The sequence below is a fragment of the Schistocerca gregaria genome, chromosome 3 (genome assembly GCF_023897955.1).
Source record: "Schistocerca gregaria isolate iqSchGreg1 chromosome 3, iqSchGreg1.2, whole genome shotgun sequence".
Classification (NCBI taxonomy): domain Eukaryota; kingdom Metazoa; phylum Arthropoda; class Insecta; order Orthoptera; family Acrididae; genus Schistocerca; species Schistocerca gregaria.
Genome location: NC_064922.1, coordinates 140,169,127 through 140,241,215, shown reverse-complemented (window position 1 = coordinate 140,241,215; position 72,089 = coordinate 140,169,127). Strand labels below are relative to the sequence as shown.

Genomic DNA, 72,089 nt, shown 5'->3' with positions numbered 1-72,089 from the left:
CTATTACTCGACTTCTGTAAACTTGTAAAAAACTCCCCGCCGCCTAATTTTGGAGGAAAAAAGAACATCTCGCATCTTTATTTATTTGACTAACTTTAAACCGTTTGCCCGCATTCAGTTCACGCGAGAACAAATTTCACGTGCTACGTTTGTGTCGACTTCAATCTATAGTATCTCAGCAACGGATTAAGATCAAGGACAAAATTGCAAAACACAAGATCAAATAATACAAGCGGAGAGTTCAAATATCTCCCGCACAAACGGGTGTTACTTACATATCGACTTGGATAAAGATCATTGCACAAAAAATTTCGTTTTGACTTTACTCATGTATTTACCTTTGCTCAGAGTTTAAACCCATTCGTACAAGTTTAAAGTTTGCAAGTGGCGCGCTTCATAAAACAGAGAAACGTGTTTTTGTACAAGTTCGCACGTAGAATCCATAGGGTGCACATACAGATTTTGTCATTACCTGATGATTAATTTCAGGTCAATTACACTTTTTTGCGGAAGGAATTAATCGATTCGCACTATTTGCCGGGGCCTCAGTTCTGGTTCGTTGTGTATGTTGTGGTTGGCAGCAGAGCCAACACCGTGTTACTAGAGGAGGCCGAAGGGCACGCGTTTTAGCTCACGCAGGCTGGCGTGAGGTCTGGAACAGGACAAGGAAATTTGAATTTAGAAAACCGGACGTAGCTGGTGGAATACTTAACTTTAATCCATTAATGGTGAACATCGGTCTTGACGGTACATATTTCTCAATATCAATAGTAACTGATAATGGCGCCTTGCTAGGTCGTAGCAAATGACGTAGCTGAAGGCTATGCTAAACTACCTTCTCGACAATTGAGAACGTAAGTATGCAGTGAACCATCGCTAGCAAAGTCGGCTGTACAACTGGTGCGAGTGCTAGGAAGTCTCTCTAGACCTGCCGTGTGGCGGCGCTCGGTCTGCAATCACTGACAGTGGCGACACGCGGGTCCGACGTATACTACCGGACCGCGGCCGATTCAAAGGCTACCACCTAGCAAGTGTGGTGTCTGGCGGTGACACCACAGTGTAAACAATGTTCTGTAACATAGCTACAGTGAGACAGATGTTCGAATGGATTTACAAATTGTCATTGATCCGGGCTAAACCAAAACCTTTTTACGTAATGTTCCTAGCTCATTCAGGAACCGAGCACTAAGATGCCCCAACCCCTCCAACCCTCCCCCTCCCCCCCCCCCCCCCCCCCCCAAATCCGTGATTCTGCCCTCGGCCGTTTCAACCATACTTGTTGCAGCGCTTCTGCGCTGTAATGATGCCTAGGAAGTAACATTTATTTCATTTGAATTGGTGGTATTACGTGTCAACTTACCAAAACGTAGTTTTGCAGACGCGATTCTGCTAGTTTACGGACAACAGGCGCACCACAGTGTGCGATCGAAATGGCACGACAACTGGAAACCTACTAAAAGGGTTGAAGTGCGCAGAGCAGTACGACTCTTGTGCACAAAATGTTTAAAGTGCACACGAAGTCACAGATATGTGAACCAAACACATTGCCACATGGTGTCAAGTTGTTGATCTAGGCTGCACAGACATGGGCGGTGCTAATTGCATAGTAAAGCCATCGACACCGACAATGGAGGACAATGTCCAAACAATCTAGGGAAAACACTTGCGGTGGGAGGGGGAGGGAGGAATTTTCCAACAGTGAGGATGTTCAGATAGGTTCAGTGTAGAGCAGAATTTAAAGAAAATGTTACTTGGCCTGACTTAATAATGTGTAACATTCTGAGCCGTGCATGGCTCGTGTTCCCGCCATCATGTATTTTACATCCTGTTTTTAACGTACTTCCACCTCACTACGTTAATTTAAATTACTACTGTCACTGAGTTGCTGCTTTGCCTGAATGTGACCGGCGGTAGCAGCGCGTATCGATTTATCCCCTCTCGTAGTATAAAGTGCACGATTGCTATCACTTCCAGTCGTTGTCGGTCGTCGGGAGTTCATGTCGCGAGCTCGGGTGTGCCAGTCAGTGGGGACGCGTCCGGAGCGCAGTCTGGACCTGCCAGTCGGAGAGTTGCAACGCGGCACTGGTGCAGTCGGGTTGGAGCAGTGAGGTCTGCGCAGACATGGCTCGCCCGACCATTACCGCCACGCATCACTTGAGCCGGGCCACGGTCCTGGTGGATCTTCGGTCGGTCGTCCTACCGGACGACGCGTTTTGGCTCTCCGATCGTTCACGAGTCGGCTGTGTGTGTGCTCATCGTCTCATCGGGCGACGTGTAACTGGTTCTCTGAGCGCTTCTGGGCCCCTTCAATTACCATCTCATGGAATTTGGGACGGTCCTTTCCTGGTGCAGGAATGTCGTTTAGCCAGTGGGCGTGTTTCCTCTGCATGGTTGGGTCCAAGCCAGAGTTTCCGCCGTCGTGTGTCTGGAAGTGAGTGGGAGACGCACCAGCGGTGTAGGTGCGACGGAGCAGCAGTCGCGGACGGAGCAGCAGGAGTCGGTCGGTTGCTGCGGACCAGGGAAGTTATCTCCGCGCGGTGCAGTCGGCTGTGTCCGCTGACGGTCCCTGCGCAGTGTCGGAGCTTGTGTGGCGATTTCCGATCGCTACGAGTTCCGTGGTTTACCGATACTTGACTTCAAAGTTGAGTATTAGTTTTAACTACACAAGCCACGTCCATTCATGTTGTGGTGGTTCGTTTTAGTGGTTTGCTGTTGGGGAGGACTGCCTGTGAGCAACACTGAGTGTTTCGATTGCTGAAATTTAGCCGCCATGCGGTGCAATTAACTATTTTGGTTGACTACAATTCGATTGCACTAGTGGGATTTTCTGCCTTGTGGCCGTTATTGTTCCGGTTACCTGCCCTTCCCTGCAGGCAGCGCCCTTTCCTCACCTGTTGTCTCTGTCCACAATGGTGAGTAATTTTGACAGCTAATACATACTCTATTGTGGATAATCGCGTTTTCAGTTCTCATGTATTGATTGATGGAATGTAAGTCGTTTTGTCGGTCGGTCCGTGGCTGTCACCTAGTTGGGTTCTGACCAATCAAGTGTAGTTGGGCGCACCACCTGTCTCTCCTAAGTGAAGGCAGACTGACCTCTCTGGAATCTTCTGACTGCCGTTGTCTTTATTGTCTTTCCTTCTGGTGTTTAATTATCTGTTTTCAGCTACTTAAAATTTAAGGCTTATGGTTATTTTATCTTTATTTCTTAAAAATTTTGCTAAATTAATTGTGGGCTTTAAGCCTTACAATTTTATTCTTAAAATTATCTTTGAAGCTTAAACACTGTGGCCTTCTGCCTTTAAAAGGTTATGGTGACATATTTTAAAATTTTGAAATTTAATTTTGGCCTTGAGCCTTTTGTATTGCGCCTTGCATATGTTTGTTCTATGTACTTTGCCTTGAAGCTTTCCACCTAGCTGTGAAATATGTTTTTTTTTATTATTTTATTTGCTATTTTAACTGCATTTTTATCTTGTTTATTTTTAAGATTTCTTGTTTGGAGGCCTTCAGCCATGAAAAAGTTTCATTGGGAAAAGTGTTCGGCTATGTGCCGCTTTGGTTGTAAATGTGTTATTAAATTACAATAAATTACAATTAGAAGGTGAAACTGACCCCTGCCTATTTGGCCCTTTCCGCTATCCTAATTACCTGTTCTGCCCAGCGGGTTTAGCGGACGTTTCACTTACTACATTGTTGTGCAAAACTTCAGGACGAAAGCTACTTTCACAATATGTGTTACTGCCAAATAACATAGCTCGATGAAACTTGGACCATAGACAGTAAACACTGTTACTGTATATCACATAAGATATCTTAAAGAAATACGTGATGATAGGAACAGAAATGATACTTTTACTCAGAGACAATAATAACACTAAAGTCACCGCGATTCATGTCGGCTCTCTGGACATTACAAAAGGCAGGACAATGGTTATCCATAGTGTGTGTGATCACCGCGGACTGCAATGCATCTTTTGCAACGTGCCCTCATGCTGGCCTTAAGGCCAGTACGAAGTTTTGTGCTAGGGCGTTCCATTCCGCTACCAGCGCTGATCACAGCTGAGGAAATTCTCTCTGGTGCTCGTGGGCGTGCTGTAATACGTGTCTCCAACACATGCTCACTGGCATCTGTCGGGGGAACGGCAGACCAGTCCATTCGCCGAATATCCTCTCGTTCCGAGAGCTTCGCCATCTGCGCGGTCGCGCTCTATCAGTTGTAAAAATGAAATCAGAGCCGAATACATTTCTCAAAATAAGCACATAGAGAAGGAGTATAGTGCCAAAATAGCGCTGAACGGTGAGTGTACCATGTTACAAGATCTGTAGGTCAGTACACCCATGCAACATTATGTCTCTGCACACTGTAACACCTGGACTACCAAAAAGAATAACGTTCGACAATATTCGTGGGTGCGTTACGTAACCTCTCATGGCGAAGAATGGGAACGAGATGTGGGACATCACCTACTATTATTGTTCAATCCAACTGTCATGGTTTCAGCAATGGATTCTTCTTTGAAGACGATAAGAGATCATCACGAAGCATGCACTTTGTGATCACGTTATATCCGGAGGCAGGAGTCGATCAAATGAGATGATCTTCGGTATTTTCTGGTATGAGCCAGATTCAGCACGCATGTTACGAATTGAAATTAGCAGTGTGTCGTTGCAGGAAGCCTAGTCACATACTGGGTAACCTCAGGAGAGCCAGCATCAAAGACTGGGACAGTCGTCTTGAGTAATTCTTTCACTTCTTTCATTTTTCCTTCCTACATGATAACAGACGAAAAGCAACACTGCATCACTACGTACGCGTATCGACAACGGAAGTGTTATTGTATGCCATTCCCGTTTTATATATGAATAAGTACCCATATCTCCGAAAACTGACGGCCAATGATCAATGAAGAGTCAGGGAGAAAACTCAAAGCATAATCAAGACACAGGACAAAGCAACAGCTTTCTTATGTTGCGTCATGGTAAGTGGGAAAATAAAAGAAGGTGAAGATCGTGAGAGTGGGAAACCTGCTCGCGTTTAGAATCTCCGCCTCTACTCTTCTTTAGTACAGCATGTTCCAGTATGCAGTCCTTGTGCGCTATCGCATCGCTTAGCTCCGTAATTTGCCTCTTACTGCCCGGAATGCAGATAGGAGGCAGACGGGGAGCCCATATGCTACCCGCTAAACAGCTGTGTCTGAGCGGTGGCCCACACGCGTGGCAACGTCTTTACTGTGCCGCCGAGTGCGAGGCTGCCACATTAAATGTAATATTACTCATAGCTTGAACCTCTTTCAGAGGTGAGTCCTTTCCTGCCAACAAAACCGTAATTTCTTTGCTTCAGCCAGCAGTGAGAGCAACCTACAGGTTTGTGTGAAAGCCAAGTTGCTTTACGGTAACTTTTTACATTCTATGCCAAAAGCGATAATCGATTAACATCAAACTCCAGCATAGTGTACTGCTTATTAGTACGCTATTTTAAACTTAAAACCGTAATCTTACCCTAAAATAAAACCGGTCCGGTGTACTTTCTTTAAGTTTCTCCAGACAGTTCATTACGATGAATCTCGATCGTCACTCACTAGTCTCACAATCAGTTTCTGTAATGCACACTAGCAACTAAGGCAGTCGTTACATACATATGACAAGAACAGCAGCTTCTTCTGCGTATGTTCGTGCAAAGTATATAGTACTCCTCATCATTAACTGTACGCGTTTTCTGTTAAATTTTCATGGTACGTCAGCTTTTCAGATGGTGAATTGTTTCGTTTCACTGTATTTTACGTATATGTCGTCTCTGAAAATATATTTATAGAAACGATTCCAGTAGTAAATTTAATTTATACTTTTGGTGAATTTTCTCATTACACAAGTGTCTACGTTTGTGTTCTTGAGTTGCGCGTGTGTGTGTTTATATGAGCGTGTGTGTGTGTTCGTGCATGCGAGAGTGATTCAAGCTGTCTGAGAAACGAGACATACGTATTAAATGACCAAATGGAGGTTCTCTGCACTAAACATAGCATTTTTACTTTTTGTATATACCAAATTAATTGAGGAGTTTTATACGAGGTAGTGGCAAGTACAAATTTAGATCTAGCATATTGTAACGTTATGTTTATTTTCGTCCCGATGTAATTGCGAAGCTTGTGTTGCTCAGTGGCTACTCTCCATAATATGAATTTTTCACTTTTACAGTTGTGAATTAGAATTTTGCTGCAGAAGCTACACAATTTAAGTATTTCTGCAAGTATTGTAATTAAGTGCTAATCGCATTTACATCTCATGAGTGCATTGCTATCTTCAGGTGCCTACATGATTGTATTACGCAAGATGAAACCGAGTCAGTACATTGTGTTTTTTACGGAGAAAAATGTTTCTCATGATAGAAAAGCAGATACACGTCCTGGTGACATTTAATGCGATGTCAGATAATCACGTAAATAGAGCTGTCGTCATCCCAGAGATGCTATGTTACCCGCAAACCTACTGCAGCTGGTTTGGGCGTGCCTTCCTCCGATCTTTGAAGTGATATATATAGAGGCACCTACAGTTTAATGTGGTCTCAGAAGAATTGTTTAACTTTTCATTTTTCAGACTAATACATCATTGCCGAAGGTGAGAGAAGCGTTAAGCGACAGAAAAAGTCCTGTCACCGACAGGGATCGAGCAGACAGACTCTACACAGTCCAACGCTTAGGTAGTCAGCTACCGAGCCAAACAAACATTCACATAGCTACTTAAAAATTACAGCTTGTTCGTGGCACGGAATTGATATGTTTGGTTAGTCGTAAGAGAAAAAGGCACAAGTTTTTCTGTCGATTAAGCGAAACAAATGACATAACTGCAACAACTTTAAAATTATTTTGGAGAAAGTTATCTCAGTTATGATTATACTACACCGGGTGGTGTCACTATTTGGTGACAAACTGCAGGAAACGATCGCTGACAGATACGGAGCAAAAGAGGTACGACGGACAAATGGCCGGAAATGATTTTCAACGGAGGTACAGCCACTTTAAGATGGACATAAAAGAACTTTAGACGGGAACCCCGGTTTTAGCACTATGGATCTGGCCCACCAGTATGAAGTGAATCAGACGACCGTGTGGAACATTCTCCACGTCAGATGCCACTTTCCGTATCAGCTACGACTTGCATCCGTGTCAGCGGTTTTCCGAGAGGTCCGTCGCACAGGACGCCTCTGCGCTTGGATTTCTGTCATCCACCTTGTTGAGAGGTGAGGCTGCCAGCAGTAACCTATGACCAAAAAGGTGGTGGTGCACTATGCTCACCAATAACTGTATTGACGAAGGAGAAAGATTTAGTGCACCGTTCATGTTCTTGTAATACATGATATAAACATATCTCTCGCTCATGTCAATGCAGCATCTACTAGTAATAACACCAAAATGAGTACACAGAATAAAGCGTTACTTTGCAGAATAAAACAAATTAAGGTGACTTGCAACACTACGTGATTAAAAAGTAATAGGCCTGCCTTATTAAACTTTTCAGCAGGACCTATTTCAACGCCGTTCGATTATATATCTGCGTTCTGATGAAATTGTGATCACTTGTATAGGAAGTCCATTCTGTCCTTCATATTTGCAAATTGTTCAGTTACTATTTGATTGAAGTCAGTAATTCTGTAAGATGATTTTGATATGTTACGGAGATGAAAAACAACGTTCTGGTTCTGATGGAGCCACTGTGATCGTAATGATCGCTTTCAAGAGTTTCGCAGATTCGCTCAGTGTATCGCAAAGATTATTACCTATATGTAAGCCAGTAAGCTCAAAGCTGCGCACATACTTTTAACCTCCTCTCTTCCATAAATAATACTTCCCTTCGAAGTTTCTTGGCTTCCGAAAAAGGATAGCATTCAATTGCAGCTCTGAAAGACATTTCTGGAAAACTGAAACAATATGTGGTGAATCTCTCTTGTGGAAAAAGAAAGGTTGCTACAAGGTGCCAAATGAACTTGAAACCCACTTTCGCGTCGTAACTTGTAGCATCACACACTTGTTTTGCCTCTCGCAGTATTCTGCACATCACTCCTCCATCTTCAGTTCTCCATCTTATCTGATACTCGTTTAAATATGTTGAATTTTTATTCATTTCTTTTCTAATTTTTGTAAATAGACTGTGAAAAGCTGTCAGCTCAGCTGGTGCGTAAGCTAGGGCAGTATCCCTTCCCTATAGCTAGTTTCACAGAATATCCACATGGATCAGAGTTTTATGAAAAAAACGAAAGGCAGGAAATGAACCTTATTCATTTAAAATCGATAGTAAGTCACAGGCTTGAAGGATAGTGCTTTCACGAAAGGCAGGAAATGAACCTTATTCATTTAAAATCGATAGTAAGTCACAGGCTTGAAGGATAGTGCTTTCATTATACACTTTTTTTCCCCACTGCACATTCGTGCACTTGATAATATCTTCCCTGTATTTGGAAGCAGTATTGACACCCGTTGACAGGCACTGAACACGCAGACGTTTTCGCACTGTTATGTCGAAAACTGAAACTGTTTGACGGATCGGCACTATAACTCGGGATCTTTGCCTTCCGCGGGCAAGTGCTCTACCAACTGAGCTACCCAAGCACGACTCAGGCCACGTCCTCACAGCTTTACTTCTGCCAGTACTTCGCCTCCTACCTTCCAAACTTTACAGAAGCTCTCCTGGAAGTCTCCTTCGAGTCTCAGTCCGGCACACAGTTTTAATCTGCCAGTAAGTTTCATACCAGCGCACACTCCGCTTCAGAGTGAAAATCTTGCTGATCTTTATGAAGGTGTTGAATAGAAGCTGGGAAGTCCTTGAAGTTTAATGAAAGATATTCGCACATTTTTCTTAATCAAAGTGGCTTCAAACTTAATGATATTCCGCTGATGGATATAGCAATGATTGTATGAAGCACTGAGAAAATTTTCCTCAACAATAGTTTTAACTTCCTTCAAAGACCTAGCTGTTAAGGTTCTCTTCGGAAGAGTTTGGGTCCTCTTTCTGCGGTTGGTAGGATGGCCCGGATGAGGTGTTTACACACCCACACACGCACACACACACACACACACACACACACACACACACACACACACACACACACACACACGGTCCAGTATACGAGAACAGTATTTGGTATCAGTACCAGGTCGGACTGAAGAAAGATATCGAAGAAAGACAGACTCGGTGTAGCACACCAGGGGGTACAAATGGGTGGGACTCCTCGATTCGTGACCGTGTGCCCTGTCCACATCACGTACCTGATAATCCCGCGGCGGTCGCATTGTCCTGCTCCACACTGCTGCTGGTTTGCCTGAAATTATTTATCGAAATATGCAAGCGAATAAGGGGAGGCACTCAACGTTAAGCACAACACTGTTCTACGTCTGGTATGAACATCTATATTCTGAGACGCTATGCAAATCACAGGATGCACTGTTTACACTCTAAATCGTAAATTTTTATCCCAATTAACGATCTTGATGATTAACAGTCCAAAATATAATTCAGACGAGCGTACGCGTAACCGACACGACGCGGGTGATTGGTGATGATGCGGAAGCCGAATGATCGAACACACGTCCTCACGCTCGCTACAAGTCACTGACACTTGACTGCACTCTTTTCTGGTAACTAATTTCCACTGATTCACATCAGTTCATTCTGGGAGACCGAACACAGCGCGGATGACTGAGACTCTGCGACACGCAACGAGAGGATACACAAATACGTTATCGGCGGCACTGCTCATTTTTAATTAGATCTTCACGCACTTTCCTCTGAATTACTTCCATATTTAATCACTTTACTGTAATAGCGCTTGTAGCAACACTTCAACCTGAATACTTACAATGCTTCTACATGCAGAGCAACACACCACACAACACAACAGTTTCGTGTCCCGTGCTCCACTCAGTACAGACGCGGCTGCCCGCAAAGATACTCCACAACTAATCCGGCGATATGACAATCCGCTTACAGCGGGCTGCTAGATTTGTTACCGATAGGTTTTTCAATACGTAAGTGTTACGGAAATGCTTCGTTAACTCAAAACGGAAATATCTGGAGGGAAAACTACGTCCTTTTTACGAGACGCTATTGGTGAAATTTGGAAATCCGTCATTTGACCGACTGCAGAACGATTCTGCTGCCGACTACGTATGTTTCGCGAAAGGATTACAAAGATAAGATGAGACAAATTAGGGGTCGTATGGAGGCTTATAGGCTTTTTCCCCCGCTCTTACTGCGAGTGGGACAGGCGAAGTCCCCTGCGTCATGCACCGCACGCTGCTTGCTGAGTACGCCTGTAGATGTACTGTACACTGGCCAGAAAGCAGGTGTTCGACGACCGCCGCGTCCGTCCTGCCCTGTTGGTGTCCGGCCAGCCAGATAAGGGTGCTACAAAGCCACCCCACCACACTCCACTACCCTGCTCTCGCTTCCAGCGCCACCAGGTCACGGTCTCCCCGTGCCAGGACAGTTGCAGCTTCTGCTGCCTCGCGAAGCTGCATTCCGGGGTGCCTCTGCTCGTCACCAGAGTTATCGAGATACGAACATCGTACCTTTCCCGAAGACTTCCTTTATTTTCGCACAAAACCAGTGTCAGTTGTCTAGAAAGCAGTCAATTTCACCTTTCCTCCTTCATTATCGCACATGTACCAACATCACGCACCAACTGAGGCGCTAATACCTTTATCCCATATAAACTAATAGCAACTCGATCATTGGTGCACTGGTCTGCTAGAGCTCGCGTTCTCCATACAGAGCCACAAAATGCTTTGTAATCGCAAATATCGCGCAAAACCAGTTCTACCGATTCTATTAAGTTGTTTCCAGTCCATAATATTTGCAACTAACGATTCTTCTCCCACCCATTTCTGAAGATAGTCCAATAAAACAGCAAGGAATTGCCTTCTTCTTTTTCTTCTTCTTATTCTGCATTTCAAGATCTAGACAAAATGATTGTTCCGATCTCGTACTCACACTTGTTCTCATTTATTCCTAGGTCTCCCAGGATCTCTTCCTCGTGATGGCTTGGAAACCATTATCTGATATGTCAAGCTGTATTCATTTATTCTGTTAATACATTCTTTCCATTTTCTTCTGTAATTCACACTTGTTCTCATTTATTCCTAGGTCTCCCAGGATCTCTTCCTCGTGATGGCTTGGAAACCATTATCTGATATGTCAACCTGTCTTCATTTATTCTGTTAATATATTCTTTCCATTTTCTTCTGTAATTCACACTTGTTCTCATTGATTCCTAGGTCTCCCAGGATCTCTTCCTCGTGATGGCTTGGAAACCATTATCTGATATGTCAACCTGTCTTCATTTATTCTGTTAATATATTCTTTCCATTCTCTTCTGAAATCGTTTACTTTTTCCTCAGTATGACACAGACGGAAAAAAATATCGCAACACCAAAGAGTAATTAATATAGAATAATGAAATTTCGGGAATACATTTGTCAAGGGTAACATATTTAAGCGATTAACATGGCAAAGTCACAGGTTAATGTAAGCGTGAGATAAGTGATTGAAAATTTAAAATGCTGGTACATTAACTGTGGTGTCACCGCCAGACACCACACTTGCTAGGTGGTAGCCTTTAAATCGGCCGCGGTCCGTTAGTAAACGTCAGACCGGCGTGTTGCCACTATCAGTGATTGCAGACCGAGCGCCGCCACACGGTGGGTCTAGAGAGACTTCCTAGCATTCGCCCCAGTTGTACAGCTGACTTTGCTAGCGATGGTTCACTGACAAATTACGCTCTCATTTGCCGAGACGATAGTGAGCATAGCCTTCAGCTACGTTATTTGCTACGACCTAGCAAGGCGCCAGTATCCGTACTATTGATATTGTGAGTCATGTACCATAAAGAGCGACGTTCTCCATTAATGGATTAAAGTTAAGTATTCCACCAGATACGTCCGTTTTTCTCAATTCTAATTCCATTGTCATGTTCCAGACCTCACGCCAGCCTACGTGAGCTGAGTCGCGTGCATTTCGGCCTCCTTTAGAAAAACACGGTTGGCTCTCCTGCCAACCACAACATTAACAACGTAAGCGCCAAGTATGCAAACGTGCTTGCATTGTGTCGAGCAGGTGCAGGATGTCAGTTTGTGGGATGGAGTTTCATGGCTGTTCACTCGGTCGGTCAATACAAGGGCTGTTAATGCTGTGCGTAGACAACGCTGGAGCTGTCGTCCGATGATGTCTCGTATGTACCCGATTGGCGACAGATCTGATTGGCGACAGATCTGGTGGTCGAGCAGGCCAAGGCAACATGTCTGCACTCTGTAGAGCATGTTGCGTTACAACAGCGGTATGTGGGCGACCGTTATCTTGTTGGAAAACGCCGCCGGGAACGCTGTTCATAAATAGCAGCACAACAGGTCTCATCACCAGCCTGATGTACAAATTTAGAGACAGGGTGCGTGGGTAACCACGAGAGTGCTGTCATACGAAATCGCACTGGAGACCATAACTCCATGTGAAGGTCCAGTGAGTCTAGCACGCAGACACGTTGGTTACAGATGTCAGCTGGACTTCTTCTAACCAACAGACAACCATCGATGGCACCGAGGAATAACCAGCTTTCATCAGAAAGCGCAGCAGAACTCCACCGGGCACTACAATGACCTCTCGATTGATACCGCTGAAGTTGCAAGTGGTGGTGGTGCGGACTGAGTGGAATGCACGGTACAGAGCACAGATGCTGTCGTTGTCGTTGAAGGAACTGGTTTGTAGCAGTCAGTTGTGTCACTGTGGTACTAACTGCTGGTCAAATTTCTGCTGAAGATGCAGCACGATACACCAGAACCACGTGGCTGTCTAGACTCCGGTCTTGTTGTGAACGTACACTCCCGTGTCCATCGCCGCCAAACATGATGCACAGTGGCGACACTCCTACCAAGTCTTTCTACAATATGACACAAGGGACATCCAGCTTGTCGTAGCCGTATTACGCGACCTAGTTCAAAGTGAGTTGCTGATAATGACATCTTTGTCGCTTTGAAGGCACTCTTCACCAACGTCAACTCGCCCGCACAGTCTCAAACGCAACTAATGCAGACGACCGTTACAGCGTGCAGCTAAAGCAACCTGGTTTGCAGCCTCATAGAGACGCTACTAGTGCCACTAGCGTGTAATTGACGTCGTCTTTCAGATGTAGGAACACACCTACCAACTTTTGTTCACGTCGCACAACTAATCCTTAATGTTGCGATGTTCTTTCCGTCGGTGTATAAACATTAAGTTCTGTTATATGTCTTCAGTACGTATTCTGTCTGTTTAGCATCCTCTAACACTTCTTAAAATGTCATTTCCGCTGTTTGGATCTTTCTCATGTGCTCTGTTTAGTCTCACAGGTCTCACTGCAAAACATGCCATTACTTTACAAAATTAGATTCAGCTGCCTAATTTTGGCTTATTATTCGTTTTCTTATAGTACCACGTACGTGCTGAAAATGTTGAATCTTAGTTTCTGTATCTTATCACTTATACAGAGTGTCAGAAAAAGGTACGGCCAAACTTTCAGGAAACATTCCTCATACACAAATAAAGAAAAGATGTTATGTGGACATGTGTCCGGAAACGCTTAATTTCCATGTAAGAGCTCATTTTAGTTTCTTCCACCTACGCTCAATGGAGCACGTTATCATGATTTAATACGGGATACTCTACCTGAGCTGCTAGAACATGTGCCTTTACAAGTACGACACAAATTGTGGTTCATGCACGATGGAGCTCCTACACATTTCAGTCGAAGTGTTCGTACGCTTATGAACAACAGATTCGGTGACCGCTGGATTGGTAGAGGCGGACCAATTACATGGCCTCCACGCTCTCCTGACCTCAACCCTCTTGACTTTCATTTATGGGGGCATTTGAAAGCTCTTGTCTACGCAACCCCGATATCAAATGTAGAGACTCTTCGTGCTCGTATTGTGGACGGCTGTGCTACAATACGCCATTCTCCAGGGCTGTATCAGCGTATCAGGGATTCGATGCGACGTAGGATGGATGCATGTATCCTCGCTAACGGAGGACATTTTGAACATTTCCTGTAACAAAGTGTTTGAAGTCATGCTGGTACGTTCTGTTGCTGTGTGTTTCCATTCCATGATTGATGTGATTTGAAGAGAAGTAATAAAATGAGCTCTAACATGGAAAGTAAGTGTTTCCGGACACATGTCCACATAACATATTTTCTTTCTTTCTATGTGAGGAATGTTTCCTGAAAGTTTATCCGTACCTTTTTGTAGCACTATGTATCTGTTAACCTGGGAGTGATCAAGGCCACATTGTGTAGCAGAGGACGAAAAGGTTTGATGACGGCTGTTCAAGTCACACGATCCATGTTGTATCAATCTAGTCACTTCACGGCATTTCTGGGAGGCTTATTTCTTTTGTTTTGCCTTTTTCAGCATTTTATTTCTTCTGGTTGATCGAACAAGTGACTCAGACTGCAGGTACCCGTTTATCTCTGTTACAACCTATATTTATTGCTTAGAAGTGGCACTCTGGCGAACGCAAGACGTTAAGAATTCCTTACCTTGTGTAATATCCACGACACTGTGTTCTAGCCACAAGATGTTAAAATGAACTAAGTGAACAAACTTCAACAAATATTATCGATACTACGTATAAGAGGACTGTTTCGTGTGAAAATGACGATAATTAGTTCATTCTTTCTGTAATAATTTAATTTCTGTGTGAATTAAAATTATTATCAGAGAACTACACTCATGGACAACGACAATTATAATTTTTTTGTTTTCTGTGATAATTGTGGTTCAGTTGTTCTTCCTGTGCTAACGGATAAAACGCCCGGCCCTGAGACGTGTGAGGTCTGTAAAGAGAAATCCTGTAACTATATGTATATAGTGTTAATTATTATTTGAAAAATAGAGTCGCTATTGTCTAGAAGCGGATTTTTATTTATTTCAGTTGTAATCCAATCTAATTAATGTTTTTAAGTGTTAATTTTCAGCTCCGCAATTAGGGGCGCAGCCATTAGCGCTAGCAACTTACAGCGGAGTTTATTGGTAGCTGGTATAAAAAATATGACGATATTTATCATTGAAAACGATTTTAAATGCTGAAGAATAGAGATAAAGGGCTTAAAGAGTTTTATCTAAATACATAACTAAGGAATCGAGAATAACAATAGACAAATTGACTATCGTCTGTCTGCCGCCATCTTAGAAAAAATATCACCGCGGCAGTTTTGAATCGAGAATTTTAACAAACATAAATGTTGCTAGAAATAAATGAATGGAAATAAATGTGCACCGGTGGTCCCGAATCTACTTTAAAAGACATAATTCAACTCATATTGAATTCTCACATACAGTGCTCGCAGCACTTTACGTAATATCAATTTCTTATTTGCTGATGTATGAAGCCTAATTATTTCGCACGATTTACATGAAATATTGCAATAGGAGACATACGTCAGTGTGGTGCGCGGGTAGTATTTTTGACTAAATGATCTTTTTGCTAGAGAAAAGTGCTTCCATGTTAAGTAACAGTTGTGTAAAATCTGATAATTGATATGCAATTTAGCGCAACTCACACGACTTTACAGACAACACTTCCACCCAACGTCATGTGGAGACTTCTTTAGCAGACTGACAAATATTAGCCGGGATAATCATTTTTGAGATCGAACGAATTGTTATGCTGACAATAGGTAAATGGTTTGTATATATATATATATATATATATATATATATATATATATATATATATATATATATATATATATATATCATTTACAAGTAATTAAAGTCATGAAATACTATAAACCGGTTCCGCCACTCTTGACACCGGCTGCTAGCGAAAGTACAGCTGAACAGGCTTATGTTTCCTTCGGAGAACAGATTCTATGCCCTTCATCAACACTAACTATAACGGATCGGGGATGGGGCAGTAACGGGTTGGACATCCCTGCTGCCTGCACATCTTCGAGAAAAACTCGACTGTGTCCATCCGGCTACTGACCTGATTATTTCTCTCACCTTATTTTACTATTACTAGAACTGACGTTCATTAAGTTAAGAGCCTTGTCACTTCTTGTTTTAAGAATCTCCTAACTAGACGGCATTATTTATTGCTTTATATTTTTTACATTATTTATTGCTTCAACCAACCTACCGGGGCCGGATGTGGTGGCAGTGCCTCTCGCGACCGATCGTCAGCCTTGTGGTATCCCTAGTCAGCTCCCTGACTCGCCTACGGGCCCCGTACACCTTTAATAAGAGCGGCAGAAGACTGTCGGCGTGACGGCAAGTAGGGTGCGGCCCTCCTCTTGTTGCGACACTTGGAAAGTTCCTAGGTACTAATTTGATAGTGGGCTGAGTGCTCCCGCGGCCATCCTGGAGGGACTGGAACGAGGAAAAACCTCGACCAGTATCCATCTACATCTACGTGATTACTCTGCTATTGGCAATGAAGTGCCTGGCAAAGGGTTCAATGAACCACCTTCAAGCTGTGTCTCCAACTCTCGAACGGCACGTGGGTAAAACAAGCACTTCAATTTTTCTGTGCGAGCCCTGATTTCTCCTATTTTATCGTGATGATCATTTCTCCCTTTGTAGGTGGGAACCAACAGAATGTTTTCGCAATCGGAGGAGAAAACTGGTGACTGAAATTTCATGAGAAGATCCCGTCGCAACGAAAAACGCCTTTCTTTTAATGATTGCCACTCCAATTCACGTATCATGTCCGCGACACTATCTTCCCTATTTCGCGATAATACAAAACGAACTGCCCTTCTTTGTAATTTTTCGATGTCATCCGTCAGTCCCACCTGATGCGGATCCCACACCGCACATCAATACTCCAGAATAGGGTGGACAAGCGTGGTGTAAGCAGTCTCTTTAGTAGACCTGTTGCACCTTCTAAGAGTTCTGCCAATGAATATAAGTCTTTGGTTTGATCTACCCACAATATTATATATGTGATCGTTCCAATTTAGGGTATCTGTAATTGTAATCCCTAAGTATTTAGTTGATTTTACAGCCTTCAGTTTTTTTTTACTTATCACGTAATCGAAATTTAGCTGATTTTTTTAGTGCTCATGTGAATAACTTCACATTTTTTCTTATTGAGGGTCAATTGCCACTTTTCGCACCATACAGATATCTTATCTAAATCATTGGAAATTCCAAATCATGGCAGCATAGTGCTCTACCCGCAAGACAACCACAGCCGTGTGCTATTACCTCCTGGTGGCTGGCTCATTCGTGTTTTTGGTAAGAGATAAGCAAGCCACATGATCCTGTGAATCTATTTCAGTGTCTTACTTCACAGATTTAAAACATCTGAACATTTTTAGTGCTATCTTCCATGATGTGGGCTAGTGTGGTCATGAAGGTGATCAACTGTGAGACTGGGTGAGAGTAAGTACAATTTTATCTGAGGTTGATTTATATCTATTTTCTCGTATTTTCTGCCCTTTCACCACATTAGTTTCGTAAGGCCACTGATAATATCGTCGTTGTCGGGCCCTAACTCACCAACACATAAACACGACCACACACATACATTTTTATCTCTCTTTAAATGATCCACATCTACATCAATACTCCGCAAACCATCTGCCGGAGTGTGGCGACGGCCACTTCTGGTACAACTTCCTAACCTGTCTTCTCCCTTCCGATCGCGAATGGTGCACGGGAACAGCGACTGTCGGTAAGCATCTGTATTAGCTCTAATTTCTGGAATTTCCTCGCTGTGGCCATTTCGCGAGACGTATATGGGGCGAAGTAATATGCTCTCCAACTCTTCTTGGAACGTACATTCTCTGAATTTCAACAATAAACCACTTTGTGACGCACTACCTCTCTCTTGAAGCGTCTACCACCGGAGCTTCTTGAGCATCTCTGTAACGCTCTCGCGCCGACAAAACGACCCAGTGACTAAATACACTACTCTTCTACTAATACTAAATGGTAGGGGTCCCAGAATGACGAGCAAATCTTTTGTAAGCCACTTATCTCGTGAGTGAGTCATATTCCCTTAAGGCCCTTCCTAGGAAGTTGTCTATCATCTACTTTTCATATTGTTTGTTTTATAGGGTCACTTTACGTAAGGTCGTTGCGGATGGTTACTCCCAAATATTTTACGGTAATTTCTATTTCCAGCAGCTTGTCATCGAAGGTGTAGCTGTACAGTTGTGTATTTCTTCTTCTACCTATGCGCAGTATGTTACATTTACTTATGTTGAGGGTCAACTGCTAGTCAATCCTCTGGAGGTTTTCTTACAAATGTCTACAGTCTTCTGGTGTAGCTAACCCACTGTAGACAACCGCATCACCTGCGAATAGCCTTATGGAGCTTCCGACACTTTCTAGTACATACTTATGGTCGTGACTGGCATCCACTTTGCTTACGATGCCTCGAGGTTATCACTCCTACATACTATCAAGATTCGATCAAATTTCTGTCTCACGTCGCTAACCCCAGATCGACTATCCTTTGAACAAGTGAGTCTTAATCCTTATTCCCAATTAGCCAACCAAATCCACGTCTCGGGGTTTCGTCAGTCACCAACTTTCTTTGTAGAATTAACACTTGTGCTATCATGTTCACCTTTTTCAATTCTTCGGCACAGATGACTTTCGTCGTGTAATTTTGATTTGCTTTTCTTTGAAACTGTTCCGCCCATGTAAGTTCAGTAAATGATATCGAACTGCAGTAGTAATTGCGTATATTGAATACTTGCACATTATTTTTTTTCCAACCATCTCTCGCTAGAGTAGCCCATCTCTCCACTACATACAATGAAAAGCAAAACAAACTGGTACACCTGCCTAATACCGTGTAGGGCCCCCTAGAGCACGCATAAGTGCCGCAACACGATGTAGCATGGACTCGAATAATGTCTGAAGTAGTGCTGGTGGGAAGTGACACCATGAATCTTGCAGGGCTGTCCATAAAACCGCAAGAGTACGAGGGTGTTGAGATCTCTTCTGAACAGCACGCTGCAAGTCATTCAATAATCTTCGTGTCTGGGGAGTTTGGTGGCCAGTGGAAGTGATTAAACTTATAAGAGTGTTCCTGAAGCCACTCTGTAGCAATTCTGGACGTGTGGGGGGTCTCATTTTCCTGCTTGAATTGACTAAGGCCGTCGGAATGCACAAGGAACATGAATGGATGCAAGTCATCACACAGGATGCTGACATACGTCCCACGTATCTAGACGTATCAGGGGTCCCATATCACTCCAACTGCACACGCCCCACACCTTTGCAGATCCTCCAGCAGCTTGAACGGTCCCCTGCTGACATTCAGACCCCATGGATTCATGAGGCTGTCTTCATACCAGTTCACGTCAATCCGCTCAATACAATTTGAAGTAAGTCTCGTCCGATCAGGCAACATGTTTCCAGTAATCGACAGTCCAATGTCGGTGCTGACGGGCCCAGGAGAGGCATAAGGCGTTGTGTCGTGCAGTCATGAAGGGCACACGAGAGGGCCTTCGCCTCCGAAAACCTGCAGCGATGATGATTCGTTGAATGTTTCGCACGCTGACACTTGATGGCCCAGTATTGATATCAGCAGCTATCTGGGGAAGGGTTGCTCTCCTGTCACACTGAACGATTCTCTTTAGTCATCGTTGGTTCCGTCCTTGCATGACCTTTTCCGGCTGCAGCGATGTCGGAGATTTGATGTTTTACCGGATTCCTGATATTCACGGATAAATACACTCGTGAAACGGTCGTATGGAAAAATCCCCACTTCACCGCTACGTAGGAGATGCTGTGTCCCATCGCTTGTGCATCGACTATAGTACCTCGTTCAAACTCATTTAAATCTTGATAATCTGCCGTTGTAGCAGCAGTAACCGATCTAACAACTGCAGCAGACGTTGCCTTACATAAGGCGCTGCCGACCGCAACGTCGTATTCTGCCTGTTTACATACCTCTTTATTTCAATACGCATGCCTATACCAGTTTCTTTGGCGTTGCAGTGTATACGTACATAGGCTGTTTCGGCTAAGGTGTTTACCTCAGACATTTCTTGATGTGTTTAAGATATTGTATTCTCTTTCCACGTTGATGAATTGCAAAAAAGTCCCCATTAAATGACGTATAGAATACTTTCATATAATTACAGGACACCGGTATCAGCTTCACTTTCTGAAATGGAACTATAGAAATTTCCACTGTTAGTAGCATGGCCCATGAACTATCGACGTTGCAGTCGATGGGGAGGCTTGCGTGCCTCAGCGATACCGATAGCCGCACTGTAGGTGCAACCATAACGAAGGGGTATCTGTTGAGAGGCCAGACAAACGTGCGATTCCTGAGGAGGGCTAACAGCCTTTTCAGTAATTTCAGGGGCAATAGTCTGCATGATTGACTCTTCTGGCCTTATAACACTAACCAAAATTGCCTTGCTATGCTGGTACTGCGAACGACTGAAAGCTAGGGGAAACTACAGCCACAATGTTTCCAGAGGGCATTCAGCTTTGCTGTATGGTTAAATGATAATGGCGCCCTCTTGGGTAAAATAGTTCGGAGGTAAAATAGTCCCCCATTCGTATCTCCGAGCGGGGACTACTCAGGAGGACGTTGTTATCAGGAGAAAGAAAACTGGCGTTCAACGGGTCGGAGAGTGGAATGTCAGACCCCTTAATCGCGTATGTAGGTTGGAAAATTTAAAAAGAGAAATGGATAAGGAAAAGTTAGATATAGTGGAAATCCGTAACGTTCGGTGGCAGGAGGAACGAGACTTCTGGTCAGGTGAATAGAGGGTTATAAATACCAAATCAGAGGAAGGTAATGCAGGAGAAGATTTAATAATGAATGAAAAAATGTAAGAAAGCGGATAAGCTACTACAACAACGCATCACTGTAGCCAAGATAGACACGAATCCCACGCCTATCACAATCGTAAGAGTTTACATGCCAACCACCTCCGAAGATGATGAAGTGATTGAAGAAATATAAGCTGCTATAAAAGAATTTATTCAGATAGTTTAATAGTCATGGGGGATTGGAATTCGACAGCAAGAAAAGGAAGAGAAGGAAAAGTTATAGGTGAATATGGACTGGAGGAAAGGAATGAAAGAGGAAGCCGCCTGGTAGAACTTTCCTCGGAGCATAACTTTATCATAGCTAACACTTGGTTTAAGAATCATGAAAGAAGGTTAAATACGTGGAAGAGGCCTGGAGACACTGAAAGGTTTCAGATACGTTATATGATGGTCAGACAAAGATTAGGAAACGGGTTTTTAAATGCAAGACATTTCCAGGGGCAGATACGGTTTCTGACCACAATTTATTGGTTATGAACTGTAGATTAATACTGAAGAAACTGCAAAATGGTAGGAGTTTAAGGAGGTGGGACCTGGATAAACTGAAAGAACCAGAGGCTGTAGGAAGCTTCAGAGATAGCATTAGGGAACGATTTACAGGAACAGGGGAAAGAGATACAGTAGAAAAAGAATGGGTATCTTAGGGGTATGGAGTAGTGAAGGTAGCAGAGGATCAAGTAGGTAAAACAACAATGGCTAGTAGGAATAAATGGGTAATGGAAGAATTCAATTGATGAAAGGAGAAAATATAAAAATGCAGTGAATGAAGAAGGCGAAAACGAATACAAAAGTCTCAAAAATGAGATTGACAGGAAGTGCAATATGGCTAAGCAGGGATGGCTAGAGGACAAATGTAAGGATGTAGAGAGCCAAGCAGGATAGCCGCGCGGTCTGGGGCGTCTTGTCACGTTCCTCGCGGTTCCTTCCGTCGGAGGTGCGAGTCCTCCCTCGGGCATGGGTGTGTGTGTTGTCCTTAGCGTAAGTGTATTCAAGTTAGATTCAGTAGTGTTTAAGCTTAGGGACCGATGACCGCAACAGTTTGGTCCCATAAGACCTTACCACAAACTTCCAAATAAGGGTGTAGAAGCTTGTATCACTAGGGGTAAGATAGATTATGCCTACAAAAAAATTAAAGAGACCTTTTCAGAAAAGAGAATCACCTATGAATGTCAAAAGCTCAGATGGAAAACCAGTCCTAAGCAAAGAAGGGAAAGCAGAAAAGTGGAAAGAATTTCACAGAACACTGAAGGGCCTAAGTCGAAAGAAGTCCCTGGAAGTAGACAACATCCCATCAGAACTACTGATGCGTTGGGATAGCAAGCCATGACAAAACTCATCCATCCGGCGAGCAAGATGCATGAGACAGGCGAAATGCCCTCACATTTCAATAAAAATATAATAATTCCAATCCCAAAGAAACCAGATGCTGAAAGGTGTCAAAATTACCGAACTATCTGTTTAATAAGTCACGATCGCAAAATACTAACACGAAATCCTTACAGACGAATGGAAAAACTGGTAGAAGCCGACCTCGGGGAAAATCAGTTTTGATTCCATAGAAATATTGAAACACACGAGACAATACTGACTCTATGACGTATCTTAGAAGATAGATTAAGGAAAGGCAGACCTACATTTCTAGCATTTGTAGACTTAGAGAAAGCTTTTAAAAATGCCGACTGAAATACTCTCTTTCAAATTTTGAAGGTACCAGGGGTAAAATACAGGGAGCGAAAGACTATTTACAATTTGTACAGAAACCAGATGGTAGATATAGGCGCCGAGGGGCACGAAAGGGAAGCAGTGCTTGAGAAGGGAGTGAGACAGGGTCGTAGCCTATCTCCGATGTTATTCAATCTGTATACTGAGCAAGCAGTAAAGGAAACAAAAAGAAACATTTGGAATAAGTATTAAAATCCATGCAGAAGAAATAAAAATTTGGAGGTTTGTCGATGAATTGTAACTCTGTCAGAGACAGTTAACGATCTGCAAGAGCAGCTGAACGGAATGCGTAGTGTCTTGATAGAAGGCTATAAGATGAACATCAACCAAAGCAAAACGAGGATAATGGAATGTAGTCGAATTACATCAGCTGATGCTGAGGGAATTAGATTAGGAAATAAGACACTTGAAGTAGCAGGTGAGTTTTGCTATTTGGGAAGCAAAATAAATGATTACTGTCGAAGTAGCGAGGATATACAATGTAGACGGGCCATAGAAAGGAAAGCGTTCCTGGAGGAGAGAAATTTGTTAACATTGAATATAGATTTAATTGTCCGAAAGTCTTTTCTGAAAGTATTTGCATGGAGTGTAGTCATGTATGGAACTGAAGCATATACTATAACTAGTTTAGACAGGAAGAGAATAGAAGCTTTCGAAATGTGGTGGTACGGAAAAATGCTGAAGATCAGATGTGTAGATCACGTAACTAATGAGGAGGTACTGTGTAGAATTGGGAGAAGAGGAAATTGTGGCACAGTTTGGTATAAGACGGGGTTGATTGGTAGGACACGTTCTGAGTCATCAAGGGACACCAGTTTAGTATTGAAGGGAACCGTGGAGGGTAAAAATCGTAGAGGGAGACCAAGAGATGAATACACTAAACAGATTCACAAGGATGTAGGTTGCACTAGTTATTCGGAGATGAAGCGGCTTGTACAGCGTAGAGTAGCATGGAGAGGTGTATCAAACCAGTCTCTGGACTGAAGACCACCACAAAAACATTAGCATCGTTCTAAACGTGCCAAAATCAACCGCGTTCTATTCTTCAAAAACAGACCAGTAGTACCAGAGAAATTACATTATTTGCAATTCATGCTTTGTGAACATGAATTCGATTGCTGTCTTATGCTGAACTTCGTGTTCTTATTTCCATCAGACACTTGAAACGAAGGTGCACGCCAAAAATTAAATGAATATGTAAAAGAAGGAAATTAGGTATGGAAATATAAAGATCGTTACATAATAACTCCGCGTCAAGAGTTTATTGTTAAGTAACACACTTACATTGTAAAATACCAGCAGTAACAACAACAAAAAGGAAATCAGAAGAGAAAGTTGGAAAATATCTTGTTGCCCTTAGGAGACGCAGACAGTTCATAGAGACACGTTCCATGAAACGGAAACATAGTTGTGTTGAAAAGTGGCACCACGGTAGTGGTTTAGCAGGGGTGACACATTAGGATTCAGTATGTCACTGACGTATCTCTGTTGAGATGATTAAAGAACTTCATTCGTCTTTTCTTAATGTCAGTTTCGATGTTGAAAACTTTCCTTTTGTTTTGACTGATTCTAGTCTATATCCGTCTTGTTCCTAAAATTTTCCTAATTATCTTTCTCTCTTCTTTCTTCATTCCTTCCAGTTTGTGTTTTCTGTTAAGAGTAATTGTTTCGCTTGCTTAGAGGACTGTTAGTTTTGTCTGACCTGAGATGGACTTTTTGTTGTAAAGGTTTCGTAATAACCGTAATGCTTTTTTGACTCTTTTGGATGCGCTTTTGCTGTGAGATTTTTACAAGACGTGTCGGCTCGATGAATACTCCGAGGTATTTAAGGTAAGGGACTGTGCTGAAGTTACCGTACTTTGTTTCCAGGCTCGCGATTTCTGCCTCTGGAGATAGGAATTCAGTTTTCTCGAATAAGATTTGTAGCCCTACTTTTTCTGCTCATTCTTTAAGAATTTCGAGTTGTCTGACGGCAGTCTCTTCGTTCTTTGTAGGTACTCGCTTTGTCAGTTCGTCCACAGACGAGAAGGTTGTTTTTGCGAAAGCCCAGTCGGACTGGCTTCCAATAAATGTTTATCATTTCTATTTCTATTTTATTTTATATATTTAACCAAGACCACTTATTAACTCGTTCGGGGATGGTCTTCTTGACGCCTTTGTTTTCACTTTGAACCTATTTGCAAGATTATCGACTCTTGCAGCCTCATGTAAATGGGACGTCGTGAATGTGGAGTCTACATGAAGTACTCTCTTTGCCGCGTATACCGCCACAAGGCACGCATACTCCAATATGGGAGTTACAAGCTTACAGCGGACACGGATTCCTAATTCTGCTGCTATCCACGGGACGGCAGTTCCCTAATTCAGCTGTTGCTAATGGTGCGGGATGAAACAGAATGTCAGAGGAAGTCCATTATCAGTTCACGGATGGAAGGCGTAGAGGATAAGGGCTTACTATGCGCTTCGTGCACAAAACGGAGATCCTATCTTGTGGCGGTGAGATGTCGCCGATCGGAAACTTGCCGATGAGTATGACTGCCGTCACGTTCCCATACAGTCCAACATTGAGCCTCTGTCCCGTTGTAAAGCGCACAAACCTCGATATTGGAAGATTATACCTGCCGGCCAAATGGAGAAACACAATAAAGCTTCTTTTAAACAGCATCAAGTGCTGATAACACTGTCTCACTTGAGTCTGAAGCATCTTTGTGTCCTTCACGTCAACATCATCATTTAACATGTGATGCTGCTCGCGCCCCTTGTAGGCCTAAACCCCACCAGGCCTGTTTACATCACTGAATAGGAACAATACCACCTGTCACAGAGAAATGGGGCCCTAATCATTACACAAACACCAACTTACCGATGCTGTCTAGGTGCACGAAGTTACACTGCCAACAGACCCTGTTTTCCGAACGCTTCGCATGGTATCATTGTGTACGTACATGCGAACGCACTGGACAATAGGCCTGATTAGAAGGTGAGACACACAGCCTGTTTACTTCGTTCTTTGTGGTTTCCTTCTTTCCCATGGTCAAATAATGAAGAGAAAATTGAATTTCATCTCGCGTTGTAGTCATTCTTTCGTTCAGCACAGCACAATTTTCACATTCTGCCAGAAAGTGGCTCCATTATTAAAGCGTAAACCGTTCGAGGAGTAAAATAAAAAAAGTACTTTTTTACCAACTACAGCGGTTATGAATCCACTCAATACACCGTCTCAGGGCAAGTGTGCTCTCCAGACATGAAGAAACTAACAATAAATAAGAATCCACAAGACTGAAAAGCATATATCCACTAATATAACAAGAGTGTGTATAGTGACAATAGAGGCCACCTTTTTCCCCGAGGATCTTCGACGGTAACATTCTGTTCCATTCCGCTGATTGTAAGTGCGAATGCCATCATGTAATTTGCACCTGTTCCATTTCGTCCCTCTGAACTGATATTTAAGCTGTCGCGTAACCGTAGCGATTACCTGCTCATCGTATCCTGTTACTACGCATCATACACAGTGACGCAGTGGTAACAAACTGCGCTCTTAGTCATTCAAATCCTCGTCCGGACGGGATGGTGTCTTTGAAGTGGAAGCAGTACACATGATGAGCAGCAAATCATGTACAGGAAACTAGAAAAACCTGCTTTTCCGACGTAAAGCCTTCCAAATAAACAAAAAACATTGTTTGAACAAATGGTTCAAATGGCTGTGAGAACTATGAAACTTAATATCTGAGGTCATCAGTCCACTAGAACTTAGAACTACTTAAACCTAACTAACCTAAGGACATCACACACATCCATGCCCAAGGCAGGATTCGAACCTGCGACCGTAGCAGCAGCGCGGTTCCGGACTGAAACGCCTAGAACCCCTCGGCCACAACGGCCGGCTTGTTTGAACAGACACGAACTGTAGTAGCCCACAGTTCGAGATAACATCACTCAGTCGCAGAAGAAGATGTGGAAATTAGAATGTGTGACATGATCTTAGCGTTCAGCGTTAGTGGTATGTGACTTACTGATACGCTGTGATGGAAAGGAAGACGCTGTCATTTCACGGCTCGTACCACTGTAATCTCGGGTTGCAACTGGCAGTGTTACACCTGTGTGAATCCGTTACTTCATCAGCAGTCCACTGATTCCTTGACGAACAGAAGGGTAGTTAATGCCGAAAGTATGGATTTTCGTACAACATTAATTAAATGTTTTTGTTATTATTTGTTTATTTTATTTGTTGACATGTACATTTGACGTAGTACCTATTGGCTAATACAGGTGATGCTTTGCCAGCCGCGGTTGTCTCGCGGTTCTAGGCGCGCAGTCCGAAACCGTGCGACTGCTACGGTCGCAGGTTCGGATCCTGCCTCGGGCATGGATGTGTGTAATGTCCTTAGGTTATTTAGGTTTAATTGGTTCTAAGTTTAGGGGACTGATGACCACAGCAGTTGTGTCCCATAGTGCTCAGAGTCATTTGAACCATTTTTAAACGGTTTACGCCCGTCATATGTTGCAATGAAAGGTTTCTATTCTTTTTCTTTTCATTTATTGATGGTGGCTAGTTTCGGACACTTGTATCCATTTTCAAATCATCCGCAACGTAAGTGCAACAATACAGGCGATTTTCTATATAGGAAAAATGCCTCTGCAGTGGTGGTCAAAGCGGCACTATGACCGACTCAACAATAGCAAATACACCACATAGGACGGGCTTTAGAGATCTCTAAGAGCTGATCTCCTTCATGTTGAAAATGGGCACAGGTGTCCGGAACTGCTCACCATCAACAAATAAAAAGAAAAAAAAAATACTTCTCAACGCAACTTACGATGAACCTACAACCATTTATTTCAATTATAAAACAAGTTGCTGACCTAGTTTTCACCTGCAACATGCTAGAAGTTCTTAAAATGAAACTTATTTGATTTCTTAATGTTTTATCAAAGTTCGAAGCAAGTTGCAGGTTTATCTACTTGGAATGCTATAGGTAATTATGGAACAGCCATCGCCCCATCTACTACTACTCGCCATACGAGGCGGAGGACCTCAGAAATACTGTGGACCCGACATGTAGATTAAGTTCTATGTTTCATATACTGCGTGCTTTCATCTATTTCAGCATATGTCTTACAATCTAATACTACTGTGAACAGTACACTTCATGACACTCTGGTAACTATAACCGATCATGTTTCATTATGGCCTCATTGATAATTCTGGTAGTCTATGTTGTTCAGACCTCTGTCATGTGTATACAGGGCGTCCCAGGAGCAATGGTCGATATTCAAGAATAGGACAGAAACGATCATTCGAAGCAAAAAAGTGAATTAAAGAGGGGCTCCGAAACGCGTACCTGACGAACTACACTCCTGGAAATTGAAATAAGAACACCGTGAATTCATTGTCCCAGGAAGGGGAAACTTTATTGACACATTCCTGGGGTCAGATACATCACATGATCACACTGACAGAACCACAGGCACATAGACACAGGCAACAGAGCATGCACAATGTCGGCACTAGTACAGTGTATATCCACCTTTCGCAGCAATGCAGCCTGCTATTCTCCCATGCAGACGATCGTAGAGATGCTGGATGTGGAGTCCTGTGGAACGGCTTGCCATGCCATTTCCATCTGGCGCCTCAGTTGGACCAGCGTTCGTGCTGGACGTGCAGACCGCGTGAGACGACGCTTCATCCAGTCCCAAACATGCTCAATGGGGGACAGATCCGGAGATCTTGCTGGCCAGGGTAGTTGACTTACACCTTCTAGAGCATGTTGGGTGGCACGGGATACATGCGGACGTGCATTGTCCTGTTGGAACAGCAAGTTCCCTTGCCGGTCTAGGAATGGTAGAACGATGGGTTCGATGACGGTTTGGATGTACCGTGCACTATTCAGTGTCCCCTAGACGATCACCAGAGGTGTACGGCCAGTGTAGGAGATCGCTCCCCACACCATGATGCCGGGTCTTTGCCCTGTGTGCTTCGGTCGTATGCAGTCCTGATTGTGGCGCTCACCTGCACGGCGCCAAACACGCATACGACCATCATTGGTACCAAGGCAGAAGCGACTCTCATCGCTGAAGGCGACACGTCTCCATTCGGCCCTCCATTCACGCCTGTCGCGACACCACTGGAGGCGGGCTGCACGATGTTGGGGCGTGAGAGGAAGACGGCCTAACGGTGTGCGGGACCGTAGCCCAGCTTCATGGAGACGGTTGCGAATGGTCCTCGCCGATACCCCAGGAGCAACAGTGTCCCTAATTTGCTGGGAAGTGGCGGTGCGGTCCCCTACGGCACTGCGTAGGATCCTACGGTCTTGGCGTGCATCCGTGCGTCGCTGCGGTCCGGTCCCAGGCCGACGGGCACGTGCACCTTCCGCCGACCACTGGCGACAACATCGATGTACTGTGGAAACCTCACGCCCCACGTGTTGAGCAATTCAGCGGTACGTCCACCCGGCCTCCCGCATGCCCACTATAGGCCCTCGCTCAAAGTCCGTCAACTGCACATACGGTTCACGTCCACGCTGTCGCGGCATGCTACCAGTGTTAAAGACTGCGATGGAGCTCCGTATGCCACGGCAAACTAGCTGACACTGACGGCGGCGTGCACAAATGCTGCGCAGCTAGCGCCATTCGACGGCCAACGCCGCGGTTCCTGGTGTGTCCGCTGTGCCGTGCGTGTGATCATTGCTTGTACAGCCCTCTCGCAGTGTCCGGAGCAAGTATGGTGGGTCTGACACACCAGTGTCAATGTGTTCTTTTTTCCATTTCCAGGAGTGTATGAGCACTTGTTTAGTAGAAGAGAGGCGTTTCAAAGTAGCGAAGATGAACAAGTGTTCATAGCTCATAAGGTACGCAATTTGAGCCCTTTTTTAATTGACTTTTTTGCTTCGAATGATCGTTCCTGTCATATCCCTGAAAGTTAACCACTCAATTGGAACATCCTGCATGTATGAATATGCTGTGTGTTAGCGGTCAGTGTTCTTCCATTCCTACGGATATAGGATTCAGCTGTGTTACTAGCTAGCAACGCTAGTGTACTACCTCGCCAATGTTTGTAGGCTACTTGGCAGTTAGTCCTTATTCTATGTTCTTACATCTTCTTCCCTGCCGCCGTCGTCCGACGTGCTAGCTCTACTACCGTTGTATGTGTCGCCAGCTGCTTGTAGTCTCGTCGCAGGAGCAAGGTTAATCTAGTGCTGTAAATAATCTGTCCTCACAGTCGTGGAGACCGTTTCGTAAGGTCTGGTCTCTGTAATGTGTCATTATACAAAAGTGTACTCGCCATTCCTGTTATCAACGATCACAGAACATTGTTCCTAGCACCCCTCCGTCAGCATAGGAACGATCAACCTCCTCACAGAGATGTACACGCAGCAAATGCGTGAAGTGGTACATGGCCTACTACAAAGTGAACCATGCCCAGCCATGTGTAACTGGTTTACATATGAAGGGCTTATTTCAACAGCAGTACAAGTCTAGTTTTGTTCATTCTGAGATAGTCTTAAATTTAAATGAGCGCTGAAAAATCTACAGTTGAAATACCAGAAATATTCAAGCATATGGCTTCTTGCTAGAGATGAACCTTTCTTTCTGTTTGCTTGGACCATTAATGTCAGAAGCATTATAGACAGAAAAGTGGAGGTAATGGACTTGCACCACTATTGAAATAAGCCCTTCATATGTAACCCAAACTGAAACCGACTGTCACCAGTCACTGTTTGTTTATATACACAACGCGTTTCGAAGGTTTAAACCTCCATCATCAGGTGGGTGAACGTGTGCTAGTATGACATACGTATGTGTTGTCCTACGATTTTGGGGTAGCTTGTGACATTGTCTCCAGTGGTCACGCGCTCCTTCTCTATGGTAACATATCACATGTAAACGGTAATATTTTGCAGGCCCGGGTGGCCGAGCGGCTCTAGGTGCTACAGCTGGAACAGCGCGACCGCTACGTTCTCATGTTCGAATCCTGCCTCGAGCATGGGTGTATGTTACGTCCTTACGTTTAAGTAGTTTCAAGTTCTAGGGGACTGATGACCTCAGAAGTTTAGTGCTCACAGCCATTTGCACCATTTTTTGAATATTTTGCATACAAAGATGGTATCGTGTTCATTCGATATCAATAACAGACATGGTAAAACCTTACCTAAGATGTTCGCGTTTAAAGTTAACCTAAATTGTCCGCTATACACAATTTGAACCAAGACTGTGGGTGATAGCGGTGTTCGACACCCGGAAAGAGGGACTTTCATTGAGCCCCGGCTACGTCACTAGGTGCGATGCTGCAGGTGTCACTTCCAGGTGGCGCAGGGCAGCACAGGGGCACAGGTGCGCCGTAGCGGGACCCTGCGACGACGAAGCGAACGACACCCTGATTTTTGGTTCTCTCCACAGATGGAACTACATTCCTGCCGGCGCGCGCAGGTGCGTCCGCGGCGGTAGGGGCCCGGGCGCCGCTACTGGCCGGTGGCGCCCGACGCCACTCCCAGTGAGCTCTGCGATTGGCCGCGGGCGACCGCCGGAGGGCGGGGGCACGGGCCGCGGTGGTGGGGGCAGCCGAGCGCTTAAAAGCACCCGCGGCGAGCGGTGGGGGTCGCAGTTTGTTGGGGAGAGCGGGAGAGATTGGACAGTAGTAGTAGTAGCAGCAACAGTGCACGCACAGTAGTACGATGAAGTCGGTAACCACGGCGACGGCGGCTGCGCCGGCGGGCGCGAGTGGCGGCACGGCGGGCCCGCTCAACACCGTGGCGAACGGGCGCGTGCACCGGCAGCGGCGCGACGTCGAGAACGAGGAGATCCAGATGTACCTGTCCAAGCTGAAGGAGCTGGTGCCGTTCATGCCGAAGAACCGGCGGCTGTCCAAGCTGGAGGTGATCCAGCACGTCATCGACTACATCTGCGACCTGCAGTACGCGCTGGAGACGCACCCGGTGGCGGCGGCGGCGGCGGCGGTGGACGGCGCCAGGCAGCCGCAGCAGAGGGGTGGCGCGCTGCCCCCGGCGCCCGCCAGGCAGCCGCTCGGCGTCATCGCGCCCAACGCCAACGTCGGCGTCGCCGTCAACGCCACCTGCGCCGCCCAGGACCTGCTGCACGCCGCCACGGTCAGTACCAGGCTCCACACCACCGCTAGCTCCGCACCTCACACCTGCATCTGCATGCGTAGCGTGTCGTCGCTAACCTGCCTCACAGCACTTTGCTGTTCCCTCCTTCGCGACACCCGGTAACCGCCCTGCTGCATCACTCACAGTTGCTGTCTTGTGTCCAGAAAGTGTCTGTCAGAGAACTCCAGACAGTACTTCTTAACAGCTGTTCCCATCAACTTCTTACTCTTTCAGAGCTGCTTTTTTCTGCAGCGGCAACAGATTCATCCTAATTATCACGTATATTTCAAAGTGATCCTATACTCAATGGCATTCTTGGCACTGCTGTCGTACGTGTTGCCAGCAACCTGTATCGTAATACTTCGTAGTTCTCCCGTTGCGACTTACTTCGTGACACCACTCAACCGTAACACTCCTCGGTACGGACTTGCTTGCAGTATACAGTTCGTACGCGATAACTCCAAAAATAAACTTTTGACAGCTCTTTCCACCAACGCTTAACAGTGATAAGGCTGTGGCTCGCGTTTCTTGCAGGCTGATTTTCGAGCATTTCTTGAACTAGAGGTCCACGCTCCCCACAGAAATCTTGGTTGTTGACACAGACTGCTCTATACCATGTAGCCATAGCTGTAGATAGGGACGGAAGGTGACAATTTGGTTGCTAGTTACCGAAGCGAACGAATATCTAAACGAGTAAAGCTTGTCGTCACAGTTTGATCCATACTTGAACACAGGCTATGAAAATATGCGAGAGAGTGCAATACGTAACTCTTTCGATCACATGGTAGCCTGTAATTGCCCGGTAGTTTCACTGTATATTTCTGTCTTAACGTAGCGGCAATAAAACACTTTGCGTTTAACCCTCAGTTTCACGCTACTGCATGTATTGACAGCTGAGGCAACGCGTCAGAATACCAAAGTCGCGTGGCTGTTTTTGCGTCTGTGCCACCCCAGGAATGCTCTATATTGTGCTTCGCGCCCCATCACTACGTAATTCTGTAATATATTTCTACGGTTTATACTTCCGCTTCAGTATGTATACCATCTTATGTAATTTTATTATTCCGATCGGTTACAATGTGCAGACTGTACTACATTGATATCTAAGGTAAAATGTCCTTGCGTTCAATGTCTGTTTGAGCATCTCCAAGTTCCCAAAAACCGTGTCTACCTATATTCTTCCGCGCAAGTTACGTGAATACCCATGGTCATTCAGTAAACCCTGTATTTATCAGCCACACTGTAAATCGGCGCTTTTAATCTATACCTGGAAGCCGTGAAATTAAGCTCGTAAATATAGATATCTGCCACGTAACTTGTACGTCACTCAGTTTTCCCACAGCCGCCTTTTACTTTTATCCTGTCGGGCTTTTCATGTGAACTGTCATCTGCAGACGGCGCCTGTGGTGACTCCGGACACTTGAAAATTTGTCGTGCACGTCACTGTGCGGGTGCAAAACTTCAGAGAAAAAGCTTGCGTTGCCGGAAGAAAACTTGTTTGCTTGTGATGTTCTTCGGTAAAGTAGAAGGCAACTTCATAATTTTTAAAATATCTTGTTGGAGCTGCAAAATAAGTGCTTACAGGCTAGACTTGCCCATAATGCCACATACGTGATCGTATTGCTGATTGTTTTACTCCACCTTTTTACCAATGTCAGCAGTCCGTCCGCGTGGATAGTTTATATGTCCGCTTGCCATGATGATTCCTTTCCTCAGCATATACCATCGACGACTGACCTCGTCCCTGTCAACTGGCAGGTGACGGTTTGGAATGATCCTTTTGCCTGGTCTCCAGCCCGTCAGGTGCCTTATTGAATCCTCGACACGTCTGGAACCCGGAAACATGTATCCTTCCACCACCCGATGTTAGCGTACGGAGCGAGTTAACGTATGACTTTAAAACACCCAGGGCCGCCACGTAACTGTGCCGCCGTCTTCTGCTTGTTATATGGTATAGTTCGCATGTAAACATGTCATACAATATTTGTCATTCCTAGTCTTTGCATGGAGACGCTCGTAACATTCTTTGGCGTGAGGCATTTAGTTGTGACGTTTGTCCGTGTATACTGAGGTGTTTTTCTGCCGCATATTGTGCGTTTCTCATCAGACTTACGCTTCTTTGCCCTGCGCTGAGCTTTCTTGCTTTAATTCAGATTATGCCCGTGATATTATAGCCTATCGAGTGCCTGCCAGCATCGTATAGAGTGTTAGTCATTTGTGCAACGTGCTCAGTAAGTGTATTGACAGTCTGTTATTGGTTTCCTTTCCCCGTGAAGCTGTTGTCGCCAAATCTCTAGCGTGGAAAAGCTTACTTACCACGTCTCTCTGTTCTTCCTTCGCTTCACAGTGCCTGTCTTTTGATGATTACTCGAAAATTAAACTTGTTTGCAGGCAACATTAGAGATAATTGTAATTACCCTGAGCATAGTTAAAGCTGTTACGTGCTAGGTGTGTTTTCGAACCGTAATTCAGTGTGTAGCTGCATCCTCTAGTTCCTACGTAAGTACACCACTTTTTTCTGAGCATTCGGTGACTGACTGTGTCAATATTGTACAAGACGCCTGCAGGCAGAAGTTTGCCGTATGGTGCTGCTCAGCGCGGCGTGTGTTTTAAACTTAAATGTCAGTTCGGCCTCAGCTGGAGGCTGGTGTGTGTGTGTGTGTGTGTGTGTGTGTGTGTGTGTGTGTGTGTGTTCGTTCGTTCGCGCCTCACGCAATTAGTACTTACTTGGCATCACTTACGCGTATCGCAGCAAAATCCCAATCAGCACTCAGCGCTTTTCGTGTACTCACCGAGTCAGTGCTACGAATGAATTCCCAGCTGCAGTAACGTGAGCGTAATAAAGCGACCGATACCTCACTAGCAACAAGTTTCCCGTACTATTGACGAATCTTATATAGTTGCTGTGTATGTCGCCACGCACAGACCACCACCAAAGTATTCAAATTTGAATCGATGTAAGGCACAGCGAAGCGTGACACGTTGACTTCGAGGTCTCTTGTCACTCGGAATCCCACGCAGCAATAACTGCTCATTTTCGCTCTCAGGGCCTATGACACTGCAAAATGTAAGAAAATAGATTTGACCGTTTTTGGGTTTAATGCCCGAGTTTTTGCAAGACCTCTAAGAACATTTCGCACGCTTTCTTCCCAATAATTACAATACGCTAGAATGTTCGATTTCACCGTGGCAACGTTTATATGAAGTGTACGTCGCTACCATCGCCGTTCTTGAAAGTGTTAATCCGATGCGTATTATCATTGATTTGTTTTATATTTTGCTTGATAAAATGTATACAACGGGAAGAAGACAGAGAAAATGTAGCAATTGGAGAAATATCAAAGGTTGTTAATGTTACCGGCAGTTTTAGGCGGGCACTTCCTTCTAACTTCTTGAGTTAGGAAATGAAGTCGCGCAGACCGTCTGCGACAATTACGTACATTGTGTGCACCTCTTGTATAACTCCTTCATTAGGTCACTAAAACCAACAGATCACTTGTTCTTCTTAGCCGCGCGGGATTACCCGAGCGGTCTGGTGCGCAGCAGTCATAGACTGTGCGGCTGGTCCTGGCGGAGATTCGAGTCCTCCCTCGGGCATGAGTGTGTGTGTTTGTCCTTAATATAATTTAGGTTAGGTAGTGTGTAAGTTCAGGGACTGATAACCTTAGCATTTAAGTCCCATAAGATTTCACACACATTTGAACATTTTGAACTTGTTCTTAAAGGGAGTAACATATTTACTCGCGCCTTTCGATCGCAGCGCATCATCACGACATCATATAATAATCTTAAAAGTATTTAGTATTATCGCATTGTCTCATTCTCTGCCGTTTCAAGAAACAGTTTTTGATTTTGAGTGTCGACCTTTCCACATTTTTCTTCATTTATCAGGTACATTCAGCAAGGTGAGCCACAACAATATCAGAAACTACAAATAGGACGTAAAAAAAGTCTTAGCGTGTCATGTATCAGCACTTTATTAGGCCGCTAAAATCAGCAGTTCACTTGTGTTACGATGCTTCATTTAACAGTAAAACACATCGAATATAATATCGTTTCTGTAGTTACAGCAGCAATCACTCGTCCACTATAAATCGGAGACTTGTTTCCACAAAAAGTGTGCGATCGTTGCCTCTGGAAGCAGACTAAAAATGCGACATCCACGCTGCACTCTAAATAAGACACTGTTTCGCTGAGCTCTCTATTGGTACCGTCAAGCTGTCGGAAGGAAACGGAGCTTTGGACTTTCGACTGGCACCGACGCGCCGGTCGGTTGTAGCATATGGTGCTGGAGTCCGTACACTCCCCGTGTCTCACGTCGGCAGTACTGACAACGCCTTTTGTGTGCTCACAAAACACACGGTGAGCCACTCGCAGACAGGTCGGTGCCCTAGAAGGGCGTCTCTACGGCGGCGCTGCAGCAACTGCTAAGCCCTTGTCGCTGCCTATGTAGGCCGCTTTGCTCTTAGATACACGCTGCAGAATTCCTCGCCTTAAAAGGTGCCACGCAAGCACGGCAGCTCGTGTTCGTTCCCAGACATTCCGAACAGCCTTTCTACCGAAGCATCCCACATCGCAATTTGACGTTGACGACTCATTCAAGTGGCGATCGATTAGATCGCCGTAAGTGGCGGTTAGCGGCTAGGCAGTTACATTGTGACAAATGAGAGGTATGTAGGCGGTATGTAATGCGATCCAAGGTAGCCGACTGCGAACAACCAAATGTGCTTCATTCGCCTATAGGTTTCACCCATTTGATGACGGAGTACTGGGATAGGATTGAGCAGGTGTGCGCGGATCTTACGACAGATCAGTGTGTTGCTCTTTACCGAGGAAGGGGCGTGCAGCGATAGCGGTTGTTTGAGTTGACAAAATTTCTGTCCCTGCCGGCCATCGTGATTAGGTGTTGCGTGGTTTCCTAAGAGCTTCAGGCAAATGCCGGGATGGTACCCCATTAATTGACTGTGGCCATCTACCAAAGTCTCTTCAGCACTCTAATGCCATTCCGAACATATGTTTCCTTTTGCTTTTACGGGTAAATATACTGGGTAATGTATCTGACGTGTCCAACAGCATTGTACAAATGTTCCAAGGACAAATACAGGCTGGTCTACGGGAAACGAGCGATTTTCAGATTAAAGGTAGTATGACGATATTTCAGTGAATAAAAAAAGTTTTAAAAAAATCTTTATTTGTACAAAACCAAAGGTTGACATCTGAAATATCGGACAGTCCAGAATCTAAAAACATCTGTTTTCCCATTGGCCACTCTGCAATGAAGTGAGGTTTTTTGGGCTGAAGAACGACATTTATGAGAAATTCTTAGGCGTAACAAAGTTTTTCACCAAAGATTTCTCAATAGAGTTCTCCCAGCAGCTGGGGACGAAGTTTGAAAATCGCGATAATTTCGTCCTATGGCTTCATCGGGAAGAGCAGCTGGCCTTCACAGACTTTGAGGTAATTCCCACTGTGGAGGTGACCGCAGTCACGATTCACGTGGATGCTTTCCAGTTTTCTGGAGGCAGTTGTTTTTCCTAGCAAAGGCAAGCAACGCTTGAAACTTCATCGGTGCCACATGGCAAGAAGTAAAGATGAAAAAGAGATCTGGTAAATAATACAGGAAAAGTCTGATACGTAAGGAGTGACAAACTTCGCAACGACAGACTGAAAAAAAACGTGTAAAATATAAAACTGAATGTTGTGTATTGTAATAAGAGCTTGATATGTGGACATATGGTAACGAAAGGAGGAAAGCTGTGGCAAACTAAGAGTAATAGAAGAAACATATGTTCAGAAAGACTCAATGCAGCTCGCATGTTACCAACAACAGTCTCATTCCGAATCAAAAATGAATATTGTGTCTTTATGTTCTGTTCGTTTTGTCACTAATAGTCGTTGACTGATACACCGATAAAGCATCGGGAGTAACAATCAGATGACCTTTCTGCTATGAAAAGGTAGGATTCCCGTGCTTTTAACGGAATGCCGACATGTTTGCTATTGTAACACCTGCTTTAACTCCCTTGTTATCCTAGTGCATTCATATTCTGTGCTCGGTTCCTAACGAAATTTTCCTCCACGCCTCGTTAAACCCTAACATTCTTTTGAATTGGAATCCTCAACAGCGCTATAGAAGCTTCGATGCTTTTACGGATGAGAGACACGTTCTTTATTAAACTTTACGTATCAAGTAGTATTTGCAAGACATTCATTCTACAACAGCCGTTAAATGCCCCTTGTCATTCTCCACCCGTATGCACTTAACCATATGTGGTAAAGTTCTAAAAACATAATCACATCCCTCCATTCGAGAATAGTACACTACGAATTTGTTCACTTGTATCACACGTCTATATCATAAGCTGGCTTCTTGCTGCTGCGCTAGTATAATGAAATTTTCCGACGTATGAAGACGTTCCTTCTGCTGACGTTCTTCCTTCTGGAAGACGTACTAATTTCTTGCTCAGCACGAATAGGTTCTATCACAGCAGCAAATCCAGATGAGAATTACGCGAAAATATATTGCAGTAGGTGCTAAGTGGGCTATTCCATGTCAACCCATCGGTACGTTACGTTCCGACGTTGCCGTTGCCTATGCGCGGAAGATGTTCGGCGTATGTTTAGTGTGACGAACTGGACTCCTGTATTGGGATCTAGGGTAACTCAGCTGTGTAACCGGTTTGCCAGAGTGGGGAAGAGACGCTGCGGTCGACGTGAGGTCGTGAATCTCCACACCTTTAGCTTGTTCCACTACGACTCGCGATGTACGCAGAGGGGAAGATTGGTTGCACAGTGTGACAGCTCCAGTCCAGTTTCTCGTTCACGTTCAGATGTCCAGCGTCATTGAATTAAGAGCTCATACCTGCGCAGACGAAGGGATAGATGGAATGTTAACATATAACGATTCACAACCGTTTTACTAAATAAAAATAAATGGGCCGTGAAGAAAAATTAGGATTCAGGTAGAAACACAGCTCTGTACTCCATACGTAAGAGGGTATATTAGCAGTTGAGAGAAGAAAATTTAGTGATAAAGAAACATCCAACCATTAGGCTTCATAAGGATGCGCAAGTCTGGCCAATAAATAAAACGTTACGCTTTCATTCAGGCACCATCTTCACCACTGAGCAGAAGAAATCTTAATTAAAGTAAGGCGGATCTTTGTTTTCAATGGGGAAACATCGTGAGGAGCGAAATTATAGTGACAGACGTGATACTATTCACGGTATGAACCTGTAGAGAACGTATGGAGCTCCTTGGGAGTTTTCAGGGACGATATGGGCTTGTAGGGCGGAATCTCATCTCTGTAAAACTGTTCCAGAATAGTAGCAGGCATGTAACAAATAAATGATTGCCACAAGCATCTGAAGCTTCTCATATATTCTGCAGTGACTATCTGAAGAAATCCTTTCGTTCCTCTCTGGCGAACTATCTATCTGCACCCTTGCTGACGAGCTTAGTGTAAGGAGTCCCTTCGGTAGACCTGTTGCACCTTATAAGTGTTCTGCCAATGAATCGCGGTCTTTGGTTTGCTCTACCCACAATATTACCTATGTGATCGTTCCAATTTAGGTTATTTGTAATTGTAATCCCTAAGTATTTAGTTTAATTTACAGCCCTGAGATTTGTGTGACTTATGGCGTAATCGAAATTTAGCTGATTGCTTTTAGTATTCATGTGAATAACTTAACACATTTCTTTATTCAGAGTCAATTTCCACTTTTCGCACCATACAGATCTCTTATCTAAATCGTAAATGACAGCATCATCTGCAAACAATCTAAGACAGCTACTCAGATTGTCTCCTATGTCGTTAATATAGATCAGGAACGATAGAGGGCCTATAGCGCTTCCTTGGGGAACGTCGGATATCAAATCTGTTTTACTCGATTTCATTCCATCAATCTGTGACCTTCCTGATAGGAAATCACGAATCCAGTCGCATAACTGAGGCGACACTCCGTAGGCACGCAGTTTGGTTAGAGGACGCTTGTGACGAGCGGTGTCGAAAGCCTTCTGGAAATCTAAAAATATGGAATCAATCTGACATCCCCTGTCGATAGCACTTATTACCTCATGAGTATAAAGAGCTAGTTGTGTTTCACAGGAACGATATTTTCTGAAACCGTGCTGACTATGTGTCAATAAATCGTTTCCTTCGAGGTACTTCATAATGTTCGAATACGCGGTATGTACTAAAACCGTACTGCAAATCGACGTTAGTGATATAGGCCTGTAATTAAACGGATTACTCCTACTTCCCTATTTGGGAATTGGTGTGACTTGAGCAATTTTTCGAGTCTTTAGGTACGGATCTTTCTGTGAGCGTTTGGTTGTATATAATTGCTAAATATGGAGCTGTTTTATCAACATACTCTGAGAGGAACCTGACTGGTATACAATCTGGACTGGAGGCCTTGCCATTATTAAGTGATTTAAGCTGCTTTTTTAAGTTAAATGGGAAACCCTGGAGGTAAAGCGAATTTCTTTTAGAGAAACGTTACTGAGAAAATTTCGAAAACCGGCAGTTGAAACTGACTGCAAAACGATTCTACTGCCGCTGCTCAGAAGGGCCACGAGGATACGAGAAATTAGAGATCATACGCAGGCGTTCGTTTTTCCCCTCATCCTATTTGCGAGAAAAGGAAATGACTGATAGTGGTATAGGATACCTGCTGCCACCCGCCGTACGGCGGTTTTCGGAGTATCTGTATACATGTACACAACTCCTAATTACGGTGCCGGAAAAACGAAAGAAATAGGAAAAACCTAATACCGCCTGTATGGTGCTCCTTGGTGAATAGAACAGCACGGCGAGAAAACTGTTGCTTGTATACACGTTATGCACGGAGAGGCAGAAACCACCGCCGGCAGATCGCAGCCAGCCAGCCATTGTTCTTCTGAGCGTCTGCAGTGCCGCAAAATGAAAGGCTGGAGGGGCAGACCGCAATTGAGAAAGTACGACAACGGTCTGGCCTGCCGCAGCCGCGACCGGCTCCCTCCATGCAGTCTGCGGGCCTTTTCGTGGAAGCCGGCGGGCAGAGGCCGGGACACACAGAGGCCAGGATGGGGCGACGCCGGCTCTGCGGCCGACTGCGTCGCGACGCCGCCCTTCCTTCCTGGGCGTCCATCCCGTATCCGCCCCTGATTCGTTCACTGAGCGAAGCGCCGAGCGCGCGTGTTTGTTTACTCCGAAACGCCAGCTGTTAGAGAGGGGAGCGGGAGACAAACTGCGTTATAGCTGTATTACAAAACGGCTGAAACACTGCTCGATCGTAGTTGCCAACGACTCTCAAGGAGAACAGAAGCTTGGTTTTCAGTATTTCACATAATTACTGGCCGATTTAAAAATTTTAAACGCAGTCATAATCGACTCATTAAATTGTTCCCTTTAATGTAAAATATCTAACACAATAAGTCAAGCATTAAAGTTTTAAACTCTATGTCATGAGGCTGCTTAATTCATAACGCGGACAACATCTGGAATGCGTTCATCCAGTGTTTGAGAACGAGTGGAATGACATACTTCGATCAAACATTGCACATACCTTGAAACGTTAACGAAACCTTTCTCTCTCTGCCACTTGCAGAACCTAAAGCAGACTTTGTGCGAATGCCTCTACTTTGCGTTTCGACCCTTTCCTACTTCCATGTATATGCTTGACATGAGTACCTCCAGTCGTTATTGCCCTCTTTGGCTTCAGTCTATCAATTGGTTCAAAGCTCTCCGTTTTATTGGAAGCTAGCTTCTTCATTTCCGCGTAATTATTGAATGAGTCGCGGATATCGTGTAGCTTGCTTTTTTTCAACAAGCCAGTAGCGGTCTCTCTCGTGCTGTCTTTCCTCACACTTTTCCTTCTAGAACATTTACAAGGATTTTTCTGTAACAGGCGTCTCCAGCATCATACTTCAAATGCTTAAAGCTCGTTGTTGTGAAAGGACGACAAATTGTTATACCTCGAACATTTGATTAAGGTTCAAATGGCTCTGAGCACTATGGCACTTAACATCTGAGGTGATCAATCCCCTACTTAAACCTAACTAACCTAAGGATGTCACAAACATCCATGCCCGAGGCAGGATTCGAACCTGCGACCGTAGCGGTCTCGCGGTTCTGTAGCACCTAGAACCGCTCGCCCAACACGGCCGGCTCCGTGGTTCAAGAGGAAGCTGTAGAGGGTAAAAACTGTAGACAGTAAATAATTTAGGACGTAGGTTGCAAGTGCTACTCTGAGATGAAGATGTCGGAATTGGAGAGGAATTCCTGGCGGGCCGCATCAAACCAGTCACAAGGCTCACCACTCAAAGACGGTAGTAGCAGCAGTAATCCCGCTTTGTACCGGCACCCGCTTACTGCACCCTCCCAGTCCGACGCGAGAACGTTTAGAATAGCTCTGTGACGTCGGCGGCGGCGGCAGCTGCTTGCAGAAGGGTGCGCCGTCCCGCGGCGAGCAGCAGGTGTTGGCGGGTGCTGCGCTATCGTGGGAACCGGCCCGTCCCTGCCAACACCAGCTGCGAGCAGGCCTCCTCGGCCCTCTCCGTGGCCGCCAGATAAGTAAAAACCTGCGGGGTCTTACCGTAGCGTGCCGAGCCCTGCCGTGGGAAAACAGATTAGCGGCGAGCGGGCTCCACGACTCCACCTCGAGGCACCCAGGCAGCTGGCAGCGGCGGGCAGTGCAGTCCGCACTCTAATTCAGGAGAAAGCCGGTTCAGACCCCACGAGGCCGTTTTCGCCTGTAGTTATACTGTGACTGCTCTACGTAATCTCACGGGAATACAGAGCTAATTATGAGGCGGGATGAGAAGCGCTGCAAGATTGTGCACCGATGAAGCTGTTGTCTATACACTAAAGTATTGCACACCACTGTGAAGTGATAGGCAGAAGTTAATTAGCATGGTGCCATATACACTACTGGCCATTAAAAGTCCCACACCACGAAGATGACGTGCTTCATACGCAAAATTTAACAGACATGAAGAAGATGCTGTGATATGCAAATGATTAGCTTTTCAGAGCATTCACACAAGGTGGCGCCGGTGGCGACACCTACAACGTTCTGACATGAGGAAAGTTTCCAACCGATTTCTAATACACAAGCAGCAGTTAACCGGCGTTGCCTGGTGAAACGTTGTTGTGATGCCTCGTGTAAGGAGGAAAAATGTGTACCATCGCTCAGAGCCACTTTAACCATTTTTTAACCGTAGAAATCATTCCCTGAAGTCTTCAACATGTATACTGCCATCCTATCCCTTCTTCTCTTCAATGTTCTTCGTTACATCGCCTCCCATCGATTCGGTCGAGAACCCCTTAATTCCACCTGTTTTCAAAATCCTCCTGCACTACCGCGTCTCAAACGCTTCGATTCTATTGTTTTTTGGTTTCCCTTCAGTTCATGCTTCACTATTGTACAATTTTGTGGTACAAATACACTTTATCATACATCTTTCCTCTGATTGAGATCGATGTTTGTAACTAACGGATGTATCTTAGCCAGGAACGGCCATTTGCCTGTGCTAATGTGATGTTTTACGTCTTCCTTCTTTTGTCCTTCCCAGATAGCAGAAATCCTACACATGTATTTCGTCCTCACATTCTACTTCAGCTTCACCGGAGACATCAGTGTCATCAGCGAATCTTATCATTTATGCCCTTTCACTCCGAGTTTAACTCCATTCTTCAACCTTTCTTTATTTTCGTCATTGCTCCTTCGATAAACAGATCAAACTACAAGGGCGAAAGACAACATACCTATCCTACACACTTTCTAATCCGACAATTTTGTTCTTGCTCGTGATCTTGTTCCTTTTTGGCTAGTGTGCGTATTACGTATTAGGCGTCTTTACCTGTTAGCTCACTCCTATTTTTCTCACAATTTCGATCATCTTGCGCCATTTTATGTGGTTGAAAGCATTCTCTAGGTCGACACATCCTTTGAAGGTGTCGCGATATTCTTTTTTTTCCTTAACCTTGCTTCCATTATGCCAACGGCCTTGCCACAGTGACAACACCTCTTCCCGTGGATCACCGTAGTTAAGCGCTGGTGGGCTTTAACAGCCCTTGGGCGGGTCACCGTCCGTGCCATCCGGGCGCTATTAGCAAGTGGGTGCTCTCATTCAGCCCATGTGGGGCCAGTTCAGGAGCTACTTGACTGAGAAATAGCGGCGCTGGCCACTAAAACTGACAACGGCCGGGGAGCGGCGTTCTCACCACATATACCTCCATATACGCATCGAGTGAAGCCTATCGGCAGAGGACGACACGGCGGTCGGTCAGTACCGTTGGGAGTTACAGGTCTGTTCGGACGGAGAGAGTTGCTTCCATTATCAAGCACAGCGTGAAAACTGCTTTTCTGCTGCCTTTATATTTCCTAAAGCCAAACTGATCGTCACCTAACAAATCCTGCTTTCTTTTGTGTTCTTCTGTATGTTATTCCTGTTAGCAAACTTGAATACGTGAGTTATAAGGCTCGCGTGCGATTCTTGTCACACTTATCTGCTTTCGCTATCTTCGGTATTCCGTGGATAAAAGTTTTGCGAAAATCTGATGTTATTTCTCATCTTCACACCACCTTGAACAGTAATTTGGTTGCCACTTTCCACGATGATTTTAAGGATTCAGAAGGAATGTTACCCGATGCTTCTGCCTTATTTGACGTCAAGTCTGGCAAAGCTCTCTTATCTAATACTCTATTCCCTATGGCTTCGATGTCGACTATTACTGTAACTACTAATACTACTATTAGTACAACACTAGTGCTTCTGTACAACCCCCCTCAGACAGCAGTTATACACATTTAGACTTGACTGGGTCCTGTCCGCAGGGAACAATGTAGGGTTTTCCTATTCGTCCTGACACAGAATGTTGAATGTGCGCATAGTACTTTTGGCCGGAAGTCGCGTTTCGGGGAGTTCAGTCGCCTCTTGTAAGTCTCTTTATTTGAGGCGACTTACTTGTCGATGTTGATGAAATGGTGGTGAGCACAACACTCAGTCCGCGAGCGAAGAAAATCTTCGACACGACCGGGAATCAATCAGGCGGCATTTCGCCGAACTGATCATTCACCTGCGGAGACGGACAGAACAGTGTTGACTAAAACTTCTATCCGTCATGGATGTGGAACACTGCGACTGTGATGACTAAGGTTTCCATCAATTACTACAACCAGCCGCCTTTTGTTCTGTTATTCAATTCTGAATTTCCATTACCGGTTCCGAATCGTCTAGCGATTCATCAGCAGATGGTACATATTTGTTGCAAGTTTGCAGCGTTTTGGGGCCCAGCGTGAGTGACAAGATGTAAAAACGTAACACGTAAGTACTGAATGTGCCGAGAATTATTCACATTATGCGATCGTTGTAGTCGGTAGTAACTGCAAGGAATTTAATTAGATCGATCTCATAATGTCAATAATTTTCGCCACATTCAGTGCTTACGTATTTTGTTTTTACATCTTTCCACTCACGCAGGGCATCCACAACGCAGCAAACATGCAGTAAACGTGCAAGAGATCGTACACCGCTAGACGATTCGGAACCGGTAATGGATATTAAAAATTGAAGAATAGAACAAAAGGTGACTGATTGGGGAAATTTCTAAAAACACTGTTGACGTCGTCAATAGGAATTTTTATCCTGGTATATACAGGGTGGTCCATTGACCGTGACCGGGCCAAACATCTCACGAAATAAGCGTTAAACCAAAGAACGAAACTTGTCTAGCTTGAAGGCGGAAACCAGATGGCGCTATGGTTGTCCCGTTAGATGGCGCATCCATACGTCAAACGGATATCAACTGCGCTTTTTTAAATAGGAACCCCATTTTTTATCACATATTCGTCTAGTACAGGAATATGTAATTCACAAAGCGAAAAAAGTTGTTCAACTAAAACATTCATAGCCTATTTCTTTACATACTACACGAGTATGTAATAAAAAATGGGGGTTCCTTTTAAAAAACTCAGTTGATATCCGTTTGACCTATGGCAGCGCCATCTAGCGGGACAACCATAACGCCATCGGGTTCCCCCTTCAAGCTAGACGAATTTCGTTCTTTGTAGTTTTCTCGTTTGATGCTTCTTTCGTGAGATATTTCGCCCGGACACTATCAATGGACCACCCTGAATACCTACAAAAAAGGTTGCCTCCGATCTGTTATTAGAGCTTTAGTCTTCGACGGATTGGCGAACCATAATGACGCTTTCCTGTATTATTAACTACTTTCTCTCAGCTGTTACCAGTTCTTTTCAGCTGGAATCGAAAATACACTGCATATTTCAGCAATATTACTGTTCACGCACTGCCTTCGATGCCTCATTTCAGTGCGCGATGTAGACAAGTTTCGCAGCTGCCTTGTGACGTGTTTGCTTCAGCTATCGACAGTGGTACGGCCCTCACTTCTGTATGTCTGTCTCGTAGGGTCGTTAAAGTGACGCGCGACGTGTCTGCCGGGAACCGCAGGGTTCAGCTGCAGATGGAAACCGGTGACCGTCGGCAGGCGTGTGCTGTGCGCCTGTCGCAACCGCAGCCGGTGATGGCGTTTTAACTGCCGCGTAATGAGGAGGGCCTGGAAAGAGCGCGAAGGAACGCCTGCTCTCTGCTTGCATCTGGGGCGCATCTGTTCTCCACGCGGCACCGGCGAAACAATTTCGCAATTACTGCGTTCACAGGCCTGCAATTATTCAATCACGCAGTAGTTACAGAACTAGAGCAAAATCCAAAGAATACATCTACGTCATTACTCCGTAAGCCACTTAACGGTGCGTGTCGGAGGGTACTTCTGGTACCACTAACTGATCCCCACCCCTTCGCAGTTCCACTGTCTAATGGCCCGTGGGAATATGATTGACTCTAAGCATCTATACTGTAATTTGTCGAATTTTCTCGTTCTGGTCGTTTCGCGAGATTTGAGAAGAAGTAATATGTTGTCCTACTCATCCCGGAAAGTATTCTGTCGAAATTTCAGTAGTTAACCTACCCCTGATGCACAAAGCCTCTCTTGAGCGTCCGCCACTCGAGTTTGATCATATCTGAGGAGGAATCAAACCACTTACTGTAGCCTTCTGGATGAAGATGGTTTGATGCAGCTCGCCACACTAGTGTCGTGTGAAAACATGTTTGAACACTTTGCATCAGTTCTGTATCTCACATTGTTTTGAATCTTACTGTGTTCAAACCCTGGTCAGCCTCCACAATTTTTACGAGTTACAGTTAACTCCACTGCCAAAACGATAACGTCCTCGATGACTCAATACGTGTCCATTATTGGGGTGGCCGAGTGGTTCTAGGCGCTTCAGTCTGGAACCGCACGACCGCTACCGACGCCGGTTCGAATCCTGCCTCGGGCATGGATGTGTGTGATGTCCTTAGGTTAGTTCGGTTTCAGTAGTTCTAAGTTCTAGGTGACTGATGACCTCAGATGTCAAGTCCCATAGTGCTCAGAGCCATCCGAACCATTTGTCGATTATTTTAGTCAAGTTACCGCACTTAAAAATTTTCTGCTTTCTTATGGTTTGTACTGTTAATCTTTTGTCTTCCATACAAGGATGCGCTCGAGACATTTACTTTCAGAAAAACGTAGTAGCACTTGTATTCTTACCAGATGAATTTTTTTGTTGTTGTTGTGTTCATCAAGAAAGTTTTTCTTGCTGTTCGTAGACTGCATTCGACGCGCAGTCTAACTTAGACAGTGTCAGTTATTTTGCCCCCCAAACAACAGAAGTGATGGTCTTCCTGGTCGAACGTGCCAGATGGCTTTGAGCACTATGGGACTTAACTTCTAAGGTCATCAGTCCCCCAGAACTTAGAACTACTTAAACCTAACTAACCTAAGGACATAACACACATCCATGCCCCAGGTAGGATTAGAACCTGCGACCGTAGCCGTCGCGCGGTGCCAGACTGAAGCGCCTAGAACCGCTCGGCCACTACGGCCGGCTGTGCCAGATCCTATAGCATATTTGACATCGACACCAATTCATAGAATTGTATTTGTACCTCCATAATATTGGAATATTGGATCAAAAGTATTGACACGGACAACGCACAACATTGCAAAATACACACACACACACACACACACACACACACACACACACACGAGCACCATGTCTTCACAATAAATATGATAACGTTGGATCATTTTCCGTGACACACGAAGCAGTTGGTCTCTCGTTATCGTACTCACAATTTCAACAATTCGATGTCGCAGATTTCCAAGAGCGTCAGGCTAGGGAGAGGGGCTGGGGGGAGGGATAAAAACGCCGTCTTCTGCGTAACCCCACAGATAAAAGTTTCGAGGTGTGAGATCTCGACCCCGGCGATGTTCATCATCTGCTCCTCCTCTTCCAATCAAACTTCCTGGAATAGGGTCATCCAGGTAACGTCGGACGTGCTTAGAGGCTTTTACTAGTGTTTCTGTATCAGCTATATACTACATGAGTTCTGCATTCATTCTGATCATCATTGAACTAGCGTTAGAGGACACCTTTTCCCACCGTATCATACCATATTACCGATAGCGATACTTTTGTTTTTATTGTCCGTAGTTTGTTTTATTTTATTGCCTAGTTCTTCGCACAGCTACTAATGCTCAGGTATCTACGTCTACATATATCCCTCTAATCTATCACTTGAAGCGCTTGACAGAGGGTACGCCCTGTTGTTTCAGTTATAAGGGCTTTCTCCCGTTGTATTCATGTATGGAGCGCTTCTTCCTCATGGGAGCGATGTTTAGCGGGTTGTGGTATATTCCTAGAGTCATTGTTCAGAGACGGTTTCTGAAACTTTCTAAGTAGGCTTTCTCTGGATAGTTTACGCTTTCATCAAGTGCCAGCCGATTCAGTTCTTTCAACATCTCTGGCCTAACAAACCTGTGACCACTCGTGACGGCCTTCTCTGTATACGTTCAACATTCTTTGTTAATCGTATTTGGTAGGAGCCTACACACTTGAGCATTATTCTATAATGGGCCACTGAATCGTAAATGACGATAATTATATCAGTAATATGACAACATCCCTTCTCTCCTAAGGAACCATTTCGGAAATCGCCCAGACTGATTTAGGGAAATGAGTGAACGCCCCAATAGTCTAGTGGTGGTTTGTAACAAGACTCTGGCTAGGAGACAGTCTCCACCAGTTAGTTTTTACAGTGTTGTGTATGGCAGAAGCGAGGGCGCGCGTGCTCGGCCCGGGTGCAGATTGCGTGGCTACGTGTCGGTAGGCGCAAGCAAGTCACCTGCCCCTTGTTGCCCGGTGTTTGCGTCGGCCGACACGGAACAAGGCGCCCGGCCGCCGGCGACCTTGCGGGCTCGTCACGTAGGCAAACACACTGTCAGCAGCGTCTATCCTACCTGCCGAAAGCCCTCCCTCCACTGCCTGACATGCTGGCGCCTGCTTCTCACCGAGTAACAACAAGCCAGCCATTCAAAACATCCGCCAAACTTTTACCCATTCATAAATTTCCCTCACTACGGAGCAGCTCTGCACCGAACTCGAAAACTTCACACAAACCATAACCGAACTTCCGATCAACGAACTTAACAACATCATGATTAGACAAACACCTTTCTACGCAAGGATCACTGTCCTATACTTGCAGCTTGATGCCTAGCTTTGACTAAATCCGCTAACATTCTCTATGATTATAGGTGTCTCTATAGTCCATTTCATTCCCACACTCCAACCACATAGTATCATACTTGTCCAGATAACCATCATTCTCTTCATATGACCATTACATCTTTCCTCACTGCTATGGGCGTCGAGTAAAGGTGTGAGTTCAACTTCTCGTTTACCCCCCAACTCTTGATATCTTCTCCTAGAGGTATGGATACCCTTCACGCATTGCTGCACAGGTCTTCATCCACATCATCACTCCTAAAATCCCTGACATACTACTTTCAGGTTCTGATGTCTTTCTTCTTGCCTCCAGTTTCAGCTTTTGAAGATTTCTAATGCGCACGATGCAGTGTTTCTAATGCATACAGGAAGACTGATCTTACAATGATTCTTCTTGGCACCCTGTGACAATGTTTCCTTATTGTAACCCCATTTTGTATGTGAGTAAATTTGGTACAATGCATTTTGGCAGCAAACAAACGCCTTTTGGTATCTACATAAGTATTTTATGTATAATTTCATGTATGACTAATAAAAAATGTTTCTTGCGTAATATCACATCTGGGAACAATGCATGAAATGAAATTTTTGTACTATTTTGGACAGTAGTTTCTGAATATGTGACAGAATTTTACAAGTCCAGACTCAAACCCAGATATGACTTCTCCACTCTTCTTTCTAAATAATTCGTAACTAAGCATGTTAGCTTCCATGTTGTGTGTCTTTCACCCAAGTATTACACACTGCATGCATGTTACTAAATAGCAATGTAAATGAAAGCATTGCTGCTTGAAACAATGTGAATCTTAGCTAGCCAATATTAAATTTAATATAAATGCCTTGGTAAGAGCCTGAAGGTGGCTGAGCGCCAGCAAAGCGAATTGTGACTGTTTTTTTTGTTACAGGGAATGACTGATAAGTTAACTATAGTACTAATTCATCTGTTTGTAACTGCCTCGAAAGGCCTCATTGTTGGTATGCATGGAAAATGAATAAACTAGCGTACTTATGCTACTGGTTTAGAATTGCAGTCCATTGTTTCCCCCACCTAAATAACAGGACAAGGGAACGGCGACTGTGTCATTAGATTCTGTCAGCTCAGTGCTGTTTAAATGTTCCAACTTGCCCACTGTGATGGTTCTGATACTTTACTGTGTGCCTGACCACGCCATTCTCTTCTGTTCTGCAGGCGCCAGTACACCTCGACAAGGCGACGCCGGTGGACAGCAGGCCTGTATCCTGCTGAGGGACCAGAACAGCACCGTATCGCTGTCATCACCTCGTCATCACCGTCACTATCATCTCGAAAGTCATTCAGTCATCATCACATTGTCACTAAGCGGACCATCTGTCATATCAGGGCTTCAGGAAATTTTTTGACAGACACTTTTTTCACCTTTGTATACAAAACTAACAGTGAGCAGTACCATTTGTATATGATGAGTGGATCTCCAAAGTGTTTTTGAATCACACCGTGTCGTCCTTTCACTCAATGTTTTAATAGTTATAAGCATGTTACAGTGGAATTGCATGTTACAGTGGAATACATTTCAAACTTTTCCCCATGTTACAGTGGAATACATTTCAAACTTTTCCCCAAATTTGCCACAGCTATGAGGTGCTTAATCTGAGCAAGGCAAGATCTCCTCTGGTTTGGAATAACAAAATGTAACTTTTATGGTTGAATTGTTATACTGATCATTAAATTTGGAAAAAAGAAAATTTGTTGCACATTTGTGCTTAGACAATTGGAGTTGAACTGCTCAGAAACGTACCTTGTAGCATCTCTATTTCTTGTGTAATGTCGTTTGTTCACTTAATGTAATGTGTTGTTATTCACTTGATGTTCTACTTATTAAGATGAAGCAATTTAAATATTGTAAACAGTCAGTGTTGTTGTCGTAACTTCTGCTGTTGTCTGTGATGTAAGACTCATAATCAATGTGTATATAAATATATCTGTACAAATTTGTTGTAAATAAGGACTGTACATACGATTTTCCTAAATGTATATTATGTATCACCAGTAGCCAGAGGGTACGAGTGTGTCAGTGTATTTTCCTGAACAGTAAATAGGTTACTTTGGCCAGTAAATTGTTTATTGTTCCATTTTCCTGTGTGTGTGAATTTTTAAGTAAATTATATTCACTAGATAGCAAAAACTTGTTTCATTATTTGTTTTTGGTAATCACAGACCTTACAAGGAATTTTCCACCAATAACATGCTGTGATGAGTTTGGTATACATGTTCTTTAAGTCATCTCAGAAAACAAAACAGTGGTGCAGCAATATAAACTTTATAGTAAGAGTGTAAGACTCAGTGCATCTCAGTGACCATGACAATCCTAGCAATATATAGGGTTGGTTCTCTTGTCTAGTAAGTGGAAAATGCAACAGTTACTTGAGAACATTAATTCTGTAATTGAAGGAGATAAATACTCACTAATAAGTGATACTTTTAAAAAAACTATAGCAAAATTAAACTAGATCATTGTATAGCTGCATTATGAATTTACACAGGCTCATACTTGATGACATAACTACACATTCATTTCTAAATTCACTGTTTTTTGACATCATTGCATGGTTTTTCATAGCAAAAGCAAGGAATAAAAGAACAATGATACCAGTGTGAAGCTCACTCCTCACATCAACAAATAACACCTAACCTGAAACTAAGATGATCGTGTGTTTGCAGTCTAAGATACAGGTTTGGAAGTTCCTGCATTTCCAACTGAAGTAGATTGTCTTTAGACAGGTTTTTGACAACTTTCTCAGTGATCTTCCTCATATGCTGTTCACTGTTTAAACTGAGGCATGAAAGGAAGACATTATGTGATGCCTAATACTGTGTGAAACCAAAACGAAATCTGCTGCAAACAACAAATTTTAAATCGTCAGGTACAATGAGAGAGTGTGAAAGGTATGAACAGTAGACTGTTCAACTGTTATGGTACGATAATGTCACATAAAAACTGTGATTATGGTGCACTGCCTAGGCACATTCTTGCTAGTCAGCCTGGAAACAAGACATTCATGACTCAAAATGATTTACTTAAGGCATAGTGACACTTGAACTGTGTAAAATCTATTCTGAACACTTGAATATAGTATTAATATCTTATATGACATCACATAATTTTGATATCAAGCATTGTGGCTACAATAAACAAACTAAGTAAAGTGTTATTGTTTGAAGTCTTGGTAACTTGTCAGGTAAAGTGTGTTGAGCTGAAAGAAGTTCCCTATTCGAAAACTACTAAACTGTGGCCGCAGAGGAATCACTTCTAGACATTTTAGTAACTGTTAAGCTTTTCATACGTAATAAAAGTGTGCTAGTGCCTTAAATGCCTTTTTTTTCTTTTTTAATGTGTAGAGTGAAGTGAGCATCTAGTCAGCATCTGTAATATCAGTTTTTAGTTTAGATCAGATTATTTTCTAACAAGATACTACAGTTACAAAACAAAATAACTGAAAGCAATGATAGAAATAATGACATATTTTAAGATCAGATGTTGGTTCTTATTACAACATGGTGGCAGGCAGATGCTGGTGTTCACAATGTTGAATGTGACTTACACTATACCAGATGACCTGATTCAATATCGTATTACGAAAAGAAATCACCACATATTGTATAAACTTCAGATGCTGAATAAGATTTTAGGGCGAGCAAGATGGACGTAGCTGAAGAAACAATTGGACAGCATATCAGGGTAGTAATGAGGTAGGGGCGAAAGTGGGCCCATGCTGTCCTCTGACATGGCGTTAATCACTGTTTGATGTAGAGACATTACATTTAACACTCCACCAAGACATAAGTTCCTGTTACTGTAGGTATCGCATCAGGCTCAACAATTTTTGCCTATCACATGTGCTTCCATCGATATGATACTGTTAACCCATTTGTTATTAAATACGGTAAACTGGTACTGTTCGTAAGCACTGCTTTATATTATGTCATTGTACTAGTAACAGTAGTTATGAGACACAAGCTCTGTAATACAAGAAATCGCACAGCCTCAACAAAAACAAAATGAGAGACAATTTGAAATCGCCATGGTACGAAAGTCAAGGTGCATAATTTCTTTAAAATATTTATAATTGGCTTTTGAATCACAGTTAGCAAACGGTTTATATAATTATATATGCACGAGTGACAGTGTAGACCTGAAACAGCAACTATGATTAAAACCAAAACACATCAGCAGATTTTTAACCTGACTTGATTTATTGAAATTTGAAACCACATACAAAGTATTGATTATCTGCAATCATATCACTGTGAAATGACATTGTGCACCATCTTCCGAAAACTTAAAAGGCTAAACAGATAGTCCACATAAAAATATTTCATGGCTGTATGAAAGTTTTTTTAACAGACGTTTGTGACCTTCTACAACCAAACAACACAACTACACATAACGACAACACAAGCATACTGAAATACCCAAAGTCGAAGATTGTAAATTTTAAAACAGTACATCAATGGGTACAAATGAAATCATATTCCGAAATTGAAATGAATGTAATTAGAGAAATTACATACAATAATGGTTATAGTCCTACCCTATGTGGCAATGTACTTCATAGAAAGAAGACGTGGTAAATAACAGCACTTTACTTGCTTCCTCAGAAGACACTAAATCACACTCATAGCGTGCTGTATGGTACTTGTCAGAAAACTAAAATCCGGGAATTGTATACCAGCTTCATAAACTTTGAATACTGTTTCCCACACTGTTCAACAGTACGAAATGCAATTTGAATACTATTTCCCACACTCTGTTCAACAGTACGAAATGCAATTTGGGATCTTCTGCACTTAATGTGCAAGTTATACACTACTGGCCATTAAAATATACTACACCAAGAAGAAATGCAGATTATAAACGGGTATTCATTGGACAAATATATTATACTAGAAATCACATGTGATTACATTTTCACGCAATTTGAGTGCATAGATCCTGAGAAATCAGTACCCAGAACAACCACCTCTGGCTGTAATAACTGCCTTGATACGCCTGGGCATTCAGTCAAGCAGAGCTTCGATGACTTGTACAGGTACAGCTGCCCATGCAGCTTCAACACTATACCACAGTTCATCGAGAGTAGCGACTGGCGTATTGTGACGAGCCAGTTGCTCGGACACCATTGACCAGACGTTTTCAGTTGGTGAGAGATCTGGAGAACGTGCTTGCCAGGGCAGCAGTCGAACATTTTCTGTATCTAGAAAGGCCCGTACAGGACCTGCAACATGCGGTAGTGCATTATCCTGCTGAAATGTAGGGTTTCGCAGGGATCGAATGAAGGGTGGAGCCACGGGTCGTAACACATCTGAAATATAACGCCACTGTTTGAAGTGCCGCCAATGCGAACAAGAGGTGACCGAGACGTGTAACCAATGACACCCCCTACCATCACGCTGGGAAATATGTCAGTATGGCGATGACGAATACACGATTCCAATGTGCGTTCACCGCGCTGTCGCCAAACACAGAAGCGACCATCATGATGCTGTAAACAGAACCTGTATTCATCCGAAAAAATTACGTTTTGCCATTCGTGTACCCAGGTTCGTCGTTGAGTACACCATCGCAGGCGCTCCTGTCTGTAATGCAGCGTCAATGGTAACCGCAGTCATGGTCTCCGAGCTGATAGTCCATGCAGCTGCAAACGTCGTTGAACTGTTCGTGCAGATGGTTGTTGTCCTGCAAACGTCCCCATTTGTTGTCTCAGGGATCGAGACGTGACTGCACGATTCGTTACATCCATGGGGTATAAGACGCCTGTCATTTCGACTGTTAGTGATACGAGGCCGTTGGAATCCAGCACGGCGTTCCGTATTATCCTCCTGTACCCATCGATTCCATATTCTGCTAACAGTCATTGGATCTCGACCAACGCGAGCAGCAATGTCGCGATACCATAAACCACAAGCGCGTTAGGCTACAATCCGACCTTTATCAAAGTTGGAAACGTGATGGGACGCATTTCTCTTCCTTACACGAGGCATCACAACAACGTTTCAGTAGACAACGCCGGTCAACTGTTGTTTGTGTATGAGAAATCGGTTGGAAACTTTCCTCATGTCAGCACGTTGTAGGTGTCGCAACCGGCATATCACAGCACCTTCTTCCTGTCGGTTAAATTTCGCGTCTGTACCACCATATCTTCGTGGTGTAGCATTTTTATGTCCTGTAGTATATTACGAGATGAACATCAACAAAATTAAAACAAGGGCTATGTAATATAGTTGAATTAAAGCAGTCAATGGTGGTAGAATTACGAGGCACTATAACTAGTAGATGAGTTCTGCTGCTCGGACAACAAAGTAATTGATGATACCTGAAGTAGAGGACTTACAATAGTAAGGAAAGCATTTCTAGACGAGAGGCATTTGTTTGACATCAAATTTAACTGTAAACCTTATAAAATCTTTCTCAAGATTTTTTTCTGGAGTGGAACCCTGTACGGAAATTAAATTTGGACTTGAGAGAGTTCAGGCTTGAAGTAAACAGTGACTTTTGAAAAGTGGTGCTACAGAAGAATGGCGAAGATAGATGGGTAGATAGAATAAATATTGAGGAGGTATTGAATGTAACTGGGGTAAAAAGTAATGTGTTGTATAATTTTAGTAAAATAAGGGTAATATTGACAGCATATATCGTGAGGCATCAAGCAAATGTCAGATTGGTGGTATAGGGCATCAGTGGAGGGATAAAAATTGTAGAGATGTATTAAGACTTGAATAGTGTAAGCAGGTTCAAATGGCTGTAGCTTGCGCTATTTTAGCCCTTCCTCTGAAGCTTTGTTGGAATTAGGCGAAGTCCCCTTCGCGTCCGCGGTCTGAATCCAAGCCCTTTTGCCGGTATGCGGTGAGCGACATAACGCAACTCAACATTCAAAAGTCAATCATTAAAAAGCCCTTACCTATCTGACTCCTTTCGAGTAATGATTCCGTTAGACAGGAATATGTCCACCACTGCTCAAAACACCCCGTTGAACCGGCCATTAGCTTTTGATAGTTACCATAACACTACAGAACAGTAATTGAGTTCAAACTCAGCATGGTAAAGCTGCACAGCAAAGAAATGAAATATACTGCGTCAATTACCCTCTGCCAAGTCCGTATCTTCTATAAGACACCACCTCCACCCTCCAGCCATCTGAAGGCTCGAAGCACTCCTCTGAGGCCTCTTTTGACAGAACAACTCGGTGCTCACTAATTAACGACACAAGCCGAGAGAAACAACAAAGTAACTAAGAAGAATTCAACTACCGCACAAGGGAACTCACTTTCGAATGCTCTGGAAGCTTACCGTGCCGGAGCACTATTTTCGTTGATCATAGAGGATAAGAACTCCTAAATGGCTGCCACTTTAAAACACAAACTTTGCCCGCAGAAGACTCGCAACTCGCACCTTCAACAGCTTGGGCTATAATATTGTAAATATTCTGGTGAAGTGAGAAATAATCTTAACATTTTTCCTAATTTATTCACACATCGAACACTTAATCGTCCCTATCTATTGCACATAACATATACTGCACTGTACGCAATTTACTTTTTAATTATGGACAAAACCAAATGATTTAGCATGGGAATCATTATCTCATTACTAAGACAACTTTGAGGTTCGCCGATGACACTGTAATTCTGTCAAAGACAGCAAAGGACCTGGAAGAGCAGCTGAACGGAATTGACAGTGTCTTGAAAGGAGGATACATGACGAACATCAACAAAAGCAAAACGAGTATAATGGAATGTACTTGAATTAAATCGGGTGATGCTGAGGGAATTAGATAAGGAAATGAGACACTTAAAGTAGTAAAGAAGTTTTGCTGTTTGGGGAGCAAAATAACTGATGATGGTCGAAGTACAGAAGATATAAAATGTAGACTGGCAATGGCAAGCAAAGCGTTTCTGAAGAAAAGAAATTTGTTAACATTGGGTATAGATTTAAGTGTCAGGAAGTCATTTCTGAAAGTATTTGTGTGGAGTGTAGCCATGTATGGAGGTGAGACATGGACGATGAATAGTTTGGACAAGAAGAGAAACAAGCTTTCTACATGTGTTGTGGTACAGAAGAATGCTGAAGATTAGATGGGTAGATCGCATAACTTATGAGGAGGTATTGAATAGAATTGGGGAGAAGAGGAGTTTGTGGCAAAACTTGACAAAAAAAGGGATCGGTTCGTAGGACATGTTCTGAGGCATCAAGGGATCACCAATTTAGTATTGGAGGGCACCGTGGAGGGTAAAAATTGTAGAGGTAGACCAAGAGATGAATAGACTAAAGAGATTCAGAAGGATGTAGGTTGCAGTAGGTACTGCGAGATGAAGAAGCTTGCACAGGATAGAGTAGCATGGAGAGCTCCATCAAAGCAGTCTCTGGACTGAAGAACACCACAACAACAACAAAAATGGTTCAAATGGCTCTGAGCACTTTGAGACTTAACATCTGTGGTCATCATTCCCCTAGAACTTAGAACTACGTAAACCTAACGAACCTAAGGACATCACACACATCCATGCCCGAGGCAGGATTTGAACCTGCGTCCGCAGCGGTCACGCGGTTCCAGACTGAAGAGCCTAGAACCGCACGGCGACACCGGCCGGCCCACAACAACAACAAGGCAATTTACAATAAGAATAAAAACATAAGAAGCCAATGAATCAGAAATTTAAATAATTTAAATAATCTCATAAAAATGAAATCATATGTACCCCTGTACAACTCACTATGTTAGCATTGTCCAAATAGGACGGATATAGGTAGATGTCATGTACATATACAAACAAACAAATTCCTGCTGTGTCACAATATTTGGATGATTTATTCAACAGAAAGAACTTCAGAAATTGAGCGAGTCAGTGACGCGTTGGTGCGTCTGTGGCTCTTATGCAAGCAGTTATTCCGCTTGGTATAAATTTATAAAGTTTTTGGATGTTTTCGTGAGGGATATCGTGCCAAATTCTGTCAAACTGGAGCATTAGATTATTAAAAGCCCGAGGTGGTTAGATGGTCCTGCCCATAATGCTCGAAACGTTCTCATTTGGAAAGAGGTCCGGCGATCCTGTTGGCAAAAGTGGGGCTTGGCAAGCACGAAGAAAAGCTAGAACACTTGCGATTCCGGACGGCCGATTTCTTTCTGTAAGACCAGTATGGCTTCTCATGAAGGGCAACATAACTGGGCGTAGAATTTCGTTGACGTGGCGTTGAGGTGTAAATGTGCCGCAAATTACAGCCAAAGGGGTCCCGCAATGAGGTGAAATGGTACTCCCGACCACGACTCCCTGCTGTCGGGGCGTATGGCTGGCGACAGTCAGGGTGGTATCCAACCGCAGTCCGAGGCGCCTCCAGATACGTCCTCGCTGTTCGTCAGAGCTCAGCTAGACAGTTCTCCTGCAGCCAGTGAGATTACAGGTTAGCAAGTTCTCCGGATTTCTCCCTAATTGAGAACGTTCTGAGTATTACGGGCGGGGCCGTCTAATCACCTTGGGATTTTCAAGATTTAACAGGCCAGTATCACCGAATCTGGGACGTAATCCCTAAGGAGGACATCCAACAATTATTCAATCAGTGCCAAGCTGTATAACTGCTTTCATAAGAAACAGTGTTTGATCACACGTTTTCAGTCCGGAACCGCGCTGCTCGTATGGTCGCGTGTTCGAATCCTGCATCGGGCATGGTTGTATGTGATCTTCTTAGCTTAGTTAGGTTTCAGTAGTTCTAAGTCTAGGGGACTGATGACTTCAGATGTTAAGTCCCACACTGCTTGGAGCCATTTGAACCATTTGATCACACGTTATTGCCTTGCTCCATTCATGATGCCGGTTCTCCTGAATATATCATCCGACCTTGCTACTCGTAAAACTGTAATCATTCGTTTGTCATTACATGTAAATCACATCTAACGATATCCGACCCATTCAGATATATTCATTGTGGTGCGTCGTTTTTTTCCCCAATACGTCCAACGCTAGGGTGCTATTCCAGTACCGGAGAGTCTCGGTAACAGCGATGATCTAAGACGGGGAAAATAAGCTGAACACGTGAATTGAGCTTTGTGCTATGGAGGACACTGGACCAGGGTAATCCATGTGACAGTGTTAGCTATAATGCGGTGGTGTTGTAATGGCTGGCACAAGAAGACCCGGGTTCATGTCACGGCCATAGCACAATTTTTAATTTATTTGTTCAGCTTCCATCATTATTGCGAATGCGTTCTTGTGCGCTACACGGCGCACTGTTTTGAACTACTTAAACCTAACTAACCTAAGGACATCAGACACATCCATGACCGAGGCAGGATTCGAACCTGCGACGGTAGCAGCAGCACGGTCCAGAGTCTATCTATCGCTTGTGCCTGTTTCCCGCGGTTACGCAAGGTTAGTTTAAGGAGTGGCTGGATGCCCTTCCTGCCGTCACCCTGTAACCCCCCGGAACGGAATGAGAGTACCCCAACTGCCTGAGACTAGTGTAATCCATGGAAAAGTGACAATGTGTTCAGACGTCTGCGAGCCTTGTAACAGAGGCGGGACGTAGGGATCAGCCCGGTATTCACGTAGGGGGATGTGGAAAGCCACCTAAATCCATATCCAGGATGGCCGGCACACCGGCCGACGTCGTTTAACCGCCGGGCGGATTCGATCCGGGGCCGGCGCGCCTACCCGAGTCCAGAAAGCAGAGCATTTAGCGCTCTCGGCGAACCTGATGGGTCAGAATACGGATTCAAAGTAAATTAAATAAAAATGACTGTAATGAGAAGTAGCAGAAATGAGAACAGCGAGAAACTTAATATCACGACTGAAGGTCACAAAGTGGATGAAGTTGAGGAATTCTGCTACTTAGGCAGCGAAGTAACGAGTAACAGACGGAGCAAGGAGGACATCAAAAGAAAAATAGCACTGGCGGAAAGGACATTCCTGGCTAAGAGAAATGTACTAGTATCAAACATAGGCCTTAATTTGATGAAGAAGTTTCTGAGAATGTACGTTTGGAGCACAGTGTTGTAGGGTAGTGAAACACTGACTGTGGGAAAACCGGAACAGGAGAGAACCGAATCATTTGAGATATGGTGCTACAGACTAATGTTGGAAAGTTGGTGGATTCATGAGGTAGGGACTGAGGAGATTCTGCGCAGAATCGGAGAGGAAAGAATGATGTGGGTTCCCCTAAATCTCTCGAGGCATGGTTCCGGTGAATATGAAACGGCCGATTTCCTCACCTGTCCATCACGTATCGGAATTCACGCTACATCCATAATGTCCTCGAACATGACGAAACGTTAAACCCCAATCATCCTCTCTTTATTTCTGACAGGGCCGTTCCTACGAGGCTGTACCGCTCATAGTCTCAGATTGCAGGGTCTTGGGAGATACATTAATCCCTTTTTTTAGTCTTTTACATTGAATCTTAAAGGCCAGTAGTATGTGTTTAAGTCATATTGCAACATTACGTTCGTTTCATTTTTACTCTTACGAATTACTATCTGACAAATCCACCACTGGCAGGGTATTCATTTTGTCAATTTTGTATTAGTATCAAGACAAAAACAGTCTGTGTTTGTATTGTAATATTGAACAGATTTCATTTCCATTTGTTCACGAAAACACCTTTGATATCATGAAACAATCTGTTCGCTGCGCGCAGATGGTTCTCGTGTCTACAGCGTGATTTTACAAACATATCTGTGGCATTGGCTCTTCACAGTTCTATAGACGGCTACTCTTTTCACCTGCAGTTGTTTGCGCCTCGCATTTGAAACCTGCCAAAAACGCTGCAAGGTGTCAGGCATTTCCTTAAGTGACCTCGACTGTAGGAGTATCTTAGTAGTAAAGGATAAATTTATTATAATTTCATCTACGATGCAGCAGTTTTTTACGCATCTCATAGTTTATGACGTCATGTCTCCTGAGTAATGATAGGTGGGTGGTTCTTACCCGCACAGGGATTTTCCCCTGACAGTAAGGAATACGTGTACCAAGTTTGATTGAAATAGGTCCCGTAGTGTTGGAGGAGATACGGAAGATACATACATACATACATTCATATTTATAATATCTACTGATGTTCTTAGGTATCAGCTCGACGCATTGGGTTTGGCGCCTCAGTACCCACGTAACTAGTTTTTAAATTAGTACACTCTATGTGGCCAAAAACGGTTTGTAAACCTCTCAGCTGTTTGGAAATAACGACTGTTTCTCAATTAGCCTCTTATACTCAAACCTCAAGGGATAGTTGCTAGAGCGTAAGATTCACATATGAAGGATCCAAAGTTGAAACCCCGATGACGATGAATTTTTTTTATTGTACTATGCGTAAAAGTATGATATGGGACAACGCGTTTATGACTGTTTGGAGATTAAGGCGAAGTTCTCTTGGCCGTCTGCTTTCGCTTTGTTTCTTTGAAAGCAGGAAATCTATAGAGTACACTTGTAGTTTCACAGAACATACAATTAGAACAGAAAAATAAAGATTCAACTGCATCCAAGTGCGAAAGTAGCATAAAAAATAGTAATTAATAATAAACAAAATAATAAGATCTGTAATAAGTACATTAATAAACAAGCGAAAGCCAAGAGAACATTGATAAAAACATATCATGAAAATCTTGTTTCACGTAACATTTTCACGCGTAAACAATTTAAATAAATTGTCATCAGTGGGTGTATGAACGCTCTCACTGTCACCGACGAGAGATGTACAATAGTCACTCACAAATACGCTTTTCCTGTGCTCCACTTTTAATTACCGTTTACGCATGTACTACTGGACGACAGCACACAGCACGAACTAAATCAGTGTTTTGGTTGATCATCGACATAAAACGTTTGGTATCGATCTGAGTGTCAGACATGTGCATGTTTGGGTGTTGGCCTCTAAAGTGCCTTGAAGGACTAACTCCAAACTGTGACTTGACTGTTTTTGGCACACCAGTGTATATGCCACTCATGACGGATGCCCCATCACTGTCTTCACCGGAACAGTTACTCCCTTTCTCTGTATAGATTCCATTAACTAACGTTCGAGTCCTAATGCAGTCTGGTCTTTGAGCTGGTCAAAGGAGCTAAATGATGCGCACATATTTACTTCAAAATGATTAGCAAAACAATAGTTGATTATTTCAGCATAGCAAAAGAATCCTCTTCACTGATTTTACTAATTTTTCCACTTTTACTCCCCCTTTCCTATTGTTCTCTATATTTTCCTATTTTCTTTCTTTCCAGGGCACGTAACTGAGGGTGACATTGCCCTGGTCGTTCCAGAATAATTATTCTCCCGCTATTCTCCCTGGATAGTGTCCTTAATTGCGCTGTGATTTATTTCCGCATATTCCTCTGAGCTTACGGTACGAACCATATCGAGACGTGACGCAGTTCCCAACAATAGTGGGGGTCCCGGCAGAGGCCCACACCGTTACTGAGCAACAGTCTGAGGCCAGGCGGCTAGTGAACAATACTGATGCGTCCGTCCCAGCCAGCAAAATCCCTGGAAAAGCGAGAGATGCAGTCAGAGCACAGAGCGACTACGGCAGTCCGAAGGTAAGCCATCACCACACACACGAGTTCCGCTAATCTGTGACAGTCAAAACACAATTCTCAAAACAATTGCGTAACGTAAGTCTCAGAAGCATGTGTAGTTAATATACATGGAGATCTTCGACATTGCAGTTATGTTCAGGATAATTTAATTTCGCAAAGCAATCAACCAGATTTTTATGTAGATTTGTCTGTGTCAGTTCGTGATGAAGAAGAATGAAATTGGTAAATCTTGAAATCAAGAGTAAGGTCTTATTCCATCCGTCCGCGTCGAGCAAATTTCGTCTTATATGACGTCATAAGTTTACGTTATGAAGGATGCGTGCGATCTGCTATTAAATGTTGTCTTTGCTTGTATTAGTTTCCGGTGTAATGTGTGTTGTTTGTAAACTTCGATATTAAATCTAATATCAGTTTCAAAGTATATTTTAAACTGTGGGTAGAGCTATAAGTAGTATACATGTACTGCTTGTAAATATAATGTTGTTGTTTCATACAATTATTTGACTATTTTTGTAATCTGGCGAATTTTTTCAGGAAAAAAGTAACGTTGTCGAGGCGCTGCGTATATGATATAAATTGTTCTAGTACACATCGTGTTGTTGCTAGTGAAAGATCACTGTTGTAGCGAATGCATTCTTTTGGGTTGAAGTTTTGTAGTAATGTTTTAGTTTAGTAGAAATGTCTTTCGTTTTTATTGATTAGTGTTTTTTTCTCTACGATTAATGACTTGTCAATTTTCGTTTGTATTACGATTTTACTTTTCATATGCAATTTCTTTATGTTTATTGTGGAAGAATTTATTTGTGACCTTTTTTTTTCAATTAATTCGTCGTTTTCTGGGGACGTCTATGGTATCAATATTTGCGTTTAAAGTACTGTATACGTCAGGCGAAGAATCCGACTGTAATTGTTCGATATTTTTTGGTTTACTTTAGAGATATTCTTTTATGTGTTTTTCTCCTTTTTCTCTGGAATGTGGGAGTACCTGTTATCGTTGCCTTCAACTGAGATATTTAGAATTAGTGTGTGTTATTATTATCAGTTTCCCCATGTTTTCGTTTGCTTTGTTTTCTGAGGAGTAGCGTGCACGATTTCTTCGTTACATTGTGGAGCTACGTCTGGTATCTCTAACCTCGTTGAAGCTATGTGGTACAAGAGAAATTTTCGATACCAACTGATTGTTTATTGCCCTTTTCTTCCCGTTTATTCCGAAGGAATCTGTGTGGGTTCTTTTTCGCTTCTGTAACTGCTTTGCTGGGAGTACGTCTGCTATCGTTGTCTTCGTTTGTGCTAGATAGATGTAGCATATTCTGCGATGCCAATTTTTTCTATATTTTGCAGCTTTTTAATGTGTTCTGTGTGTTTCGTGAGTATATATGTGTGTGTGTGGGGGGGGGGGGGGGGGAGGGTAGGTTGGTATCGCTGTCTTCGTTTGAGAGAAGCGAAGATTTCGTTTACAATTTTACGATTTTAGTATTTTTTAGTTAAGTTATTGGTATTTGTCACTGCAATTTGTCGTGTCTTAGGGGGGCAGGGGGACAGGAGAGTGGTATTATATCGATCTATATGACGTATTTAATTCCAGCGATAGCTGTGGTTGTATGTTCCGCGTTACTGGGGTGTGTATGGTATTTCTTTTCTCGTTTGAGCTGTTTAGGTAACGCGAAAAATTCGTTTTCATTTGTGTCACATTTTCCTTCGTTTGTTTTGGATAAATTCGGTTGCGTAATTGCGGTTCGGGTTGTTTGAGGGAAGAGACCAGACAGTGAGGTCATCTGTCTCATCGGATTATGGAAGGACAGGCAAGAAAGTCGACCGTGCCCTTTGAAAGGAAGCATCCCGGCGTTTGCCTGGAGCGATTTAGGGAAATCAGGGCCGGACGCGGGATTGAACCATCGTCCTCCCGAATGCGAGTGCAGCGTGCTAATCACTGCGCCACCTCGCTCAGTGGCTGCGTAGTTGTTCTTTTCACTATTTTGGGGGTGTGGGTGGGGTGACGTACCTGTTCATAATGTTCCAATGTGTGTGAATTCGTAAGGAACCAAACTGCTTAGGTCCCTAGACTTACACACTACTTAAACTAACTTTAACCTATGCTAAGACCAACACCCCCCCCCCCCCCCCCCCCCCCCATGAACCATGGACCTTACCGTTGGTGGGGAGGCTTGTGTAGGAAGGAAACATAGTAGGTGAATATGGATTGGGGCTAAGAAATGAAAGAGGATGCCACCTGGTAGAATTTTGCACAGAGCACAACTTAATCATAGCTAACACTTGGTTTAAGATTCATGAAAGAAGTTTGTATACATGGAAGAACCCTGGAGATATTAAAAGGTATCAGATAGATTATATAATGGTAAGACAGAGATTTAGGAACCAGGCTTTAAATTGTAAGACAATTCCAGGGGCAGATGTGGACTCTGGCCACAATCTATTGGTTATGACCTGTAGATTAAAACTGAAGAAACTGCAAAAATGTGGGAAATTAAGGAGATGGGACCTGGATAAACTGAAAGAACCAGAGGTTGTCCAGAGTTTCAGGGAGAGCATAAGGGAACAACTGACAGGAAAGTGGGAAAGAAATGCAGTAGAAGAAGAATGGGTAGCTTTGAGGGATGAAGTAGTGAAGGCATCAGAGGATAAAGTAGGTAAAAAGACGAGGGCTAGTAGAAATCCGTGGGTAACAGAAGAAATATTGAATTTAACTGATGAAAGGAGAAAATATAAAAATGCAGTAAATGAAGTAGGCAAAAAGGAATACAATCGTCTCAAAAATGAGATTGACAGAAAGTGCAAAATGGCTAAGCAGGGATGGCTAGATGACAAATGTAAGGATGTAGAGGCTTATCTCACTAGGGGTAAGATAGATAATGCCTACAAGAAAATTAAAGAGACCTTTGGAGATAAGAGAACCACTTGTATGAATATCAAGAGCTCAGATGGAAACCCAGTTCTAAGCAAAGAAGGGAAAGCAGAAAGGTGGAAGGGGTATATAGAGGGTGAATAGAAGGGCGATGCACTTGAGGACAATATTATGGAAATGGAAGAGGATGTAGATGAAGATGAAATGGGAGATATGATATTGCGTGAAGAGTTTGACAGAGCACTGAAAGGCCTGAGTCGAAACAAGGCCCCTGGAGTGGACAACATTCCATTGGAACTACTGACGGCCTTGGGAGAGCCAGTCCTGACAAAATTCTACCATCTGCTGAGCAAGATGTTTGAAACAGGCGAAATACCCTCAGACTTTAAGAAGAATATAATAATTCCAATCCCAAAGAAAGCAGGTGCTGCCAGATGTGAAAATTACCGAACAATCAGTTTAATAAGCCACAGCTGCAAAATACTAACACGAATTCTTTACAGACGAGTGGAAAAACTAGTAGAAGCCGATCTCGGGGAAGATCAGTTTGGATTCCATAGAAAAGTTTGAACACGTGAGGCAATACTGACCCTACGACTTATCTTAGAAGAAAGATTAAGGAAAGGCAAACCTACGTTTCTAGCATTTCTAGACTTAGAGAAAGCTTTTGACAATGTTGACTGGAATACTCTCTTTCAAATTCTAAAGGTGGCAGGGGTAAAATACAGGGAGCGAAAGGCTATTTACAATTTGTACAGAAACCAGATGGCAGTTATAAGAGTCGAGGGACATGAAAGGGAAGCAGTGGTCGGGAAGCGAGTAAGACAGGGTTGTAGCCTCTCCCCGATGTTATTCAATCTGTATACTGAGCAAGCGGTAAAGGAAACAAAAGAAAAATTTGGAGTAGGTATTAAAATCCATGGAGAAGAAATAAAAACTTTGAGGTTCGCGATGACATTGCAATTCTGTCAGAGACAGCAAAGGACTTGGAAGAGCAGTTGAAAGGAATGGAAAGTGTCTTGAAAGGAGGATATAAGATGAACATCAACAAAAGCAAAACGAGGATAATGAAATGTAGTCGAATTAAGTAGGGTGATGCTGAGGGAATTAGATTAGGAAATGAGACACTTAAAGTAGTAAAGGAGTTTTGCTATTTGGGGAGCAAAATAACTGATGATGTTCGAAGTAGAGAGGATATAAAATGTAGACTGGCAACGGCAAGGAAAACGTTTCTGAAGAAGAGAAATTTTTTAACATCGAGTATAGATTTAAGTGTCAGAAAGTCATTTCTGAAAGTATTTGTATGCAGTGTAGCCATGTATGGAAGTGAAACATGGACGATAAATAGTTTGGACAAGAAGAGAATAGAAGCTTTCTAAATGTGGTGCTTCAGAAGAATGCTGAAAATTAGATGGGTAGAACACATAACTAATGAGGAAGTACTGAATAGGATTGGGGAGAAGGGATGTTTGTGGCACAACTTGACCAGAAGAAGGGATCGGTTGGTAGGACATGTTCTGAGGCATCAAGGGATCACCAATTTGGTATTGGAGGGCAGCGTGGAGGGTAAAAATCGTAGAGGGATACCAAGAGATGAATACACTAAGCAGATTCAGAAGGATGTAGGTTTGCAGTAGGTACTGGGAGGTGAAGAAGCTTGAACAGGATAGAGTAGCATGGAGAGCTGCATCAAACCAGTCTCAGGACTGAAGGCCGCAACAACAACAAGACCAACACACACACCCATGTCGGAGGGAGGACTCGAACCTCTTGCGGGAGGGGCCGCGCAGTCCGTGAAATGACGCCTCAAACCCCGGGGCTGCTCCGCGCGGCTGAGCTACCTGTTATCTTTGTTTTCCTTCCACATCTATCCGTTTAGCGTACATAGCGATTGAACTTCTGTGTGGTTTTCTTTTTTTTTTTTCATTTCGTTGTTGTATTTCGTAAGATATTGTGAGCGTTATTATTCGTTGATTTATCGAAGTCTGTTCGGTATCGCTCTCTTTGTTTCAGCTGTATAGGTTTGCACCTTTTTTTGGTTCGGTGTGCAGGAATTTTGTTTTCGTTGTTTATAGAAAGTCATCCATTCGCGGCTCTGTGTCTGCTGTCGTTGTATTCCCTTAAGACTACTGTAAGATGCGATTCCACTTGTTAGCTCTGAATCGTCGCGTAAATGTGTGAAGTCGTCTATGCTCGTTCTATTTCAAGTTTGCATTCTGAAGTAAGTGGGGACGCTCTGCTGTAGTGGATGTTCCTGTCTGTTCAAAAGTGGCTCTGAGCACTATGGAACTTAACTGCTGAGCTCATCAGTCCCCTAGAACTTAGAACTACTTAAACCTAACTAACCTAAGGACATCACACACATCCATGCCCGAGGCAGGATTCGAATCTGCGACCGTAGCGGTAGCGCGGTTCCAGACTGTAGCGCCTAGAACCGCTCGGCCACCTCGGCCGGCTTTCTGTCTGTGATTTTGTTTGTGAAAATGCTGCGTAGTCCCTTCGTAGAAATATGTTACCTATGTATTTTTCTTTTTTCACTTGTAAGCTTTCCTTTTCAATATGTTCGCTCTTGGGATTGTAGATTGTTCAAAATGGTTCAAATGGCTCTGAGCACTATGGGACTCAACTGCTGTGGTCATTAGTCCCCTAGAACTTAGAACTACTTAAACCTAACTAACCTAAGGACATCACACACATCCATGCCCGAGGCAGGACTCGAACCCGCGACCGCAGCAGTCGCACGGTTCCGGACTGCGCGCCTAGAACCGCGAGACCACCGCGGCCGGCTGTAGATTGTTAGTCGTATGCTTTCATATATTTTCTCCTTTTGAATTGCGTTCGATTCTTTCGCTGTCTGAAATCCGGTTTGTTTTGGGACTTCCTTCGGGTTTTAAAGAGCTTAATTTTTAATTTTTTGTACCACGTATTTCTGGATTCGTCGATCATCATTTGCCAGTTCATCTGAACAAATCTTTTCTTTGAAATAGGACTGTTTTGTGTTTCTCGTTTGTTTGTATGCATTTTTTCGCTGGAGTTGTCTTTCCCTGTTTTTTTGTGTAAAAAGCAGTTTCATTTTGTACTTTCTTGTTTTCATTTCAGTGAGTATATTTAATCTGCATAGTTCTTCTTCTTTTGTGTTTTGTTTTCGAGCTGCTATTTCCCGTTTCGGCATTATTGGTTATTAAGATTCGTCGTTCGTTTATAGGTATGGATCCGCCTAAAGGAATAAGTTCGCGATCTTTAAACACTGCCACGAGCAGCCATTTAGATTTCCGACTGCCGGGATCCTTGTCGAAGACGTCTGGTGTCGCCAGTGTGGTGAATTAATGAAGCTGTTCAGAGACGCTGCGTCTCGGAGCAAGGACCGTGACAGGTGGATATGACGTGCGATAACATCTAGAGATCCATTAGCCGAGGTTCCTAATTAGCGAAATCTGTGTTGGGCTTGCGTGACATAGTGCGAGTGACTTATTGTTGGTCGTACAGATATGCCTTCTGGTTACTTGCTCATTAAACAGGTGTGAGTCGAAGATGTGTCCCTGACTTCTATTCTTTTTCTAGGGAAGTTCGTTCAGAGTTATATATAGCGGATCTTTAGAGAGGTCGAACGTTTGTGTTGAAATTGATGAGACTCCGTTTGGTAAGAAAAAAACATGGAAGGAGGAGTGGCCTGTCGAAATTTCGGTATGGGGCGCTGTTGTTTCTGGGGTTGGGTGTTCAGATGTGATTTTTCCCGTTTGTAGTCGACGTACAAAGCAGTTGTATGTCAAATTAATTAAAGAATAGATGCCGGCCACGGTGGCCAAGTGGTTCTAGGTGCTACAGTCTGGAACCGCGCGACTGCTACGGTCGCGGGTTCCAAGCCTGCCTCGGGCATGGATGTGTGTGATGTACTTAGGTTAGTTAGGTTTAAGTAGTTCTAAGTTCTAAGGGACTGATGACCTCAGCTATTAAGTCCAATAGTGCTCAGAGCCATTTGAACCATTTTTTTTAAAGAATATGTCCAGCAGCGCTCAATTATTACAGTATATCCGATTGCTTGTCCCTTCACAAATCTTGGGGCGTCGTGTTGTACAAATACCGTTACAGGTATATTGAGTAACTATTAAATTCGTCACTAGTAGGGAGAAGAAGCGTAGTTCTACTCTACAACCTGACCCACATGATGGAGGAGAAGCGTGGCTCACAATTCCAGTCTTTTCCAGGCTTGTATAAGTTCAGTCGGTTAAATTTATAGGCCAAGGGAGATTAGTTAGGGTTTCGTGAGGTTTGCGCTAGGAGACGAGCTGGATATTTTTGCTTAAAATGATTCAAATGGCTCTGAGCACTATGGGACTTAACAGCTGAGGTCATCAGTCTCCTAGAGCTTAGAACTAGTTAAACCTAACTAACCTAAGGACATCACACACATCCATGCCCGAGGCGGGTTCCGAGCCTCCGACCGTAGCAGTCGCGCGGTTCCGGACTGAAACGCCTAGAACCGCTCGGTCACCACGGCCGGCAAGGTTTTAGCCAAGGATACGTTGCAGCCCATGAAGCTTAAGAGACACCTGCGAACCGAACATCCACGCCACGTAAACAAACCCATAGAATTTTTTAAGCGACATGAATCAGGACTAAAAGGAGATGTGAGATTCTAAAAAAAAAGAAAAAGAAAAAAAAAGGCATCAGTTCCTCAGAAAGCCCTAAGAGCATCCCTAGCGGTATCTTAGTTAATAGCAAAATACAAATCACCACTCAATATCCGGTGAGAAATTACTTCTTCCCGCAGTCGTCAAAGTGTGTGAAATCGTGCACGGAAGTAGGTCTGGCGAGAGTCTGAAGTCGATACCACTCACAGATGATTCAGTGGCTCGTCAAATTGATGCAATAGCCACTGACGTGAAAAATCGAGTGCTACTACGCCTTCATGATAGCCGAAAATTCGCCCTTCAAGTTGATGACAGCACTGATATCGCATATCTTTCCAGCTTCTCGTGTTTGTACGCTACTGTTGTGAAAATTAAATATACAAGGACCTCCTGTTTTGTAAAGCACGGTAAGGGAGGATTACAGGAGAGGAATTTTTCTTTCTTGTGAATTCCTTTTTTTATTGAAAAAATGTGTGTGAAAGCGTATGGGACTTAACTGCTTAGGTCATCAGTCCCTAAGCTTACACGCTACTTAACCTAAACTATTCTTAGGACAAACACACACACCCATCACCGAGGGAGGACTCGAACCTCCGCCGAGACCAGCCGCACCGTCCATGACTGCAGCGCCTTAGACCGCTCGACTAATCCTGCGCGGCTTTTTTATTGACAACAATCTGTCATGGACAAGTTATATCGCTGTTTGTACCGGTGGCGTACTGTAACTAAAAATGGATAAAGTTTCTGGAATTTCCCCTTCTGTGAAATTCACACTTTGTAAGATACACATTGTGTCTTCGGGTTCTCAAGCAGTACAAACGAAAGTCAATTACGTACTGAACGATACAGCCAGTGCTGTAAATTTTCTGAAAGCACGACGCACAAACAGTAGACTATTTTCCATGCTTTGCCAGGAGATGGGTTCCACTGAAGATGCGTTTTTTTTAAACGCGCAGATACGTTGGTTGTCCCGGGATAAAGTCACGTCGTGGAGCTGAAAGGTGAACTTCGTCTTTTTCTACTGACCACCAGTCCTACACTCGCGATTCGGTTTCTGGATGAAAAATTGCTTCTAACCTCGTGCTACTTGGCTGACGTTTTTGAGAAACTGAATGATCTTAACGTATCACCTTAAAGCCGAAATCGTAGTATCATCTTTCTAATCGAGAAGTGCTTGCGTTTAAGAGAGCACTTGGAGTATCAAATACTCAGACGGACAAGGTTAACTTGTTTCGTTGTCTGGATAATTTCGTGAAGGAAAATGAGTTCAATGTAGGTAAAATTAGTAGAATGGGCGCAGTACATCTTCAAAATCTTCGTCAACATTTCGAGGATAAAATTCCAGAACCTTTATCTGAATATGACTGGATCCACAGTCGGCTCTATGCGATCACAAGAGACCATTTGGCAACAGTAGAACAGGAGCAGTTAACAGAACTTTCATGTGACAGAACACTTCAAAATGAATTTAAATCGAAGTCTCTTGAAAATTTTTGTGTGGAGACTCGGAATGAATAACCAAATTCCTCAGAGGAGCAATGGATGTGGTATTAACCTTAGCCTCAACTTACCTGTACGAGTCAACATCTCCCATAATGGCATTACCTGCAGCTGGGATGGCATCTGTGAGTTGCTGTTTCAAAGATCTAGACTAGACTGGATCTACTTTCTTCACAAATTCTAGCGCACACGTCACACTAAATGTGCATATGTCAGAAAATTTCCGAATTTCCAGCCGCATGCCTATTCACTCTTGTTATT

The 72,089-nt window shown here is 43.6% G+C and overlaps 1 protein-coding gene across 1 annotated transcript; it reads left to right on the top strand.

The window, feature by feature from the left end:
• Positions 1-31,154: 31,154 nt before the first annotated feature.
• Positions 31,155-51,441, top strand: LOC126354723 (protein extra-macrochaetae-like). The gene is made up of 2 exons (XM_050004577.1): positions 31,155-31,660; positions 50,469-51,441. The coding sequence occupies exons 1-2, from the start codon at positions 31,229-31,231 to the stop codon at positions 50,523-50,525; spliced, it is 489 nt and encodes a 162-aa protein (XP_049860534.1). The 5' UTR covers positions 31,155-31,228; the 3' UTR covers positions 50,526-51,441.
• The last annotated feature ends 20,648 nt before the right edge of the window (positions 51,442-72,089 follow it).

What these genes read in the sequence shown, in the direction of transcription:
- LOC126354723 (XM_050004577.1), top strand. Translation starts at nt 31,229, where the DNA reads ATGAAGTCGGTAACCACGGCGACGGCGGCTGCGCCGGCGGGCGCGAGT. An exon ending in ACCTGCTGCACGCCGCCACG is followed by an intron (nt 31,661 to 50,468) that starts GTCAGTACCAGG and finishes TCTGTTCTGCAG; the next exon opens with GCGCCAGTACACCTCGACAA.